Raw genomic sequence first — 71270 nt, 5'->3', positions numbered from 1 at the left:
TAAAAGTAGGGATGGGGCAACAAGTCTTCGAATATTCAACCATCTACAGTACAAAATATCATCAAAAGATTCAGAGAATCTGGAGCAATCTCTGTGTGCAGGTGACAAGTTCAAAGGTCAATATATGATGCTTGTGATCTTCTTAGGCAGCACTGCTTTAACCCTTTATGGGGCAAGGAACCATATATGGTCATGGCCAGTAGACTTCCCCCAAACTCTCTGTAACACAGTAGAGCCTGAATGATTTTTCTCAGCCAATCAGGAGATCAGTCGATGTCACAGAAAGTGACTTCACACCAATTGACCAATCAACAATGGCCCAGAGCATCTAAAACTTCCTGTTTCCTCCAGAACTCGAAAAATGCAATTTAACATCTCTTTTGATCCCAAACAAACGGCCCTAAAATCATAACTAACCATAAGTTGAATCTCACACATCATAAAGATGAACAGTAGTACTAAATGTCATGATAGGTTTTGTTTTCGTAGGACTTCTAGCAATTACTGAAATTGTTGTGTGAAAAATGGAGGAACCATATTAGGGCATGTTTGGGAGTGTAAAATATTGTCTGTATTAGAAATATGCCCAACTCATCTAGTAATCATACCAGGGATATTTTCTTGACAAATAACTTATTATAATGCAGGATAGCAGCTCTATATAGTATTATTGAATGATGCTGCATGTTTGTAAAAAAATTAAACAGTGAAGCAGTAGCAAATTTTACTAATTTATATAAATTTTCAAGGTGTTAGAAATAAAGTAGGTGTGATTTTTGGTCAGTTTTATTGTATTTATGTGGTTTATATGTATTTCTGTTTTTACTGTGAGCCTAATTTCTGTTTAAATTAATCGAGACATTTAATATCTATTATTTTTCTTACTTTTCTGGTGGAATTATAAAGAAAAATAAGTGGTATAACAGTTTCATTAAACTTAAATGGAATAAATAATTGTTTCTTTTATTATTAGTCACATCACTGCTAAAATTCACTTAGTTGTTCAATATTTGTGATGATTATAGGTGTCCTGTTAGAGTAATAAGACAAATCTGGTGGTAAAGCCATTACTTGTATAGCAAAGTCTCTAAAAGAGGTCCAAACTCTAAATACAACCTCACCATGTCTTGTAAATTCAATATTTTGCATTTCAAAAACTTAAAATGTGTAACTAAAAACTCAATAGACTCTATATGTTTGTTTTATTATTAACATTTTGATATGCATACCATGTATGAAATGTCTTTTTTTCTTCACTATAAATGAGCAAGGAGCGCCTTGTCACTTCATTGACCTTGGGATGTCCACCAATAATATTCTAGGGGTTGAATTAAAGGGTTAACAGCAGGCATGATTCTGTAATGGGAATCACTGCAAATCACTGTCTCCACAAATACAAGTCAAAGCTTTATCATGTAAAGAAAAGGTCATATGGGAATGAGATACAGAAACACTGCTGTCTTTTCTGGGGAAAAGGTCATTTAGAAATGGACAGAGGCAAAACAGAAAACTGTTCTGTGGTCAGGTGAGTCAAAATTTGAAATTCTGTTTGGAAACCACATACTCTGTGTCCTGCAGACTAAAGGGGAGAGACCATCCAGCTTGTTATCAGTACACGGCTCAAAAGCTTGCATCTGATGGTAAAGGGTTGCATTAGTGCCTATGCCTACATCTGGAAAGTCATTATTAATGCTGAAAAGTATATAGACGTTTTAGAGAAACATGTCTTCACTGTAGAAGAGTCCTGGCCCTTAACTGGCCGGCCCTACTTTTTTGAGATGTGCTGCTGTCATCAATTTCAAAATAAGCAAGTATTTTTCTTGAAATGTTAAAATGTCTCAGCTTCAACATCTGATATGTTGTTTATTTTCTATTGTGAATAAAACATGGGTTTATGAAATTTGAAAATTCCAATTCCAAATTTTTGGGAATTGAGGTTGGAGAAACAAGCAAGATTTTGATGTTTTCTTGCAAAGATGACGAATTCTCAAATGCTGTGTTGCTTGTGGTTAACTTTTTAGATGGGAGGTTGATCCAGATTACTGCGAGGAAGTCAAACAGACCCCACCTTATGACAGCGGCACGCGACTGCTGGATATCATGGACATGACCATCTTTGACTTTCTCATGGGTACGTGGACAACACTGAATACGCATGATATTATCTTACCAGAACTAGGTCTACAAAACTAAGCAGACTTAGTAGTGTTTCAGATGTCATTATTGGGCTTAAAGTCATATACATAAGTTATAAAGAAGGTTTGTAACACAGGAACTCAGAGTGGTGCTATGTATTGTTTTCATTTTTCCTTTGTTTCTCAGCTTAATTGTTGAATTTTATTCCGGCACAGGAAATATGGATCGCCACCATTATGAGACTTTTGAAAAGTTTGGAAATGAGACTTTTATCATCCATCTTGACAATGGCAGAGGGTAAGTTAATGGACTGTACTGAAAAAAGGCTGAAATGATCAGAACATGTTGGGAACAAATGTTTGACTGTAACTATAACTCACCTAGTAGGACTACCTAAAGGATGTTTAACAATAGTTGTCTTTAAAATGATCGATTGTCCTATGTTCCCTCTCAGCTTTGGAAAACACTCCCACGACGAACTGTCCATCCTTGTGCCGCTGACTCAGTGCTGCAGGTAAAATCAGTGTGCCAGTGTTTTAAAGAGAAGTTGGTGCTCTATTTATCCCAGCTATCCTGGTGAAAAAATGCATATATATTTAAAGGGATTAGTTGGCTATTCACATCATCAGTGCTGCAGAGCATATGGGTAGAACTGACTCCCGCGGTTCTGTGTTTCTGCAGGGTAAGGAAGTCGACCCACTTGCGTCTGCAGCTGCTGGCTAAGGAAGAATACAAGCTGTCCATGCTCATGGCAGAGTCCCTAGTGAGGGACCGCCTCACTCCCATCCTCATCCAGCCTCACCTGGCTGCTATGGACCGTCGGCTACGCCAGGTATGCAGAATTTAGTGCTTTTGGATTTTAGAGGGTTTTACTCCTATTTGAGTCAAAGCTACACTGACCAGCTGCTTTATACCACTATTAAACAAACATAACCGTGGTAGTCAGTACCCCAAAAAGTCTGCTACCCCGTGCTTGTTGGATGTCTTCTTTATGTCTTCTAAGAACCGAACGTGTGCTCTTGTCTGATTTTAGGTGCTGAACGTGCTGTCTGAGTGCATTGACAAGGAGGGCTACAGTTACGTCGTAGAGGATGACCTGCAGGGACCCCAGGGGACAGACCACGCCCACAGCAGCCCACGACATAGGTAGCTGTCTGGGGGAGCTGACAGCCTAAAAAGACTGAATTCTGGAGACGGAAGCCCGGACTGAGCAGCTTCAGTTGTCCTCTTTAAACTGACTTAGCATCCTGTTGGACAGATGAGCTTCATCTGCAGTAAATTCTCAGAGGGCTCGTAGATTCTTTTTGCTGATCTAACAGGGAGGCCGTCTGCCCAAGGGGAATATTTAGCTGTGTGGGAGTGGACGCCTGCTGGATAGGACTGTTTGGATGTGGGGTTGGGTCATAAATGAGACTGATCACCCACCCCACGCATCACCCAGACTCCTTAAAATATCCAGCCCCAACTGTTGTGTAGGATAGAAGCACCCACCGACCCACCGCAGCACCACCAAACCATGAAAGTCTTGCAAGGGACGCCTTCAGGACCCTTTTTTGAATTCAGTGAATTCTGAGGGACTTGTAAAGAACTTACCTACCCTCCCCTACATCCTCCCCTCCCCCCCTTGATGAGCTGAATTCTGTGTTTCTACGTATTGTTGGTATTGCAAGTGTTTCAGAGGAGGAGGTGGAAGTTCCTGTTGTCTTAATGATCAAAAAGATGTTTATTGATTTGCTGAAAAAAAGTTTTATTGCATAGTGTCTTTTTTATTATTTTATTTCGTCAGAACTGATTTTATGGCTGGATTTAAAGATGGAGATCTTTGACTGGAGTGCAGGTTTACTCCTGGATTTGTCCTTTAATTTTGCCCATAAATGTTACTTGTACTTGACAGAGTATTTATTAAAATACATATTTATTTGTTTGGAATGATTCTAACCGGAAAAATTAATGTTTTGTGTAAAAACAAACCATTGATTTTACATCACAGCGGTGCACTTCTGTTTGTCCACTAGAGGGCGAACTGAGCATGTGCAAAAACCCCATTCAATTCATCTAGGTCCTTTAAATTGGTTTGCCGCTACAGCAAGAGTTCAAATGAGTCTCCACTTGTGTTTACAACATAAAGCTTAACACTTTTTTTCTTTCATGCAGATTTGAGGTCAGATTTAAGGTACCAAAAGCCAAATGTGACACTAATAGTTTCTATTTTTGTTTTTTGTAATATATTTGATGTCCAGATGTTGCTGTTGTGGAGAGATTATTTTTCAGGATGTATATTTCATTGAAACCAACAGCTGATCGCTAAGCTGTTGGTGTCTGGCTGAAAGTTAATATATTCAGTAGGAAAATCTAGTGCCTGTGCAATGATAGAAATACTTGAATGTCTGGTTTCATAGCAGAAAGAGTTCTACCCCTCCTGGGTACGAGCTATAGAGAAGACACAGAGGTCTACATATATGTGTGCGTGTGCGCTGATGCCATCTGTTCCACAAGCGTTTTATTAAACACTCTAAGTTTTTATTGTCCTGTCAGGTCAGTGCTGTGTGTGTGTGGAGAGGAGTGTGTGTGTGGATCCATGGAGAGCCTTTAGAGGGTGTGTCTTTAAAGTGAAAAATGCTCTTTCTTTTATTTCTAACTCATGGTTTCTGTGGATTTTTTTCACTTCTTTGCATCATGGTAAAAGTGCAATAAAACAAAATGAGCAGAACATTTGAGTTGTGCTTTATTTCCTTCCAGAATTACAGTTTAGGGCTGTTTATTTGTTTAATGATCATAAACTAGATCTCTAGGAAAACTTATGGTATGTCAAGATTTGTTTATCAATGTTTAAAGTCCCTGTAAAGTGAAATCCAAAATTTGTGTCTTAACACACTAGAGATGTTGTAATAAGGTTGCTGTAAACATGTGAAAACACTGAGATCTATGTGTGACTCAATTTTGGACTTAGATAGTTAGAAAGTTTTAAAGTCATTCTTGGCTTGTTTAAATTTTGGCAGGGCTAATATAGCGACCCATGATGTCGCCAGTCCCTATGGGGAATTACCCCCCTAAGGCTACAACAATATAAATCACAGAGCAGTTCTTCTCAATGTGCTCTGTTGATAGCTAATGTCATTGCTTTTACTGACAGTTAACAGCTAACTACATGCTGTGCTTTTGTTCAGTGTGAGATAAATTTTCCAAATCTGTCAGCCACGGGGGCCTAGGGGTCAGTAAAATATCATAATGCAGAGATTTGTGCCAGAAAACTGTAAATTTAATTCCCAACTTCTGTCTTTCACCAGTTCACCATGAGGTTCAACATAGCTGTCTTTCTCCAAGTGTGACACAGTGGCCTGTCATACAACAAACCTAAAATACAGATTGTTTTATCACATATCAGATTGTTTTATTATTATTTTATCAGCCTTGAAAGGAAAAAAATAGAGGAGGAGACCCTTAGTAAAAATAGCAAAGAAGGAATTCCTCTGTCAGGACAGAATGACAGACTGTGAAATGAGGACCACAATCAATACAACTTGAGAAAAACAAAATGGATTATAGAATGGTACATGTTCAAGAAAAAGTCACCTAAATGCTACTTGTACTTCAGAAAGTCTTATTAATACTCCACTTTATTTTATGACCTGAATTCTAAGCACTGACATGAGGTTTTCTCACATCAGGAACCATTTATTTTACACCAGAGTGGTGCAATTCTACATGTGTCCACAAGAGGGCAAACATCCTTTAAAGAGTCAAGCTTCTATGTATTAAAAGCTACACATGATCAATTATAATATCTGAAATGATTAAAAAAAAGACTTATGAAATGTCATCAACCTTTCTCATCATCAAGACACCATGAGAGGATTCATCCAGGTGATTGTTTTTTTTAATTGAATTTTAATTTGAATTATTCAGTCCACATAAAAGTTCTGTAACTTTGTGGATGAGTAACCTGAATGTAAAACTGCAAGTCTGCAAAACTTGAAAAAAAGATCCTTTCTCACAATAGGAATATTTGTTCTAGTTCCTCATAAATGGTATTATAGCATGCTTGATTGGGAAAGTGTCCAACATTCAATAGACTGGCCTTATTTAACATCAGTCACTGACCCAGTGAGGTCATGAAAATTCAGTTTTTACTCTTTAATAACCACAAACACCTTTAGCTTAAAGTATGATAGATGTAAACTGCGATAATAATGCAATGGTTATGATGTTTCTAAGTTCTTCACAGTAGCAGAGAACCCCTGTTGGGGGGCAAGTAGTGATTTCTGCATGGAGAAACTCTACCAAAAAGGTCATGTGTTTGACCTGTTTATGACTATATCAAGCATTCAAAGTGCAGAAATATAAACTTTCTTCATTCTTAAGCGTCTTTTATGATCTAAAAAAATTGTGAAATATTCTTGCAAATTAAAAAAAACATTTTTTAGAGAAACAGCTTCCCTATAGTTTTGTTATGGTTTAGCACCTTAAACTCTGAAAACCTTTCCTGTTGTGACAGGAAACTTGTCTCGTTTAAATGATCCAGATCATTTGGCTCAGCTCAGCCATTTGTTTGGCTCATAAATGGCTCTTCATTTGGTTCCATTTCAGCTTTTAAATGTGGATATATGACAACAAAGGATGGAGGAAAGAAAGCTGGCACTCAAATGGGGGATAGCATTCAAGAGCTGTTTCATAGCACAGGCTCGTTCATGAACAGCTCCTCATCTCTCGATCTCTTGCCCTACAGCGTTTAAACGGTTGATAGTACATCACTGTTTAAACGCTTGTTCACGAATATATGAGGATATATGTTAAAGGTGTTCAGCTAGCCTCTTAGCTCAGTACAAGACTCCCCAAGACCCTTGTTTCCGATTATCTGGCTAGTTGACACAAGATAGTAGGAGCCCGGCAGGACTGAGTATTTGTGATTCTGATCGCCTCCATGCCAAGTCGGGTTGTCCCCCACTTCCTGACCCCAAACGGATATTTGGGACCACATGAGGTTAAACAACCTATAGAAATTAGGGATGCCTCAATCATGTTTTTTGCTGCTGATATGATAGTACTATTCATCAATGAATGAGATCAGACGATATCATGCTTTGGGTTTTGATATATTAGTAGTAGCTTAGTTTAGCAGTTGGTCAGTTTATTTAGCTTTGTAATTTACTGTGTTACCTGAAAAAAGGAGCAAATAAGTAATCCTTCTAGAGTCAACAACAATGTTTTTACTTAGTCAGGAACACTCGTCATACATTTTACCGTTTTATTGCAAATGGATACACAGTTTTACTTGGCGGAGAAGACTCTGCTCAAAAGATTCTCCCTGGGTGAGTCAAGGAGTGTCCTTTGACTTTCCAGGGAGCACATGGCTAGAAACCCAGTATGGACAGATACATTTATGACAATGCATACTAAAGACAATACACATTAAACAGACGCACTAATAACATTAGTTCAAAAGAATCTGAGTATGAGTTTGCAACAAGCATTATACTATAAAGGAGGAGGCTGGGGTGGAGGAGGTGATGCTTTGCAGCTGCAGCGTGGTGCATCAGCATTAATGCAAGCAGGGATTAGTGAAAACTACATCGTATTTAAATACATCACTGTGTTGAGAGAAAGAGCTGTGATTGGCTGTGGAAGCTGGGAGGTGATAATCGGGCTGATCGAGGCTGGGCTTATGACTACCATGTCCTGCATGAACTAATGCTAGGCTTCATTGAATTCATTTGAATGATCCTACAAAGCTTTACAAGTAGCTGTCAGGTCGGAAAGACCACTTTTAAATTGCCTTTCTACCTCATTTTTTTAACTCATCCATGAAAGAAAAACAGTGTTTTTCTAAGAGGCAAATACAAGTCATAGAGTGGAGTTTTTTTATCAAATAGAGTTCTCAAAAGAGAAAAAAAAATCCAAGCTTTTTGGTCTTCTGCCGTGGAGCTCTAATCAGGAGCAGCAGTGAGCGGACACAGCGAGGAGGGCGGCTGCACGGATCCATGCAGAGGAAAACGGCCCTCAGCCTGGTCTCTGTGCAGCAGCGTGTTTACTGTTCCCTCTGCACTGTTGTGTTTTGATAACCTTTCCTCACAGAACAGCCCCCGGAAACGCTTCTTGGTTGGTTTACATAAATGCATGCACACACTCTCACAAACACACATGGACGGAGCTCTGGCCGGAGGAAGCAGAGTCAGAGACAACCATCAGAGAGACGGTGAGTGACCAGAGCAGAAGTGGTGGCTGTAATCACTGCAGCAGCCGCAGACTGAGGAAACCTCGTCATGGGAGTGAACTAGGAGGGGCTTATCAGATCTCAACACAGACTGACCTGATTCACTGACCTCCTCCTCCTCTCCTTTCTTCTCTATGCTGCTCCTCTCTTTTCTTGTTTACCCTCCGATGAGATCTTTTCTTTTTAATTTGGCCTTTATTTACTGTTTTGTTTTAGGTAACATCTTTGTTTCAGTACATAATTGCCAGCTATAAGCATCCAGAACACAACAGAATTCTGCCCCTCAATCCTGGATTGATCAGTTCTTACAGAAAAATAACTAAAAAGAGAAAATAATGAGCAAGTGAACCATGCAAACATCCAGACACCATAAACCATTGTGTCTGTACACTAAAAAAACAACACTGGACATAAATACATAGTTTCACTCAAGCAGAAATGTCCCTGGTTGAAAACTGAAGCCAATGCAGAAGTGCAAAAAAACGTCAGTTCTTCAAGTGTCCACTTGGGGGCACACTGAAAGTCGCCCCATGTCAAAATGTTGAATCTCAGGTAAACAATTAACATGTTTACAGCCTGGTTCAAAATGCCACCACGAATTGAACTTAGAAGCCTCCATCAGTAAATGACTGCTGTCACTCAGGCTTTGTCCAAAATACTTTACAGTCTATGGTTTCATTCTCTTCCCCACTCTCTTCTTATTTTTTTTGCATACTTGTCTCACTCAAATGTTTCAGATCATCAAACGAATTTTGATATTGTTAAATCAGGAGTTAACTGTGATTAACCTCATTTTTTGGAAAGCCGAGTTCAGTCTCACACGCCACACCTAGGCCATCAGTGAACCAGTGAGAGCCATTATCCACAAATGAAGAAAACAGTGTCTAACCATCTCAGGACAGGCCGGTCTGCCAAAATAACTCAAAGCGATGTAAAAGATTCATCGCCAGTTATCACAAACGCTTGCTTGCAGGTATTGCCACCAAGGTTGAAACAACCTGTTATTAGGAGGGGTAATAAATTAAACCAGCATTTGAGAAATGCATCATGTATTTACTCGGGTTATCTTTGTCTCATACTAAAAAATATTGGATGATTTGGAATATAAAAGTTTAACAAAAATGCAAAAAAAAAAAAAAAAAAACACAAATCAGGAAGGGGGCAAATACTTTTTCACAGCACTGTATAAAAATAAATGATGCAAATCAGTGCAAACATTTTTTTTTCTTAATCAGTTAATCACTCATCAATCAGTTTTCATCATTTTGCAATTCATCAAAGTTTCAATCAAAATTTAAACAACCTATTATTTTGCATTAAAGAAAATCAACTCAGTATTGACAATGAACTGAAAGTATGAATAAAAATGTTCGTTCACAACCTTTTTCATGGATAAGGTGAGACTAGCTAAATAAAAGATATCTTTGACAATAAAAACTTACAACAAGGGAGATTTATATTTCATCAAGAGGACTAATTTGTCTCTAAAATGTTAGTGCTGGACTGTTGGAAAATAAAATGTACAATATTTCTCCATTATGATATAATCCATAAAAACATAAGCAGAAACAAAGTGAGAGAGCATCTGAGGTATGTCAGAATTTTTATTAAGAGTAATTAAGTATTGATAGTGCTGATGTGCTGTATAAAAGCCCTTTGGAGCAGGCCTGCTGTTCCCACATACATAATTTGTGTGTATTTGGTATTATTCATCAGGTTTTCTAAGGGAAAATAATCTATTTGAGGATGCAGAGGTCTTTAAAAAAATTATGTATCAAGTATGGTTCTTTGGCTTTACAGGGTTAAAGATCAGGCCTCAACCTTGACTTCACTGTTGACCATTGAGCTGCTACATCAGCTCGATCAGAAATAAAGAAAGAGTCCCTTTACAGTCTCTTTGTGGGCCATTACAGCTCTCTTACAGCAGCGTGGCCACACACAGAGGCCCCTCAGACCCCAGGCTGTTTTCTGGCCTCTGTCACCCCACAGGAGACCTCCAATTGCCCTGTTAAGATCCTTCAAAATACACAACCCCCTGTTTCATAGACACGGAAACAATTTATGGCCATTACAGAGCATTATAGATAGAATCTCCAAAACTTCCCGTTGTTGACTAAACGTCTGCCAGAGTGGACACACACGCACACACTGAGGAGTTAGCCGAGAGAAAAAGAAAACAAAGATGTAAAGGATGTTGTTTGTTGGTTTGGGGCTGGCTGTTTTCACTACAGTTAGAGAGATTAGGCTATAAAAAGAAGCAAAATCAAACATGAAGGCCCACTACAAGTTCAGCAGACCACCCAGAATACTGCTGGTGGTGGGGGAGCTGAGATACTCACTCAGGGTGCTACTGGGAGGCGATTGGACCAACTCAGTAAAGTCCCAGTTTAAAAGGAACACCTTTTATTTTACATGTTAAGGGCTGTCTGCTGGTCTGGAGGAGTGTGTAACTTCTTAAAGACCTGGGTAAAGTCTTTCATAGTCTGAAAGGCAGTTACTCTGTTAAAGGGCCTCCAATGATGTCAGTTGAGTCAGCATTTTTGAGACTGAAAAAAGTTTAAGATTTAATAAAATGTGTGAGTGAAATTGGTGTTAGAAGTAAAAAAAAACAACTTTCTTCTCTTCGCAACTTAAGGTATGGTATCACATCATTTTGTCATTTGTAGTATATTGCATCACATAGCATCATACTGTATCATATGAATCACGTCATATCTTAACATTATGCACCAAGACATAGCGTCTTGTAGTATATTGCACTGAGTTGTATCATATTGCAATTCATTACATTCATGTATTGTAACTAATTTTATGCCACTCAATGTAATGTAACACAATGTAATGTAACGCAACATAATCTAACGCAACGTAATGTAACGCAATAGAATGTAACACAGTTGAATGCAACACAATGGAATGTAGCACAATGGAATGTAACGCAACGTAATGTAACGCAACATAATCTAACGCAACGTAATGTAACGCAATAGAATGTAACACAGTTGAATGCAACACAATGGAATGTAGCACAATGTAATGTAACAAAATGTAATGTAATGCGATGTATCGAATCGCATTGTAATGTAACACAATGTAATGTAATGCGATGTATTGAAGCGCATTGTAATGTAACACAATGTAATGTGACGCAACATAATCTAACACAACGTGATGTAACGCAATGGAATGTAACGTAATGGAATGTAATGCAATGGAATGTAATGCAATGGAATGTAATGCAATGGAATGTAACACAATGTAATGTAACGAAATGTAATGTAATGCAATGTAATGAAGCGCATTGTAATGTAACACAACGTAATGTAATGCAATGTAATGTAACGCAACATAATGAAATGCAACGTAATGAAACGCAACGTAATGTAACACAATGTAATGTAACGCAATGTAATGTAACACAATGTAATGTAACCCAACATAATGTAACGCAATGTAATGTAACACGATGTAATGTAACGCAATGTAATGTTACACAAGGTAATGTTTCGCAATGTTATGTAAAGCAATGTAATGTAACACAATGTAATGTAATGCAATGTAATGTAACGCATCGTAATGTCACGCAACGTAATGTAATGCAATGTAATGAAGCATTCCAATATGTCTTATTTTGTATTATATAGTGACATAACATTATGTATCCTATCGAGCCCTTTTGTATAATCTCATATTGTGATGTGATGCAACGTAATGCAACACAACTCAAAATGGTTAATGCAACTTAACATAATGCAACACAAAGAGACTTAGTGCAATGTTGCACAATGTCACATAACTGATGCAATGGATCACAACACAATGTAACATAATGCCACTTAACATAATGTAATGCAATGTAATGTAACGTGTCATGCCGCAACATAACGCAATATAATGCAAAGTAACATAATATAATGTAATGAAACAAAATGCAACGTAACATAATGCAACTTAAAATAAAGCAACGTCACATCACTCAACGTAATGCAATTCAAAGTAATGTAACACAATGTAGCATTAAGCATCGTAACACATTGCAATGTAACGCAATGCAATATAACGTAAAAACATAACACAACATAACACAACATAAAGCACTGTAACACAACACAACATAAAGCACTGTAACACAACACAACATAAAGCACTGCAACACAACATAACACAACATAAAGCACTGTAACACAACTTAACACAACATAAAGCACTGTAACACAACATAACACAACATAAAGCACTGTAACACAACTTAACACAACATAAAGCACTGTAACACAACATAACACAACATAAAGCACTGCAACACAACACAAAATGTAACACAACATAACACAACGTGACAAAATGTAACACAACATAACACAGCGTAACAAAATGTAACACAACGTAACTCGTTACATTGTGTCATAGTGCACTGCTTGTATCCTACAGTATAATTTGTATCACCTAGTATTTCATTATGTTTTATCTTGTTATATAATTCTGTATGTTTTTATAATATCCTGTGTTGTAAAGTGTCTCGTCATAGCATCTTACCTTGTATCTTTGACTGAAGTGTTATTTTGTCTGAATAGTATTGAGTCATATTTTTTTCCAACATAATTAATCCTGTTTCATTCTGTCTGGTCCTCTTTCTTTTGAGGTTTTATAATTTGCAGAATAAGCAGCATTGTTTTTTTTCTACTTGTCTCCGACATTTCTGTTTACACACTTTGCTTCTTCCATTTTTCATTAAATACTTTTTGAACCCTTCTCTTTTCTGTATAGCTTTATCTAATGATTTCACACTTGATCTCTGAATTGTCTGACAGTGCTGGCAGACTACCTACGATGTGTGTAAGCCCCTGTTAGTCTGAAGAGGTTCCTATTCTATCAGACCTGCTGCCTCTGAACTCTGTGGAGATCAAATGGACCACTGCCAGCAGGTGACATTTTTCCAATCCTTCAAAACTAAATCCACTATATAATATTTAAAGAGCTCAATGGACTTAGTATTTGTTAACTGACCAAAGAAAGTCTGAATTCATGCAGCAGCCAGCCCAGGGTTGTTGAATTAAGCTCAAAGTACAAACATAAAAGAGAAACATCCCGTCCAGTATAATAGCTTCTTAGCTCTGGGCAGTTTTAGAGAACTGAAGCCCAGCGGCGATGCACTAAAGCATTTCCTGTTCGTGGGACTTTTTACACTTCACTTTATAGAGTAGTCATCCTTTTTATTCACAATATTTATACTCCCTGTGCACTTCTTGCTGGATTTTCAGAATAAAGTTTAAAAATAAGGGTTCAAAACAGATGAACTAAAAGTCTTACAAGGAAAATGCATTTCTGTGGGGTCTATAAGAGTCTCATGGACATCCTTGACGAATATTTGGCGCTTTAAAGCTTTATGTTCTGGATGAATTTCTGCTTTAGAAGGCCCGGATGACATGTGTGATGCCTTCATGTAAGTTTAAAGATTTTAAAGACTTTTTGCACTAAAACAGTTTAATCTAAAATATGAGAAGCATTTTGTTCTGTTCTGGTAGTAAAACCCTTAAATGACTTTGTATCAGATGGATGAATTTAATGTGAAAATCGAGACAGAACTTCACTAAGAAGAGACAAAGACATCAATAAAGAAGAGTTTAGAGTCTTCAGAGACGAGGTCCTGAGTGTTGACACCTCTGGTGAGCTGCTGGGACGAGGAGGAGGAGGAGGAGTGTGTGAAGGGGGTCTGAGGCAGCCGTCTCCAGCAGAGCTCAGAGTGTCGGCTGGCTGAGCAGAGCGGAGCAGAGGATGGTGGGAAAGCAGAGCAGCAGGGCCGGTTGTTAGGGTGCTGCTGGGCCGAGGTCAGGAGAATCAGACACTGAGAATAAAACACACTGTGACTCCTCAGGGTGTCAACATGTTTGACAACTCTCACTACCCCTTCAACTGCTTCAACTATGATGGAGACGGATACCCTTCATCCAGCACGGACGAGGAGAAGAAGATGTGCAGACCTGCATACAGGTACGGGACATCTTTGATTCATTTTTAACGGTTTGAAAAAAATTCAACACCGCTTTATCTAACAGTATGACCTGCAAAGTTTCCTTATTATTTTATTCCTGAATTTAAAATGAAAATCAACTTGTTTTCCAACATTATTGGCCAGATCAGCTAACAAAAAAATATATTCATAATTTTGTTTTATTTTTTACAAATATCCTATTATAAGAATTTATATTTTGCACATTTTGTGTAACTAATCATAGATTTAGGAGCCCCATTATTTCTCTGCATATTTTTATACATAAAAAAACATACTTTACATTATGTAAATCTTTTTTGGTCATTTACATAAATAAAATGATTTTAATAAAAGCAGCAGATGTATTTGAAAAGTATAAATCAAAAATTAATTGCAAATTCTTCCATCCCATCCCTACTTTTATGCATTTTAACCTGTTAAAAAAGACAAAGCCTTACTCCAGAAAGCAGAACCAATCATACTTGATACACTTTTTTGAGATTTCTACTGCCCAGTGAGACTTTTCCCCAGAAAAAAACAAAGAAAAAAAGTGCCATAAAAGTGCAGACAGCTGTCTCATAGGACCTCTGTGCTGCACATCAACAATGCTGGGGGGCGATTGGTGACACTTTCATGGATATTTTTCACCAATTTTAAAAAAAAAGTAAAAAGAAAGAAAAAGATCCCCATTGTTATTGTATTTGATCAGGATATTTACTTGATAAAAAAAATGGACAAGAAATCATTCTTACAGTACGTTAGTTTGTAGTTCCTGAAAACGGTCTTGGTCTTGTCTCAAACTGGTTGGACTCTGGATTTTCCATCAGGACTGGTCGAGACCACCACTGGTGTGACATTCCTCTACGTCATTAATGTGATAATAAGGAGAAACCCTTGCAGTTGATCTGACTGGTCTGATCTTAACAAATCAGTCCATCTTTAATTTAGTCAGAAAGTCCTCTCAGCACTTATTTTAGGCCTCATTCACCTGAAAAATCTAGATAAACCTCTCAGTTTCAGATATCTAACTCCAGAAATATATGAGTGGTTTTAATAAATACAAGGATTTATTTTAAGTTATTTGAACAAATTTGTTACGATTAGAGATTTTTGCATTGCGGAGTTTTGAAAACAGAGTTTAAAGAAAACTCAAATCAAAGAGAGATTGTTACTCTTCAACCTTGTGATGATTTTTTAAATGTTTTTAGTGGTCTTGGTCTTTTTTGTGGTCTTGGATAGTGTGGTCTTGACAACAGAGCTGTTACGTGGCTTACCGGGCTATCAGAAGCGTCTGTGAGGACTTGGGTTGGGAATCAGAAGATGACTGGGTACTGCTGACTCTCCATCAGTACACTTTCATAGGATCCTGTTACTGGATGTGTGTGTTTCAGTCTGTGAGTGTGTGTAGTATGTTCACCAACAGACCCTGTAGAGTTAATAAAATCTTCTTATTTGTTATTTCATGATTGAATCACATCTAAAATGTGTGTATTATATGATATGAGGTAAAACTATTGAAAACAAGACTTATGCTGTAATACAATTCTATTAAACATTTTTAATGTCTTCTCCTTCAATCTTCTCTTCTGCATCAACACACCGCTGCATTCAGGTCTTCCTCACATCAGAGCAGTGTAGGTCTTCTTCAGTCTTAGATCCTCGGTTGTTTTTTCTGACAGACTCCAAACCTTTGTGCACAGATTTGATCTTAGAAAAAGTCACACGGTGTTAGATCAGGTGAATATGGAGGATGATTTAGCACTGTGATTTGTTTTTGGTCCAGAAACTGCTTTTTTTAAAATCAGTGTGAGCTGGCACGCTGTCTCAATGAAGAATGAAACCATTTTTCCACAGCTGTGGTCTCTTTCTTCAGACTTTTTCTCCATTTTTCTCGAACCTCTTTGAAATAGTGTTGATCCACCATCGACTCGTCTGGAAGCCCCCAAAAGTTACACACTAGTGTTAAAGAATACAATCAACATGGCCTTGAGTTTTGACTTGCTTCATCCTACTTTCTTCATCCTTGGTAACGATGGTGTTTTCCAGCGCATTGACAGCTGTTTTGTCTCAGGATTGTATTGGAAGATCCAAGTTTCATCACATGTAATCACTCCTAAAAAGTGGGCTTCCCTCAGTCTGTTCCAAATGTGTCCACAAATTCAGTTGTGTGTTTTTTCTTTGGATAAGGAGTCAGAAGTTCTGGTGCACACTTTCTTCATGTTTAAATTTTCTTGTAAAATTTTCCAACTGTTTCTTTATCAGTGGGGATCATTTCCTTCTATCATTCTTATACTGAGACGTCGATCATTTCAAACAGTTTGTTCAGTTTGTTGGATGTTCCCAGAAGTTTTTGACATGCATGGGTGCCCAGAAAGTTCATCCTCTCTGCCTTCACTAGATCTTTTATGACATGCACTGTTCCTCACACACCTCGGTTAATGTACCAAAAGATTTGGCTGCTGTTTTGTTCAATTTCACATAAAAAAAAAAAAAAAAACCTAATTGCAATGCTCAACTTTTGAGATAATCATTTTCCTATACTTCGGTAAAAACACTTCAGTCAGTAGCTACAGTGAACTTATTAGACACTTACAGCAGTTGTGTGTGAATACACAACCTTTAATATATAACACTCAGCTTGACTGTGAACCCCATGGTTTATCCTCATAAGCACAGTCTCATTATTTAATTGCCAAACCTCTTACGTGGTGATTTTAGAAAAAAAAAAAAATTAAGGTGTCATTTCCTCTTGTGGCACATTAAACTAATTACATGGCTTAATTTGTTATATTAGGAATGGAGACTGGGACATTTTTGACTTGTGTTGTCTTTCATGTGCAACATGTGCTGATATAGATTTTTTTTTTTTTTAACGTAATCATTTTAATTTTTGCCTATTTAACCAGGAAATGAATAAGAACTCTTTTTCAACTGGCCAAGACAGGCAGCAATAAGGTGAATAAAGTCACAGGCCACACATTCAAGCATGATAAATCCATTAGGACCTGGGGCTGCTGTGAAACCCTCTTCTAAAGTCTACGTATTATTGGTCAACAATACGGACTTACATCAATATCTTTCTTAAAACTGTGCCGAATTTCAGTGTTAACTACTATCTTTATTTCTCAGCACTGGTAGCAGATACACATAAACAAAAATCTGAAAAAAAAAAAAAAATCTGAAATTGTCTAAAAAGGTGAGCCATGATGAGGATTTGATTTGACATTCAGTCTCAGTTGGAGCATTCTGGAGTTGGATCACTCTCTAAATTGAAATCAGTTTTCCATTTTTTTCAAGGTTTGATTAAAATATCAATAATCTGGGTTTTTATTTAATGACGATTTAAATATTTCAGAAGAATATAGTATCTCCAAATTTTGACATTCAGTCATTCAGACTGTGTTAATATCTAATGAATGAATGTTTAATAACTGTAAAGATGTATCATAAAAAGGAGATGTTCTCATTGTCTAATTAAAGATGTAAACAACTAAAAAGCCAAAATGAGAGGAAAAGGTCTCTGAAGGAGGATAAAAAAAGATTAAAAATCAAGTGGCTAAAAAAATTGTTCTTTTCAAGAATTATTTTTGAATCATCTTACTTAGAAAAAGTCACTGATGTTCCATTAATGGCACAAAACTAAACTCTTCCATACAGCATGTTATTCAGTTTCTTTAGTATTTCTGGAGTGTTGAATATCAAGACTAAAGAATTGAGATTTGATGGTTTAGGCCTCAAGGTGATTATTTCTTCAGCTGTCAGTTGCTCTGTGTCTGAAAGATCTGCTCATGCTGAACTCATGCACGTTTTCTGTTTATTTTGCTTCATGTAAGCAAAATAAGATAAGAGGAAAACTCGATTGATGTGGTTTTAAGATTGTGAGGTTGACATTTAATCACAGTTTAACACAAAGCAGTGTGATAAGAGGAAGACATAGGAGCGTCGACATTTTACAGCAAAAGCTCACAATCAGTGACCATTTTATTAGGTACAGCTGTTCAGCTGAAGTCATTCAAATCACCACTCTGCCAAATTCTGATGCTGAGTTTTAACTTCAGCACATTGATGAAGATGTTTCATCATTTTATCTTGTGCTACATCATTTCTCTCTGGTTTCTTGTGTGTATGTTTGTATGTCAGCTACATAGCTCTGATCGCCATGGCGATCCAGCAGAGCCCCGATCAGCGTGTCACTCTGTCAGGAATCTATGAGTTCATCATGAAGAGGTTTCCTTATTATCGCTCCAACCAGAGAGCCTGGCAGAACTCCATCAGACACAACCTGTCGCTCAACAGCTGCTTCATCAAGGTGACACAACACAAACAACAACACTGACAGGACATTTTTATGATGCACAATTTTTATTTCATTTATTTTTTATTTTTTAATTGATTTCCTTTTTCATCTTTTCAATTGAATAAAAGTACAACCCCAATTCCAAAAAAGTTGGGACACTGTGTATGTATATAAAGCCGTGCTTTACTGGCCTGCTGAACTGGCCTGCCTGCAGTCCAGACCTTTCACCAATGGAAAACATTTGGAACATCATAAAACAAAAAATACAGCAAAGAAGAATCAAGACTGTTGAGCAGCCAGAATCCTACATCAGACAAGAATGGGACAACATACTTCTCCCATAACTCCCAAAACTCATTTACAGACTGTTGACAAAGAAAAGAAAAGAGGATGCTACATGATGGTAAACATGTGTCCCTATTCTTTAGATGTGTTGCTGCCATCAAATTCAAAATGAGCTTATATTGAGCTACTATCAGTTTCATTTTCAACATCTGATATGTTTTTTATGATCTATTCTGAATAAGATATGGGTTAATCAGGATCAATGCATTCTGTTTTTATGTACTGTTAACACAGCGCCCCAACTTTTTTGGAAATGGGGTTGTAGTATTGAGGTTGTGTCTCCTTCCATAATCAGGAAGTCTAAATTCATAACCCTGTTATTTTCATTACCTGTGATTTATTCTCAAGTGTTTTGTCCTCCAGGTTCCTCGGACAGAAGGAAACGAGAAGGGAAAAGGAAACTTCTGGACTTTTGCCACCGGTTGTGAATCGATGCTCGACCTCTTTGAAAATGGAAACTTCCGGCGTCGGCGCCGCAGGAGGAACATGAAAATCGGTTTCCGGGACACAGGAGAAACACATTTCCACCCTTTGGAGAGCCGGACCAATCAGCACGCACCTGCAGCTCGGTGCCCCGGACCTGACTCCGTCCTCTGCCCTGTGACCCCCGAGAGGCCGAGGCCGGGGCCGCAGCAGGACCAGCTGAACCTGAACCCCACCCAGCCGGGGAAACCTGAGTCAGAGATCAAGTTTAGTATTGACTACATCCTGTCGACTCCAGATCCCCCGCTGCTCAGATCCTCCCACAGCGCCATTCACATGGCAAACACAGGGCCACCGGTACACGTTCTGGAGCCTCAGCATCTGAACCTGCACTTCTGGACTCTGTGAGAGGAGAGGAAGTCAAAAACTGAACTCATCCTTCATTATCAGCGAGTTTAAACCTGGGAGGTACTGAGACGAAGACTTGAGAGAAAACCCAGATGAGGAATCTAACTTAAAAATGAAAGGGAAGAACAAAGTGTACAGGTACGGTCTGTGAGAGAGGACAAACATCTTTAAAAGAAACATTTTACTGTTTAAGATTTAAGGATAAAATGTGAATAACACAAAACAACAGTAAATATTCATATCGTCATTGTACTGTTTGTGCGGTTTCCCAGTGATGACGCATTAATCTCTACATGTCTGTACAAAGTGAAAGTATGATGTGATTTAAAGTTCTTTAAACGACAAGCAAACCTCATTTCTCACAGTTCTTGATTATCTTCTGATCAGAAGCTGATGTGATTTTCTTCATACAGGAAGAATTGATTCAGGATTGTGTTTTTTATGGTGGCTTACAAGGACGACTGCACTCTACATTCAGAAACACTCTTAAACACATGCAAAGATGGAAACATGCTACACTGAGCTATCTGTGTTAACAGCAGACATACGGCATAAAACAAACCCGGATTCCAAAAAAGTCTGAATGTGTAAACTTTGCATAAAAAGTAAGGGAATTTGTGTTTGGTGGATCATTTCGTTGTTGTAACAATGCTTCTTGTCAATATTTCTTATATTGTTTTATAGCCTGTTTATTTACCTTTAAAATGCCCCTACATTTGTAAAGAACATGCATTTTAAGGATGAGCAGCAGAGCCAAATATGTGGGTTGGACCCATGAAAAACATGTCAAATCTTCTCTGCCAATGCCAAACAGCTTATTTTTCTTGTTTTGTTTTGCGAAGAGTCTTCCTGTGGTAGTTGGATCTTTGGGTCAAAGTGTTGAGAAGACACAGAGAGGGCAATGCTGATTGATGCACTGATAGTTTAACATCCTTTGGTTGAGGCAGTGCGATGGTGTGGGGTGGCATCTCCCTCGCTAGCAAACAAGGCTTTTCATCATTGGGGGCAATCTCAATGCAGAGATTTCAAGATAAGATTCTGCAACCAATGGCAATCCCATATCTCCACAGACTGGGACTGAACTCTGTCCTCCAAGCAGTCTTAATTTTGTCGGCTAAAACTATGACTAAAAATGTTTGTCAACAGCCTTTTTTTCCATGAAAAACTCGACTAAGACTAACAAAAATAGATCTGTCATGACTAAAACTGACAAAAAGTATGTTTAGTTTTTGTCAAGATGACTAAAACTAGACTAAAATGTAATGTGGTTTTTGTCTGACATTCAAAATCTGTGATATTTCTCCACTGTGGGTAAATCTGTCAAAAAACAATGCATCTGTATCTATTCTGCCTCTCAGCTGTAGTAAGCAGGGAGCCAGGTTTGGCAGAGTGCATAGAACACACTACCATTGGCACCAGATTTAGGCAAGAGAATAAATGATGGACTAAAACTAGACCAAAAAGTTTTTTTTTTTCAGTTTTTGTTGATTAAAACTTGACTAAAACTAAAAAGGGTAGAAATGATTAAAATGTGACTAAAACTAAAAGACATTTCATCTAAAGACTAAGACTAGAATTAAAAATAGCTGCCAAAATTAACACTGCCTCCAAGATGACAACGCCTATACCAACGAGACTATACCTCCAGAATTTAGGAGTGAAGAGGATGGAATGGCCTGCCAGTAGTCTTGACCTCAACCCCATTGAACACTTGTGAGATCAGCTTGTTTCATGCCAGAGTGACCAACACAACCACATTAGTTGACTTGCAGCAAATGCTTGTTGAAGAATTGGATACCATCCTACAGCAGAGTGCGACCAGGCTGGTGGCCAGCGTGAGGAGGAGGTGCAAGTGTGTATAGTTTTTCCACATGCTAGACTGGAAAACCAAACCAAACAAGAGTCAGTTGCAAAATTTTCATGGGCACAGCCCAAATACTCAGCTCTGCTGCTCATCCTGCAAATGCATGTTCCTTACAAATGTGTCACCATTTAAAAGTGAAATAAACCGGCTCTCCAACTGTATGTGAAATATTTCCAAGAAGCATGTAGCGACAGTGAAATAATCCACCAAACACAAATTTACTTACTTTTTGTGTTAAGTTTATTTTTATCCACATTTACACAGTGTCCCAACTTTTTTGGAATCAGGGTTTTTAGAAATGGACTGACACTGTAAAGTCTTACTGGGACACCTAAATGGGACAGAGTAACCCCTCTGCTTTGACTGTAACAACCCTTTTGTATCAGGCGGACTGTTTTGACTGATCTCATTCACTCAGACCCGCGTCGTTCCCACATTTAGCTAATTTCTTTATTGACCTTTTGAAATCCTGATTGACTGACACTTAAATTCTAATCCTGTCACTCCTTATTACAACATTTTGTATTCAAACACGTAAAAAAAAAGGCCGAACATTTCCTGCCCGTATGAGGGAGATCAATCATGGCGTGTAGCTGCGGCGTTGAAGGGACATTTTTCAATTTAACCTTTTATATTATGTCTTGACTACATCAGAGGAGGCTTTCAACACACTTAACATGAGTGGCATTTAATATAGCACAACACTTGCAAGGTGAGGCCGAGATGTGACCCTATTTAAATACAAGAGGCCCCTGCCTGAGCCCGAACAGCAGCCCCTCCCCCATAAACAAACACATTTACACGCTGTGACGCAGATATAATTAAACACACCTTATGCCTCCTTTGCAAATGCCCCTCATCGATTTTGTGGGTTTTTAACATTCATATGTGAACTGCCCCCCAGCTAACAGTGGCGTTACAAACGTTTATGGATCAGCAAGTTTCCATTAACAAAGTTGTTGATGTTGAATAGTGAGGGGGCCGCCGCCATGATGCCGCGGATATATTTGGGTAAATTAACTTAGCATAAAGTGCTCCGAGGCGACGGGCGTCTTTTGAGGCAGACAAACAGAAAGCAAAGGCGGCAGTCAGGCCCGAAAAGTCAACGCGCAGATTGTGTTGTGAGTGTAGCTGGTGGCACCGTGTCCCGATGAATGGCCTCCATTAAATAACTTCTAAGTGCTTCCCATTTCTACTTAATCCTTCTAACAGTTGTTTATAATTACTCACTCCATAATATTTCTCATTTCTAGCAGTGTGGAAATGCATTTTCAGACCACATTAAATGTGCAGCTCAGGGGCAGGAATCAGCAGAGGTGCAGGTAGAGGAAAATTGGGAAAGCATTGATCTGCGACGTTAATATCAAGTAAATCATAAACACAAATAGGTCATTTAGTCTCCACTGCTTGGTTAGGCTATAGTCAGGAATATAGGAATAAGAATAACCATGAGAGTACTGAGCTATTTCTCTTTAAGGGTCCTGCAAAAAAACTTTAGCTTGGGTCAGCAAAGCCTCTTATTTCTTTGCTGATCTTGTCCTGTAAATTATTTTTTGTTGTGCCTATATAAAATATTCACCCCTTTAGATTTTTTACACTTTTATTGATTTTATAAATCAGTCATGGTCAATATAACTTGGCTTTTCTGACAAAAAATACAAAAAAATCTCTAAGTGAAAACAGATTTCTACAAAGTAATGTCAATTAAATAATAAAAATATGTAAGGCAAATGAAGTGACTGCAGAAATATCGATGACTTTAAAGCTGATAGCCTTAGAGTTCTCACAGTTAGTGAAATGGGGATCACCTTAATGCCGGTGCAGGGTAGTATAGTGACCTGTGTCTGGAAGGTGAAGTGACTGGTGAATCAGTATTCATGGCTACCATTACACCATGAAGACAAAAGAACACTCCAAGCAACTCAGAGAAAAGGTTTTTGAAAAGTGTAAGTCAGGGGATGGATAGAAAAATATTCCAAGGTACTGAACATCCCCCCCGAGTTCAGTTCAATCCATCATGAAGAAATGAAGGAATATGGCACATGTGTAAATCTGCCTAGATCAGGCCGTCCTCACAAACTGAGTCACCGTCCAAGAAGAGTGGCGAGGAGAAATTTTTTGCGATAATAAATTTGATTACAAGTATTTTTTTTAACGATTTTTTTGTTATTGCATTTTTACAAATGGATACCTGCACCATTACTCTTAATTTTGCTGAACTTAGACCTGTTATCATCATTCGTCACCATAAAGCAATGATCCATGTTGTCTCTGATGGGTCTGTTTGCTTTTGTAGGTCACTAAGAAGCCTCTGTATTTACCTCAGATTATTCTCAGTTAAAATCTCCTCACAGGAGCTTTACATGTGTCCTTTAACTGTGAGCTACATCACAAACACAGTGATATCATTTTAATGAAGATCATGTAATACCCCGAGGACTTTGACATACATACGTCTCTACCCTTTGACATTTGAAAACAGGCGCTGAGCTGCTGCAGGTACACCACTTCAAGGCTGGAATATGCTTTTCTTTTTAAATGGCTTCCAGTGTGTAATGAGAAAATCAACACAGCATGTCAATCAATGGCAGCCAGGAGACACCGTGTTTACACTTGGACTGTCCCTGCCAGGGAGGTCGTACAAGTGGATGACCGCAGGTTTTTCTTTATTTACCAGATAGAAAAATAGAAATTTAATAAAACAAAGGACGTGACATTCAAGTGAAAATATACATCAGAAGTCTGCCAGAAATGTGTTTAAATATGTCAACTCTTGTTTGATAAACACTTGAACTGGGATGGACTTTCAGTAAAGTTTTCCTTAGACCAGTCTGACATCAGCTGCAGCTAAAAAACACAAAAATCAGAGACACAAAGCTCTGCAGGTTTAGCTAAGGAAGAGAGGCAGTGATATTGCACTAAGTATCAGTACTCCTGTGGCATATATGATGATATAATAAGAATTTATCTGTGTCTGAATCCATCATCAGCCAGTGTCTTTAGAGTCGTGTGATTCAGAGGTATCTGGTTCATTGATAAAGACAAATACTATCTGCTGTAGTGTTAACGTTTTTAGTCCACGTAGCAAAGTGAACCTGAACCCAGCAGGTCATCTTGACCATGTCTACATTCCTAAATGCTCTGGGACTGGCTGATTAGACATTTGCATTAATGAAGTTTAACGGCTGAAATTAAGTCCTTAATTTGCTACATATCAGGGGTGGGGAACTGGCAACCCAGGGTCCACATATGGCCCTCCACCTCACTCAGTGAGGCCCCCCAAGTCAATTTTTAATACCATAATTTATAAATATGTAGAAAAGATGGCAAGTTTGTCACAATGTTAGAAATGTTGATTACTGGTACATGTTTAGATCTTTGCAATAAATTATAAGCTATAATAATAAAAAAAAGATACGTAGTTAAATATACTAAAATAATTGAAAGGGGTCTGGCTGAAGGGCATAAATCTCTGACAGCCACTCTCACGGACTGTTAATGAGAGACGCTGAACATAAGTGCAGTAATTTGATGGTACAATGTATTTCCAGTTTGAGATAATTTCTTTTTAGAATCAGCTTTATTCAAAGATGAAATTTAGCAGTTACATTTGTGAAATAGCCAACCACACTTCAACTATTACAGACTGAGAAACATTTCATTAATTAGAGGTCTTATCTGAGATTGAATTATAGATCCATTTTAGACATAGTTAACGAACGATGGCTTGCTTTAGCTTTGTAGCTTTAGCAAGCATAGCTAAAGCTTACATTGCCATATAGATAATGTACCTATGTAGCTTACATACACTTCCCTCCAAATTTATCAGAACAGTGAGATCAATTCCTTTATTTTTGCATCTGGGTTTGACATTGAAAGATTTCTCTGTCAAAAAATAGGCCAAGACAATCTGGCTACAGACTGTTTATCTGAAACGCTATATCTCAGAATGGAAATATACGTTAAAGCTTTCTGAATCAAATCAATGAAATTCCAGATTCCAGATTTTAAAGGTTAAAAACCTGACCTGCAACACATAATTGCAAAATGTTCAATATAGCCAAGTAAACAGTCTGCTTACAGAAAAAAAGCTCAACCTCAATGGAAACAACACAGCCAGCATAGCTTAAGTAGCTCTTTTAGCTGCATATGCTATGTCATAGCTACTGTTTGTAGCTAATATAGCTACATAGCTAAAGCTAAGCTCAAAACGCATCTATGGAAGCCACAGAACTAACATTATCTACGTAACTACATTAGCTAAAGCTATTTATGCTAAAGTTCCAGCACTAAAGCTAATTTTAGTCATAGATAATTAAGTTAGGTTGCTAGCATAACTACTAGCTAAAGCTAAGCTTACAGGGCAGCTACAGGAGCTACAAGGCTAACTTTATTTACATATCTACATCAGCTTAAGCTTCGTAAGTTAAAAATAATTTTGCTAATGCAAACAGCTGTGGATTACATAGCTAAGTAGCTAACAAAACTATAGGGCTAAAGCTAAGCTCACGAAGCAGCTATGTTAGCTACGTAGGTACATTATCTGCACATGCTATGTTGACTGCACATGCTACGTTACCTACAGATAATAGAGCTGTGTAGCTAGAATAGCTGTAAAGCTAAGGCTAAGCTCACAAAGCAGCTATGTAAACTATATAGGTTTGTTATCCATGTTAGCTTTGTTTTCTAAAGCTCATGTTGCTAAAGATGCTAAACTAAGCTGCTTTGGCTGATGAAGTAATGCATATATGTAGCTTGTGTTGCTATTTTAGCTTAAGCAAAAGTGAACACAACTAAAGTGAGCCACTGTTTGTGTAACTACTTCTAAAATGGGTCTATACATAATTTAATCCTGGATTAGCTTTCTGACCTTTTCTCTATTTTACTTATTCAGTGTTTTAGTCTGTTATGTTTGCAGAGTGGTTATTTCATGAATCTAACTGCTGGACTCTGTTTATGAATAAAGTTGATTTTTTTTTTTTTAAATCGAAAGATGTACAGGCAAATTATGGCACTTCCTTTCTGAGATATACGGCGTCACAGATGAATGGTCCGTGGGAGTGGCTGTCAGAAATGTGGCTGAAGCTAGACCCCTCTCAAATATACTGTCAAATAAATGGAATTATGACCTAGATAGTCTGGATAGTTTAAAAAACAATCTTTTAGTCAGAAAGATCTATAATGCTGTAACTTTATCAATGTAAAATGTATGTTAATTCTGACAGCAATGTATCATGTTTACTCCTGTGGAGTATTTATGTTAGATATGACAGCGGTGGGAGGCGGCCAATGTCTATTTCCTAACATTGCCTGGTACTAGTACATGACAAAACTGTTAAATGCATCTCGCAACCATTGAGACATCAATTCAAAGTACATACATGAAAAAGGTGAATACATGTAGTGAGAAGACAGAGGATAAATATATTTATTCCATTCAACTATGTAGTAAATACGATGCAAGTGACTCTGCCCAGTGCCCATGAAATTTGTGAGGTTCTGAGTTGCTATTTGACCAAGTTCTGTGTTGCAGAGCAGATCCATTGCACTGTGTGAGTGTGACATGCAATGCAACTACAATGCACCGCAGCTCTGGCCTTCATTTCCAAACGCATCCGTAAGAGCAGATCTCCATTTTTAGACTCTAATTCACATCACAGCTGTCCATGCAGCTGTATTAGGGATCAAGTTACTGGATGAAGATAGTTTTATCCAGTTGGTCCTTTTCCAACCTCCAACACGTGGGTGGGAGTGTGATCAGGCTGTTTCGTCGATCCTGCAGGGTGTGCTAACTGAGAGCATGTGTTGTATTGGGATCAGTGTCTCTTGATCACACACGCTCTGGAGAATGCCACCCTCTGAAACACACAGTATTAACAGGTAAATGTGAAACTCGCAAAATTATTTAGTCTGGATAAAAAGCACCAGAAAGGGGTGCGTATCTTAGATATTTGCTGTGTTATTACATCTTAATGCATTATACATAATGGTTATTTTTTCTGATTGTTTTTCCTAAATGACCACCAGATTTGAATGTATTTTCATATTAAATGAAAAATACATGACTTTTCCCTCACATTCTCCTTAACAAGAAACAAAGGCATCCATTTACCTTTTCAGAGTGAGATCCAGCAGCTGTTTTGTGCAGCAGGACTTCATGAAGATTACAATGTGATGAAAATACAGCACATGTTGAGTCAAGCAGGATCCCTGTGCATGAATGTAGTCCAGTCCTGTGTCTGACAGTCACACCCCTCTTTCTGTTTGACCGGGAAAATCGCTCCAGTGACTGAGCCCGAGCTGGAGGGGCCACGTCTGGGATGAGGCGATTCAGGACAACCAATGGGGAAGCCCCTGGTGAGGGGCCCACGGGCCTCCAGAGAGAGGCGGGAGGGAGTGTATTTGTAAGGTAGATGGGGAGGGTTTACTACCGGTCATTTTCACATCCAAGGGTGAAGGATCAAAATATCCTGTTCTTATTAAATAAAGGACACAAGACGAGGATGCTGACACACTGCTAGTGTTTTATTAGAGTTCATGCAGAAGTCAAACAACACAAAGAGAAATAAGAGATGAGGCAACTCAGGAGAAGTAGCAGTCGCACAGCACAGCCTCCCTTATCGGCATCTTTAGTCTCATTCAAAGAAACTCACTGTTCTTGCACAAAATAGTTGACTCTGGATTTAGTTTCACGTCACCGATATGAACCAGGATGATCAAACAGCAGAGTAAAACACATTTGGAGACTTTTTTTCAAAGATAAAGTTACAGAACAGCTGATACACACGCATGGTGGACACTAAAACAAGGGAACATAAGGAGGGAGGAGGTTTCCCTTTCAAAATGTGCAATGTTGATGTTTGTTTAAAGAGTGTAAATGAATGATAAATGGGAAGAACCAGTATCCTCCGTGATATAAATAAGACTCTTACAGCTGTTTAGAAACTCTGCATGGACACGACAAGAATACCCAACAAACATAACCATGAAAAATCACATACATTAGCCAGCAGCAATGTATAAAATCAAACAAAAACCCAGAAACACTAAAACAAACAGCATTACAACAATTTCTCACTCTGTCCCTTAATATAGCTAATTTCCCATCTTTTTTTTTTTACAATAAAGTGATTTAAAATACTGATCTGAAGAGCAAAAATAGTGCCAGATAAATCATTTCTACACTTCTGCTTTCCCTCTTTGATTACACTAGTGTTAAGTGATCTAGTTAACAAGTACAAAGGTAACGCAGCCATCAAAGTGCGCGCTTGTTTTATTTTTTCAGCTTGTTGTGACTGTGTTGCATTAAATGTTGTCAAAAGAGCAGAGCGGCTCATTTGTAACGCCATGTCTGCAGCCAGCTCATTCCTGCAAACAAATGTCATGTTGAAAGGTCAGCATAGAGGAAATAAAACGCACAAAGATAATGTGCAACAGCTCCTGTAGTGTGACGTGGGATTTTGGTCGGATGTTTGAGAGAGGACAGGAAGTAAGTGTGGGCGGCCGGTTATCAAGAATTTTCCTGATGAATGCACACATTTGGTCCTGTGACACACAACAGAAATTTAACAGTGCAGTCCACATAAAAAAAGAGAAAACCCAACAGTTACATGAGAGTAATTAGAGTATTTTTTCAGCAGAGGGGTGTACCAGGAAGCAAGCTCAGCATAGCCAGGCTTTCTCTGATTGAGCAGAAACTCCAGTTAGAGATATCCAGTATCATGAAGCTGGTTATGAACTCTCTTTGACCGAGTTGTATTTTAGAAAATCAAAACAAGACAGCAAACTTGCTCTAGGGATGCACAGATGGATCAGTTTAACATCAGTACCAACCACTAAACAAAAAAAACCATCAGCCATCATAAAATGATGCTGGCATTAACCACTGTCAGTAGCAGATGTTTACCTGTTGTGTTGCATCAATTTAATGCTGTAATTTAGTGCATTCGATTGATTCAGGTAAGAGATTTTTTCATTGGGCAGAAGATGTGACCTGCTAGACTAACTGATATGTTTTCATGGACGCAGATGATGTTGGCAATGAGGACTGTCACATCAAATAAAGTCATGAAAACAAAGGTAAAATGATTACAACTAAAGGTACTTTCACAGTATTTCAACGACAGCGCAATAATAAGGCTTTGCCAGCATTGCAATGCAACAGTGCAAAACAGTCTGGCTGCAGAACACAGATCTCAGACCTCCCCCCGCAGAACACTGCTGTGAGACACCACCTCTGTCAGCAAGGATATACATGCTAAAACTTTCAAAATAAAATTGGATTAAACTTAAAGATAAGGTTAGGATACCCAAAGTCAAAAGTCAAAAATCGGACCTGGACTAAACAGTCTACAGGAAAAGCTATGTTAGCTACCCTATCTAAGTAGCTAATTTAGCTTCTTTGCAAATGCCCAGCTAACTGGAGCAAGAGCCAACTTAGCCACATTGACTTATGCATTAACAGTGACATGAAGATACGTTAAGCTTTGAAAGCTTGTGCTATGCTTTCCTAAAGCTTACACAGCTATGTTACCTACTTAGCTACCTTATCTACATAGCTAATGCAGCTATGTTCACTTTAGCTACATTTGCTTAAGCCCATGTCACTAAAGCCAAAGTAGCTACATTGCTTACATAGTAACAGTACCATGTAGCTAGTAAAGTCAAGGCTGAAGGTAACCAAGCTACGTAAGCTATGATAGCTTATGCTATGCTTGCCAAAGCTATCATAGCTGTATAAGCTACATAGCTATCTTATCTACATAGCTAAAGCAGCTATGTTTGCTTTAGCAATGTTTGCTTAAGCCCAAGTCACTAAAGCCAACATAGGTACACTGGCTTGTGTAGTAACAGTAACCACATAGCTAACACAGCTTTGTTAGCCTAGCTAAAGCTAACAAAGCTAAAGTGAGGCATTGTTTGAGCACTACTTCTAAAATGGGTAGATACATAATTGAATCCTGGATTGGTCCTCTGACTTTTTTTTTTTTTAGTATTTATTCATGTACTGTTGTTTTGTTTGTAAAGTTTGCAATGTAGTTACTTCATTCATGTCCCTGCCAGACTTTGTTTATGAATAAAGCTGAATAAAAAAAAAAAAACCTCCTTGGGAGCAGATGGGCAAATGGTTCATACCTCATGTACGCAGGTGGCCCAGGTTCAGATCCAGCCTGCGGACTCTTTCCTGCATGTCTTTCCCTCACTCTCTCATCTCTGTCTCTGACTCTATCCACTGTTCTTATCTTTAAATAACGGCATGTAAGCCCCAAAATTAATCTTAAAACAACTCTAAAATGTCGCACCAGCAGATCACCTCATGTCTGTTCTGACAGAGGTGGAGTTTCACAGTAGTGGTCTGCAGCCAGACCACTCTCTAACTGTGATATAACAAATGGGCTCAACGTGTGTCCCCATTATGCCTTTGCAACTTTCATAGTAAAGGTGTTGCATCACAGCGACATGATGTGTACTGTACAGTAAGTGTTACTGTAGCTGAAAAGCTTCATTCTGCAGCCTTATGTATATAATGTCACGATTCCAGAACCTTCTACATACATATTCCTTAAAATAAAAATGACAACATGCCCAGGTATTAAAAAATTTAAATGATAGTACTTTACAGACGATGGCTGTAGCTCTGAACATGACACAGCTTCATAACACAGACAGCTCTCCCATCTTGCTTCGTGAAACACCCATCCATGGAATTACAACCAAACTCTCTTCAAAATAAAAGTCAGACAGCAGCTTCAGGCTAATAAAATCTCAGCAACGTAATCTCGTGACAAACAAATCATAAAAAAAATCTGCTGTTAAATTAGAGAAATCTACAACTCGCTTGTTGGTGCAATGCGCAATTTTGCTGATCACAAAAACTACATTCTCTTCTTCTTCTCTCTTAATTTTTGTAAATGATTTTCCCTTTTCTTGTAACCCTACTGAGGTACATCCCTTTCGTCAGAGCAGCTGGATGATAAACCCTTTTTTTCTCAAAAATCTACATTAAATCAACATCTCTTTCATACATAGGTTGCTTAAATATACACACGACTAATAAACTTGACATTTGTCATTTACAGATTTACAGTTCAACTTAGATTGACTTGCAGAGGGACTGATACAAACACCAAAACAATATAGCTGTAGGTACGCTCCTGCCTACAATAACAACATAATATTCGGCCTTGAATCATAAAAATGTTTCGGACAGTTTGGTGGTGTTGATGCATGCTTTAAGGGCTTAGGTACGAAACCGATTTCCTACGTTTGATACGGACAGCAGGTGGCTTCTTTTATAAAACTATTTGTTTAAGGATTAGCTGCAACACGAAGCTCTGCAGTCCAAACAGGCGGAGGGAGATTCTTCACACAGAGAGAAGGAAGGAGAAAGCAGGCCACCTCACAGTCTCTGACATATGCCATCATGTTTGGAGGATTCTTCTTCTACTCTTCTTCTTCAGGTGTATCAAAATGGTTTTCTTCCCTTTCTGATGAGAAATAACCCAAACATAAATAATTCCCTTTTCTCTAAGGAGGGCATGTAGAAATCTTTGTAGTGTGACTGAATAGTGTTGTGATTTGGACGTGTTTTCAGTGTCAGGTCAGTCTTTCTTCAGGTGATGCAGCTCGATGGGGGATTGGATCGGACGATGGAGGTTCTACATGGCAAGCAAAGTGTCCTCTGGTCTGTCTGTCTTCTTGCGGCCAGGGGTTCCCTGCCCTGCGCCTGGTTCGCCACTGGGGGGCGACGGTAGGCTGGGGACCATCTCTGCAGCTTTGGCTCTCTCCTCCAGGAACTTGTCGAACTCTGGAGGAATTGAAACCAAAGGACGGGAAGAAAACAGGAGAGAGGGGATGTGAACATAGAATAAGTTATAAGGAGGACAATTATCCACATCTGTAAGATCTGTCACTGCACTGTCAAGTTCTGTTATGGAGGCTGGTGTACAAATATGAAACCCTAACGATTCGGTTTGACAAGTGACTCTACATTGGTGTCTTCAGCTGACTGTGTCCATGGCCTTTATTTTAGTGGCCCCTAATACCATCCTGGTTTTATAGTAATAAATGGTAATCAGCAGAAATTTCTGATGAGTAAGTTCTAGTAACCTAGTAATAAGATGGCATTTACCAAGTAATAAATTGTTAATATTAAGGAAGTATTTACCTAGCAATAATGTTTTCATTATCAAGTAATTCCTAATAATATTATGGCAATTCCCTTGTAATTAGGTGACATTTTACTCTTACTCTAACACTAACTCTTCTAATATTGTTACAGTTTTATGGCAATTAGATCATATTCTACCAAGGATTTCTAAGAAATAAGATAATTTTCTAAATAAGCTGTTTAATAATTCCATGGCATTTTTTTTATTTTGTCCCACTAGATCGTTTTTAGGGTAAGGGGTTTAGGGCAAATACAACCCGATTACCATAGAATTGCTAAATGAAAATAGAAGGAATGACTATATAATAAATAAATAACTACTAGGTAAAACTGCCTTCATATTACTGAGTACTACTCAGTTTACTTGGTAAAATGCCAACTTACTACTAGGTAATTAATACCCTATTCCCAAGAATTTACACGATAATTACCACTTATTATTATAAAATTACAAGGTTATCAGAGCCCACTAAAATAAAGTGCAACCATAAACTTCATGAGTGTTTTTTTATTCAGGCACAGAGTGAAACGATGGGGAGACCATGTTCAGACTAGAGCTTGAACTGGATCAAAAAATTCCAGCCAAACCATACCCCAGCCCTTGCACGTCCTCTCTGCAGTCACTTAAAATCAGACTCATAGGCTACCTACAAGTGGTACCAAACACCAGAAAATTCTGGAACTACACCATTTTTAATAGAAAGTACTGAAAATTACCATACAACACAACTGCAAGCCCTGATTGGTCTGCTAGGTAGCACTGGACGACTGCCAGTCAGCACAGAAAAACTTGCACAGTGGTGAAAAATTTATTTTAGGTGATTTGGTAACAGGAATGATAATTATAAGAGTATCTAATCTGTGCATCGACTGATAAACTCACAATAACACTAAAATGATTAGGCACAATAACTTGAACTAACTCTACATTTAAGGGGGATTTATATTTGCTTACCTTCACTTGTTACGCCTTCCTCACCTTCATCTCCCTTCTGTTAAAGAAAAGAAAACATGTCACACAGTGAAGTTCAATCAGTAAAATTTCACCCACTACAAACCACAACAAATTAAGTTCAATTCTGATACTTCCCATGTGGTAAAAAACCATCAGCATCACCATTTATATTTTTCACCCATACTTACCACTTTAGTATTGCCATGATGCACAACAAGGAGACACTTACCTGCCAGTACTATAAAAACCCAAGATGCATTTCTTCATTGACCATCATTTGTGAGGAAAAGGATGGATATCAAAACAAATCTACCTGTTGTTTTCCGGCCTAAACAGCTGGATATCATCACTCATGGTGATAGAACGATAGAAAATGAGCATGAATGTCGGATTGTTTTCTCTTTAAAACAAACTTAGCTTAATACAAAACAACAGCTTGGACTAAACATCTGAGAATGGATTGTGGCTGCTAAAGGAACTAAATTTTGTGCTCCATCTCAACACGGCAGTTAATATATTCAGGCTCAAAGATGCCCATTCATGCTCATTTTACCACATTTTCTCATAGTAATGTAAGTTTCTTCCCACAGCACACTATTAGTAACTTTGGGTGGACTGGGATGTTAATGAGTGATCGATTAAACAGAGAGGAAATGTGTGAGAAATAAGTTACTTAATAAAAATGAGATAATGAGATGAAAACAAGAGGTAAAGAAAAGGGTGACAGAACTCCAGAAATAAAAATCATGATGGGCTCACCACATCAGTACACAGCCACTCCTCTATGTCATCCATAACAGAGGCCTGCCTTCGAACACCCTATGGGGGCAGCGTCAAGACCAGAAGGGGGGGCGGCAATGCCACAACAGAAAAAATACCGCCAGAACACAACAAAAATATGATTTTTAAGGAACACAAATACAAACTCAGGAAGTATAATATGTGGAAAAATTAAGAAATCAAAATATTTGGATGGTGCAGCACATGATGATGATGATAATACAAAGCTGTGATTGTGATACGCAAGAGATCACTGAGCACATGCAGCAGCAGATTACTTTCAGTAACAACAGACCCAAACTTTTTTACTTTGACTTTTTCATACAATCGACAACCAGGATATCCCACAATTCTGTATAATGAGGGTTAAAAACAGCATAAAGACAAAGCCACACATTCATCGAAACAAAAATCTGTCAGTCATTGTTAATAAAGCATCAACAGCCAAGAATGAATTACACTATGGATGACTTGACAGCACAGATCAACAAACTGCAGGAACTGAAGCATGAATATTCAAAATTAAAGTGGTTAGAACTGAATGCTGATAGGAAAAACAAATCACAAAGGGGACATATCATGAAGAACACACTTTTAGGTATTTTAGTCCACATATTTGAATATTTAGGGTATCTATCAACCCACAACGTGTGAAATAACCCAGCCCGGGTCCTTCATTCATGGACTAACTGTATCTGAAAACATGAAATCTGAGGATCTGTTCAGAGTCTGCTCTCACTGTGGCATCACAATAAGCCATTATAATACTACCTGCTCCTTTACCTGTTATCTCCATGGAAGCATGCAGCTGTAATGGTGTCTACACACCTCACATAGAGGGGCAAGGTCAGAAGGAGCTCATTTACATCTAAAACACTAAAACTGAGCATTCTGAGAAAGAATGTTTAGACCTTTTCTAGGGTCAAAACCCTCCTCTGGTGCTTGATTTCTATTATATTTGGACCAAAGCACAGTAGAGAAATTGTATTTAAGCTACAGGAGACTGTGTTAAATGGTAAAAGGGGATCTGATATGTCACCTTCAAAGACAATGTCAGATTTTAATTATTGATTAGCAGCATTGAGCAAGAATTAAAGAAAAATGTTAGCTTGATTATGGTATACAGGCGACACACTCCAGATTATCACTGAGTGGTTATGAAGAGACTGGCTAAAATTGGAGCCCACAGCAGACACACAAAAAGCACAAATCACTGAGACTCACCGCTCCTGCTGTTGGCTGTATAACATCCAAAGTAGGAGGAAGGCTGGCAGTGGCTTTACTGTCTTCTGCTGTAGATCTGAAACAAGAGGTGGGTTGTTAAACTTTCTAACTTTTTAAGTATTTGCACACAGAAATTATGAGGACAGCTTAAATAATCATAATCATCATCCAGCATACTTAAGCAAAAAAAAAGTTTTGTACTTGTAGCTTCTGAAAAGTAAAGATCCATATCTGTTAAAGCAAAATTCCTCTCAACGTACTGAAAGAAAAAGGGTGGTTTTACATGGTCTTACTACTTAAACATGCTGCTATATTGTACATAAAATCAGGAATCAAAAGAAAGTGACAATGGGACCCTAGATGCCAGACCTTCTGTAATCTCTACAAAGAAAACTGGATGTATTTTGATGCTTTAAAAAGTACTGTATCATTACTACTGTAAATTGCTGATGTGTTCTTACGTTTTGTTTGCTTCAGGCAGAGCTCCAGTCCTGGTTTGAGCAAACACATCAAAGTCGTCCTGAGCAGGAGGAGGCTTACAGCTGGACAGAGAGCTCAGGGTGCTGCTCACACTGTCTGCACCCACATCTAGAGGGAGAACAACTAACACTTTATTGCCTATTTCTCAAACCAATATCCCTCTGTATGAAGAACATAACTAATGGAATAGTGCTTATTTATTAGGTATGTAAATCACCAGTTTCATCCTTAAACCATATCATATTAACTCCTACAAACACCACATTACATTTGCCAATTTGATTCAGGGGCCTGCGATCGATATCAGATGATGTCTTAAACTCCTTTAGCAAAATCAGCTAAAAATCACTTTAGAAAAAGCTATTTTGGAAAATATTATTAGCAATATTTTGACAATTTTATTTCTTTTACTTTTCTGCCATTAAAATAATAAAAAAAACATCTTCATAACAAAAAGCACCTGTAGTCTATGGTAAAATGACACATATTCCTGGTTTAAATGCACCATTTTAACCTTCCGTACTTTCGGTAGCTATAGAAATGCTGCATATATAAAGGTCATGTGTAGATTTTTATGACATTATGGGTATTAATGTGACTGAATTTGTGACACATGGCAATGCATTGAAAAAAGTGACCTTAATAGTGTTGAGACAAAGTCTTGTTTTGATAGGAAAAGGACATGCTGATAACCAGAAGAGAGAGATAAACAAAGAGAGAGTGCAGCTGCCTTTCTTTGATCACTTTCATAAGCTATCAATATTTAAATGGTATACTGTATTAAACATGGGATGTTTAAAACAGCATCTCTCACTCTCCTCATACTTGCAGTGTCAGACGATGGAAATAACACGGGGAGATTGTTTGTAATCTACATAGAGTCTTAGATTTCCATAATTTCCAAAGTAAAAACAAAGAAAGAAATGCAAACATGGTCTAGAATTACAGCTGGGTGGTATATCCATTTTTCTCTTTTAACCCCTGAGAGGGGACTGAATATTCTCTTCATCCTCTTTTTTTCCTGCTGGCTTGCTATTTTCTGAAAGCCACTGGCATTGTCTGAAAGATCAGGATGATTACCAGCTGAAACTTTAAACAGGTGTGTGGTGGGAATTTAAAAATAAAAGTGTATTTCAAAGATGACGTGAGCGATGTTTTAAATGGAGAGGGGAGTGGCTGAAGATTTCTGACGCCCTCTCTTGTAGACCACTACTGTGAGACGCCACCTCTGTCAGAACAGACATGACATAATTTGCTGGTACAACGGGTTTCCAGCTGTAGATATGTTGTTTTTAAAACTCAATTTTATTCATAAAAAAAAGTCTGGCAGCTTAATTTGTAAAATAACCACATCGTAAACCATACACAGTAAGTAACATTTCATAAATGTTGCTTAGACAAAAGGTGAGAGGTCTAAATCGGGTTAAATTACTTATAGACCTGCTTTACAACTAGTCAGGTGATTTCCGGCACACTTCACTTCATTAGCTTTTAGTTAAAGCTAATGTAGCTATGCTAGCTACGTAGTTAATGTTACTTCATGATCCATTGTAACTTTGTAGCTTTGGCCAAAAGTTACAAAGCTAAAGATAACTAATCATAGCTACATTATCTATGCTACCTACTTAGTTTACTACTCTTTGTTTGCTTTAGCCTTAGCTACAAAAGCTGCATGAGCTATGTCACTTACATAGTTTACTTAGCTTTGTTACGTTTAGCCCTAGCTAGGTAACATACAAAGTTTACCAAGATTTGTTAGCTTTAGCCTTAGCTATGTTAGCCACGTTACTTACAAAGTTTACTTACCTCTGTTAGCTTTAGCCTTAGCTATTTTAACTGCTTTAGCTATGTTATTTATGTTACCTACATAGTTTACTTAGCTTTGTTAGCTTTAGCCTTAGCTTTGTTACCCACATTGTTTAATTAGCTTTGTTAGCCTTAGCCATGTTAACTATGTTACCTAGTTTACTTTTAATTTTTTTAGCTTTAGCCTGAGCTACATTAGCTGTGTTAGTTATGTTACCTACATGGCTTGCTTTGTTACTCAAAAAGTTATGGACGGATTTTGATGAAATTTTCAGGAAATGTCACCAATGGCATAAGGAAGAACTGATTAGATTTTGGGAGTGATCCAGATTACTGTCTGGATCCAGGAATTTCTTTAAGAATTCTGTACTATTGGGAGATAGGGCTAATGGCGGAGGTCTGCACTTTCCGAGTGCAGAGTTCTAGTTTATTTTAGCAGAAGCTATGTTAACTGCATTAGGTACATTATCTATATAGTTTACTTAGCTTTGTCAGCTTAAGCCTTAGCTATGTTAGCTGCATTTCCTAAAAAGAGTTTACATCGCCTTGTTAGCTTCAACCTTAACTACATAAGCTGCCTTAGCTCCATTAGCTTTGTTACCTACATAGTTTACTTGGCTTCATTAGCTTTAGCCCTTGCTACATTAGCTCTGTTAGAGTGTCTTCATAGACAACAAGCTTTTCTGCTATAAACAGAATATTTAGTTGGCTTTATTAAATGTTTTGTAATCAGGTTTTGCAGGTCAGGTTTTTTTACTTTTAAGTTTTGGTATCCTAATCCTCACCTTGACCCTAACTCTCACCCTAACCAGAAGTTTAATCCAATTTTATTTTAAAAGTTTTAGAGTGTATTTCCATTCTTACACGGGTGGCATCTTACAGCAGTGTGTGCAGCCAACCTTAGTATCATCCTTGCATCGCTGCTTATTTCAATGAACCTCACAGTGGCAACAAGACTAGTGTAGATGACACAAAGACATGAGAATGTAAGTGATCCCTCATCAGCATGAAACTGAAAAACTAGCAGGTGTTTCCCAAAATGTGGTACTGTTTCCTTAAAACTCTTACAATATATAAGGTAGTGGCTTTAATATGTCAACATAGTTCGCAGAGATTTTTCCAATTAAGCACTCAGCTGATGTTTAAGGTTGTTTACACCTACCGAGACCAGCCAGGCGGGAGGCCAGTGTGGCTGGGGAGGAAGGGGGCAGGCTGGTTGGGGCTGCGTTCTGCATGTTGCTGACCACTGCTGGGGAGCCTGGGCCAAGGTCTATGAGATTATCTTCTGTCGCCTCACTCAGGACCTGGTAACAAAGAAATGTGAGGTTACTTTGATCTTACTTTAGAGAAGAATTCAGGGATTTTGGCTCATGAGCAGCAAGAAAAAATCCTTTGGGGGGAAGCTAAGGAGAGGCAGGGTTAAACAAAACAAACATTTAACTGTGTCTAAGAAAACATGGAAAATCATGTGGTTAAATTCCAAAATAAAGGCGCAATGCATGATGAGATTAAATAAACACTTAAAAAGGTGTTGGTTAGCTTCAGGAGAGCATGAAAATGTCTCAAACTGAGGAAAATAAGTAAACTTCTGGAAAATAATTTCTTAAGGGGGAGAGAGTCCGTTTCTCCACATAGGAGACCAATCATTTCCAAAGAGTCTATCTGGACTGAATAAATTTGTTTTTAATTTCGATAGAAGCCAAAGTTATCTTTGAAGTCAAAACAATCCCCTTAAGAAGGCTAAAATACAGCAAGGGGGAGGGGGATTGAACATTTGCTTCTGGAGGTCCTAGCTATTAAGGCTTTAAAATCAAACAAACACAACATGACAGCGATTCATCTTGGGTCCATCTTAAGCCCGTGTCACTGTCAGTCTACTCCCAGGTTGATCATATCATTGACTACAAAGTCAAAACATGCCATATGGGGTGACAGATACTGGTGGAGGAGGCAGGGCCCATATAACTCAGCCATGTTTCAACAGTCGCTGTGGGGTGAGCAGCACTGATCTTTTAAGGAGGTTGACAATATTTTCATACTTGCCTGTCTCAGCTAGCCACAGAAAAACAGAAGAACAGAAAGGAAGAGACAGTGAATACCAGCAACATGCCTGTGCAGGGAGACAATGTAATGATATGACAACTATGGAAGATATAACATGCCTAAATGCAACTGGAAACCCAACGAAGAGGTTTGTATTTTCTAGGGAAGTAAAAACTTCTTATCTTTTTGTATCTTATCCCTTTCAAATGCGTGGGTTATTCATGTTGTATTTGTCTCCGTTGAACATCAACTATAACAATAACAAAAAAATGTCAGAATCACACTGTTTTAACAGACCCCTTTATTTCTTGGGTCACAAAGATTTGAATTTGAATGTTTACTTTTAGTGATTTTATTAAATCAATCATGGTCAATATAATCTGGCTTTTTTGAAAAATAAGTAACTAAATAAATGAATAATAATAATCTCTTCAATGTCAAAGTGAAAACAGATTTCTACAAAGTAATGCTAATTAAATATAAATATCTAAAGCAGAATTAGATAAATTCAGTACTGAGTAGTTGCACCTTTGGCTGCATCAATAACACTGAGTCTATGTGGACAGGTCTCAGTCAGGTTTGCACATCTAGACGCTGCAATTTTACTCCATTCTCCTTTGCAACACTATTTAAACTTTATTGGGCCCTTTTCAAGCCCAGCCACAAATTCTTTATTGGATTAAGGTCTGGGCTTTAACTCCGCCACTCCAAAACATTCACCCTGTTGTCTTCAAACCATTTTGGTGTGGCTTTTATTGTGTCCTTTGGTCTTTATCTAGTTGCAAAATAAATCTTCTGGCTAGCAGTAGTTCTCTTGCAGACTGAATACAATTGTCCTTCAGGATTTTCTTATGTTTTGCCGGATTAATTTTACCCTCTACCTTTACAAGCTTTCCAGGGCCGTCTGCTGAGAAGCATCCCCACAGCATGATGCTGCCACCACTGTGCTTCACAGTGGGGATGGTGTGTATGTGGTGATGTGCAGTGTTTAGTGTAAACATAGCGTCTTATCTGATGGACAAAAAGCACCATTTTGGTCTCCTCACCCCAAATAACTTGCTGCATGCCTTTTTTGGCAAACTCTAGTTCAAATTTAATGTGACTTTTCTTGAACAGTGGCTTTCTGTTTGCCATTCAATCAATATTCCTAGTAAAATAAGAACAGAAAAAAGTGAGAAATATCTCCACTGTCAGAAATCCCAAGCATGTTATGTAAATCACATGGGCCTGACGAGACAATGAAGTTAGGACTTTTTGTGGTAGGTATGACAATGTTTTCACCTACTGAGTGCTTCTAGTAAAAGCACCAGGCCTTCTCTGACTGAATAACAGGAGGATAAAAGGAGCACAGATTCCAAATAAGGAATAAAAATAGATAATGATATAATATGAAAATAAATCATGAAAGCATGAAAGTATGTGCATGAATATTTATGACTTTGTTGGGTTTCCAATTTATAAGGCATTTACATCTGATAACGCACCGACTGATTCTTAACTGATAACAGCCTGACTATTAATGCAGCATGCAGTCCACACAACTGACACAGAAACATCAATGTCAAAAAGCAAGCATGTGTGATATTCCTGGGTGTTTCACCACCTCAGAGACAAACTGACTCACCCCATTGTTGACACTCTGAGCTGAAGACCTCCCAGACCTGAACCTCTCATACCTGAGGCACAAAAACAGACATGAAAGAAATATCAAGAGCCTCTGAAGTTTACTTAACCAAATCTGTGCAAACAAACTAGGATGCAGTTTTGTGTGTATTTATTGTTCTTACCTTTCATAGCGCAAGAAAATGTTATTGAGGTCATCGTTGACGTGCAGCAGCTCCTCCGTCACCGCCTCGTTGGAAACACAAGAAATGAGCTCCACTATCCTCTGCTGCATGGCTCTGCAGGTCCTGTTCAGCTCCTGAACACACATAAGCACGCGTGCAGAAACACTGGCTTTAATTTACTATTTTCACACCGTTTTCTAGATTTCATTCTTAAGTGTAAGTATTAGTCTTTAATATTTACACACTCTTCAGAAAGTGCAAAAGACACACAAGCAGAGAAACAGACACAAACACACAGGTTACTTGCCTGTAGTAGCTCATAGTCTGAAGCATCTTCCTGTCCTGGCACCATCTCAGTCAGCATCTCTGACATCACTTTAGTGTTTCCACGAACAATGTCCAACTCACTGCGCAGACGGCAAATCTGAATGATACAGTTAAAGAAAAGTCCATTTACTTCAGTATTTCAAATTCAAAAAGCAGAACTTGTATAATGTATAGATTCAATACACAGAGTGACGTATCAAAAGCCTTTATTTCTTTAGATGTGGATCACTATGGCTTGTAGTTAATGAAAACCTCAAATTCAGGGGTTAGGAGTTACTTACAACAAACCTGAAAACATTTGCTTAAAATTTATATCAAATAGTTGAACCAACCAGTTTCAGACCAAGTGGTTTAAAAATAAACAGAGCCAAGCATCTAAACCAGCCTTTCCCAAACTTCAGTATGCTGCTGCCCAATTTGAGACCTGAAAATCTTCTGGGGACCACCTAAAAAGCCGGTACAATCATTTCTATTTATCATATTTTTGTTTCATAAACAGATGGTTTCAATGCAAATGCTTTGTTTTCGGATACATAAGCATTACCTGAGAAGTGTTTTTTTTTTTCAAATCAGACATCTGCAAAGTAAAAAAAAAAAATAATTCTAAAAATAATTTCTGTAAACATACCTTGTGGCCCAGCAAACTCTTCCTAAGTAGCATAATTGTCTCCAAAGACACTATGAATTCTTAAAATAATTTTGTTTAACAAAGTATCTGCAGTGACACCAGCTATACATGTAAGAAAAATAAATGATAGGGGCCATGGGTTAAGACTTCTGCTTGTGTTTTGTTACTTTTGAGTTATCAAGTAGCTAATGATCATTTAAATCCAGATCATATTTCACTTTAAAAACATTGGAACACTTGGAACATTGTTGGTGTCCACGTCCCTACTTCCAGCCCAGGAAACACAGATGTAAATTAGCTTTATAGCTAACCCTGGCTCAACAGTTGGGTTGTGCACAGCCCCTGTCACATAAACTAATAAACTAAACTAAACATACCGGATACTTGAAATCATGTAGCATAGCTTTTGGAAATTACATATAGCCAAAAAGACTGGAATTATGAAACCGTTTTACCCGAGACACTATCAGATAATGCATGTCTGCAGCATTTAATCCCTGGAGTGTTTCATCTTTTTCTTTGGGTTGATTTAACAGAGCAAAAAACATCACTTTGTGCTGAAAAAACCTGAACATGTAGGAGTCTTTCCTCCTGTGAGAAAATTCCAAGCAGCAACAAGGTGAGCACATATCTGAAACCCCCTTATTCGGATCTTATGTGTATTAGGGTAGCAATATTGTACCTGTTCAGGTGTAGGATTGATGGATCCAGATGCATGGATGTTGGGGACCTGAGGGGTGGTGTAGGCTGGTGGGACAGCTTGTGGTGTGGGCTGTGTAGTGGTGCCGTACTTATGAAGGGTGGAGTCGCCCTCTGGAGCAGTTGCTGCCTGGAAATGACAGAAAAATAAATAAAAAAGGAATTAGATGAGTTATCTGGGGAGATTATCCTAACATGTTTCATATTTACACAGAATCTTCTGTCTGTTCTGAGGCTGCTTAGAGTGATGCCTCCTACCCGCTGAGGTGTGTGAATAGGTGACAGAGTCTCCAAGTCTGACATTGGGAACTCGATGCCTTTCCTCTTTAGCTCCTCATAGATTTGGACAACGCCTGTGAGGTCTGGACTGCTCCTGAATGCATCAGCCCATGCCTGAAGAAGGAAGAGACCACAAAAACAATGTTTAAAAGGAGAGCTGACACAGCAAACAAAGCTGGGGATGCACTCAAAGGGGTTTGTTCTCTGATCATTTCTTTTTGTCTGGCTTGAACACATTCAGGCAGCAAACCACAAAGCTCTCAGTCTCTCTCAGTCTCTCTCGCTCTCTCTCATGAGAGAAGGCTAAAATGGGCCACTGCAAGAGGCTCATCACACGGCACCCTAAAGAAAACAAGTGTACAAGGACTTTCAAGGAGGATTTTATCCAAAAACATTCTAGTGAGTCACTTTAACCAGTGTGATTGCATATTCAAATTCCCCTCCTTTGGTAAAAAAAAAAAAAAATGTGAAGCCAGTAAGAACAAATACTTTAACTGAGGCTGGAAAAAATTGGCAAAAATAAATGAAAAAAGCATGAACATTAATTAAATTGTCATCTACACAATTAACTGGGTACCAGTGATGTGATAATAGACTACATTTTCAAATAACTATTATGGCATGTAGAAGCTCAAAGCCCCTAAGTATGATTCTTTAATTCATATTCTGACAACACAAATCCAAAATATCCTGGTTCTTTTATTTCTTTTTTGGAAAGTAACAACACTTTGGTTCATTTTAAAGCCCCTTTGTTGTGTTAAAAAGAATCTGTATTTCAGGTTTGCTGCTTGACAGGCCACTGTATCATGAACAGCCAGGCCAAATTTCAGTCACCATGCTAATTATCCAAGCTTCAAAATCATGAAAAAGAGGCAGTTATATATTTTATTTACATGAGGATAAAGATACAATGTCAGTTATATGTGGATGCTGTTCGCTGAATGAGCCAAAGCCACACCCACTTACATGAAATACAATCCTTTCAAAAAAAAAAAAAAAAAAAAAAAATTTAAAACTGGAGGAATCATCTGCCTGCCAAGCTGCTACATTACAAGTCTCTTTTTACGCCACCAGAGAAACAATCACATTTATGTCATGACAGACAGTTCAGGGCTTTGTTGTTAAATGGGTGAAAATACTCCATTTCCTGATATTGCTCTTTAAAATAAAACTCTTCAATGATGATTAGCATTGGAGGCTTTAATTGTGACAGACTTGGCAGGAATGGGATGTGTCTATCAACTTATTTTACTAAACTTTAGAATTGTGACGTCAACAGGCTTGAGGGATTGGCCTGTGGCTGCTTGGGAAGAGAAAGTCACACCCCACTTCTTCTGATCAAGCCACAAGTGAAATATGGAGTCAAATACACCTTCAGCAGGTTTGTTCCTGCTGCGTCACGTGAAAAACAGACAAGCACTCCAGCAATTAGCCAGCCCTTTGACCTTACAGCTAGAGCGCAACTGCCTGGCTCTGTGCCAGAGCAGAGGCAGGGGAATAAATTTACTGTTTTCTGGTACAAATATCTCTGTTATGACACTTTTAATGACCCATGGACCACTGTGGCTGATAGATTTGGGAAAGCAGGTAGCTGGTACTGAACTTTTAATTAGGGCTATGACATTGCCTAACGACACACTGGTATGAGATAAACTGATGGGCAGGTTTTATATCATAGCAGCGTAAGGGGGGTGGGGTAATTTCCCATAGGGATCAGTGAAGTGATGGGGGTACTATATGTAGATTGCCCAAATAAAACCAAGCCAGGAAAGAAGTGAAAAACTTTCTAATGGTCTAAATACAAAAGTCAGTCACATATAGATTTCAATGTGTTTTCATATGTTTACAGCAACCCTATTCCAAAACATCTGGTGTGTTAAGAAACATGTTTTGGATTTCTCTTTACAGGGATGTTAAATGATTCCATCTAATTTGCCTGATTTTATTTGTTAAATGAAAACAAGAAGCTACCCAGTATTAGGAGCCTAGGACTTCCCATGTTGCTGTGTGTTACCAAAAAGGTAGTGATATCAGTTGATTTGGCTAGAATTACGAGAATCATGTTAAATGAGGACATCAGGATTACATCACAGCAGTTGCACATGAACTGTGGTGACAAGGCCTGATGACAGAAATGACTGGGCCCCTGAAAAATCCAATAAATGCCCCCTCCCTAAATCTAATACACTCATGTTAATGTACGTTCCTTGTCTTTAAAAAGTTCAGTTTAAAAGAAAAAGCTCTGTTGCCAAAGACAGGACCTTAATTATATAACTGGCTAGATTCAACTAAAGCAGAAAATGAGTAGAGATATTTGTTGTTAGTGTCAGTGAGCAGGGTCCCTGAAACCTCTTTCCTTTTACCCCACTTGTGTGAAGACCAGCTGATGGTAGAAAAAACAGTGGAGGCAACTGAAGAACAACTCAACTTAACTGAGACATTTCCAAAAGAAGAGAATTTTTGTATATTCTATACAAAAGAGGAGTGGACTCTAGAAGGGTCAACAGTGAATCAACACTTTTACAAGCAGGTTCTAGAAAAACTGTGAGAAAAAAGTCCAAAGAAAGAGATCACAGTTGTGGAAAAATGGTTTCATTCTTCATCAAGACAATGTGCCAACTCACTGCGCTCTCTGTAAAGCGATTTCTTGCCCAAAAACAAATCACAATGCTTGATCACCCTCCCTATTCACCTGATCTAGCACCGTGTGACTTTTTCCTGAGTTAGAATCTGTGCTCAAAGGAACACGTTTAGCGTCTGTGCCTAAAGTTAAGAAAAGAAAGCCATTACTCTAAGAAAACTTTCAGTTGAAGATCTACTATGCTGCTTTGGTCAGTGGAAGACCCGAATGCAGCGATGTCTTGATGCAGAAGGGGAGGAGACTGAAGGAGAAAGACATTGAAAATGTTTATAATTAATTAAACTGAATTACAGCATTAGTCTAGTTTTTAAATAGCCGTACGGCAGAACATAGTGTCGGCATCACCGACTAAAATTTATTGTGAATGGCCCAGTGGCCATTGTGAATGGCCCAGTGGCAATCTCTACCGTTATAGCAGACCCCACCAATCACAGATGTCGCTGATAACTTAGGACTGTGGGTACTGTTGTAATTTTGTAATTGTTAAAAAAAAAAAAACATGTTTTCTCAAAAGAGGCTGATCTGCTGAAATAAAACAAATGAATACAAACAGGTACAAATGATGTGGGGGGGGTTGACACGATGACTACATCTACTGCAACTGAATTACTACTCCTTAAACTGAAGATCTAAAATTGGCGTGAAGAACATTCCCAGGTAATAATTAAGAGAAAAGAAGACAGTCGTACACTAAGCTCGTACTGACCAGGTGAACAGTTCAGACTCGTTTACCAAGGTAATCTATTAGGTTACAAGAGAGCCAGTTTTGTGACACTGAAAATTCAGACCTTAGGTTCAACAGAACAGGATTACCCTCTAATATACACGCTGGGTTTTTCCACAAGCTACACCAAGATGTCCATCCACTTTAGCTTTGGCTGTTTAGGTGGATGGATGATCCCACTGAGGTGATTGTGAGTATGGCTAAGGAAACTTTAGCCTATTGCCAAAGGTTAACTTGTAAAACAACTAGTCTTCTGCTACCAGACAAACTATTTGGAGAAAGTTTCCAGATAGTCCCTAACTTTCTAATGTGGATTGACTGAAAGCTACTGCTAGTTAACTTTCTGCCTCCACTTAGGTCCCATCGACAAAACCTGTCTGCCCATCACTGAGTACAAACATCAAAATGGTCTGATGCATTATAGTTTTTTTCTTATTTATTTAAACTATCCATATTTCCATTAACTGATGACTGTATTGTAAGGCACATTTGTTATTCCATCACTACTGTGCACAGAAGTTCTTCTCTTACAACTGCAGAGAACTTGAGGGATGGGGCATGTATGAAGGGAGCGGCACAACACAACCACAGTCTGTTGCCTAATACAATACAAAGCACAGCAAAATGAAAAGTCAACAATACTCTTGCTGTCGTACAAAGGTAGTGCTCTTTAATACATTTTCCCACAAAGTCTTTCCCAGCTCACCCCCCTCTTAACAAACAAGGAACAATTTCAGAAGCTGCTGTATGCTCCCTCCCCTCCCTTCTCTCTCTACCTCCTAGGTCCATGCTGTTAGCATTGGTCACATGGTCTCCCTGGAGGAAATAGGAGCAGCCCACATGAACCCAGCAGGGTTACCTGAGCTGTGACAGGTAACTAGAGCCGCTCTTGACTGCAGTCCAAGAGACACTGTACTTTACCTGAGGCTCTGCCTGGGGATGACAGGATGCCTTCTGGCCTTCTGCACAGTCACACTCGTTGTAATACACACTTAAACTCCACTTTACCTCTCGCTAACTGACTCGATTAGAGTAACCAGTTTTCTCTAAACTTTGATGCAAAAAAGGAAAAATTACAGACTCAACACTTCAAAAGGGATGACCTAGTCACCTTTATGACAGTTACTAAACATATATCACTGTTATCTTACCTGAATCAGGGCGAGGACTTTATCTTGAACGATTGTGGGCGGGTTGTTTTTAGGTGAGATGATTTTTACGAGCACACCATCCACAAAGTCCCTGCTGGTGACCAAAGCATGAAAACGGTGTCCACAGTTCTTCACACATGTTTCCAGTACCTGATGCATGCAGATAAGAAAATGTTTGTAGAAAGTGTGAATGGTCTTGGAATCAAACTCTGTGGTAGGCATTTTAAGAGTTTTGCAAAAAAATGTTTTGATGTAAATTGTGTGTGCATGCAAGTAACTTGAGCCAGAAGTTATGTGCTCAGCACTCTTTTAGACAGAGCATTTTAAGTCTAGACGATGTGACTCACATTGTTTATACAATAAACATAGCTCGGCTGACCTTCTTCTGTCCACATTTAACTCACCGTTAAAGCCAGCATCACTTCTCTGTAATTCCTGTTGCCATTTAGCCTCTTCTTCACTGCTCTAATAGCATCCTTTGGCCTGCAAACACACATACACACAAGGAAACACACACATTTAACACACATGGATTGTTCAGTGTGCCTGCAGCTCTTCAAGAGACTGGTAAGTCATTCTTACAAAAACAAACAGGGCTTAAAGGGCGTCTTGAAAGACAACGATCGAGTCAAGTGCAAAGATTGGATTGTGAAAATCTTCTATACTTGTGTACTGCTTAGTGCCAAGTGTTTTATATGATGAAAAGTATCAAAAACTTTTTTTAAAAAACCTTAAGATTATGGACACAAGTGAAAGGGAGAGGAAGCACTTTCTAAGTAGCACATATATGTTGCCAGAAGTTCAGTAATGAAGCGTTGGCAATGTGTTTGTGCAATTAAGACAGTGTGAAGGCATTCATGTTTGTTTTTAGATAATTTAAAAGAATAAATTACCCAATCCTGGGTTCCTATGACTTGACTTTTTGCTGTCATGGCATCAAAAAGGCATTATTATGCTTTCATTTTTACTCAATTCTATCAAGGTTTAAAAATCTGCAATAACAACCCTACAAGGCGTAGGCAAATGTCAATAATTCTTCCATTCCCTGGACTGAAACTATGAATGTTTCACCACAAGGTAGCAATAATTCACTTCTTAAATCTTTGCCAACTACTAACAAGTCAAACCAGCTACACAGCAGTTATAGTATGACACCATTTGCAGAAAAAATAGGGTCAGACCACTTCAGATACAGACTACTGATATAAAGCACAGGTCTAGACCCACCTAAGTCAGTTTACAACACACTAATCAAACAAGACCTGGACTTCACACACCAGCTTAAACATACAGTACAAGGTTAATGGAGGGATGAGATAAGCAAAAAGGCCTTGCATAAATCCACTTTACACAGCCAGAGCCATGCGTCTTCTCCTAGTCTGACACAGATAAACACAAGTGGGAAAAGGGCTGACTCTTGTAGTGGATCTTTTTGCAGAAATGCATTATGTAAACAGCACAGGCAGAGGCACAAGGAAGACAGGTGCATATTAGAGACAGGATCAATTAGGGTGAAGGTATTGATTTTCTTTGGTTACTCACCCATCCTCTGTTTCATTGATGATGTCACATATTTCCATGTTGAGGGTCCAGTCCTCACTTTGCAGGGAGCCATCGGTTGCTCTCTCTGGAAAACGTATAAGTTATGATGGACGTTACCCATAAGGACGCCTCTCAGTAAGACACAGCAGATCAATTAATTAAATGACGGTAAACGGAGGCTAGCAGACGGTTAGCTAATTTAGCTATCAGTCGTTATTTCAAATATATCTAATGACGTCCTTCATGTCTGAAGTGTTGACTAAAAAGTGTCAGTTTTAGAAACAAGACTTTTATTCGTCAAGTATGTGTCTAGAACAAGGGTTGCAGATATAACCGTTACTACTAGTTAGCTAGGCGGCTAACGGTTGCTTTCCAGCTGTAACGTTAAGAGCTGATTCAGGGACGTTAGCATGCTAAACATGGCGAGCCCGTTAATGACTATCAAACGAAATAAATACATTTCCTGTGTAATATTACGTCCGTCTTCTCAAAGTGCAGCATCATAAACATCTGGTTACTCACCAATACAATGCCCCACAGGGGTACTGAAAGGATTTCCCAAAAGGAACTCCATCTTGCTCGACTACAAACAAGTCAGTCCATGGGATGATGATGATACATGAGGAAACGTCTACCAAGTCCCGCCCACAGCGCGAGATAATTGGTCTGGAAATCCTGACCTTAAGCGTGATTGGACGACGAGGGCACTCATCATTCGAGTTGGGCGATTGTAAATAAAACGCACCAAAGGTTGCATCAATAAAAGTTCAGATAGCTGTTTTATGACTGAGACACCCAGTGATATGAGATGATAGAGTCATAAAATATGCATATCTCGAAATGTGTCATTTCAGAGTTCTATTTTCTTCTTACTTATTTTTGAGTTCAAATTGACTTTTGCTGAAGTATTTTGTTTAATGTTGTTGAAGAGGAATTAAAGACCAAGGTTAGTCAATGAAATTTTTAATGCCCCCCCCCCCCCCCCCCCCCAGCTTTGTACATTACAATTACTAATTAGACTTACAGATATGGTCAAAAAAGAAAACCCTCTTTAATGTCAAAGTGAAAACAGCTTTCTATAAAGTAATGTCAATTAAATAAAAATTACAATTTTTAATAAGTGACTGCATTAATAGAAATATCACTGATGTTCACTCTACTTGTCTGTACTGCACTTGTAAAATGAATAAATACATTTATTTTTAAAAAATGCTGAATTATATTGACCATGATTGATTAATAAAACTAGTAAAATGGTACTGGGGGGCACTGGCTATCATATGACTACTCCTTGGGAGCATTAGTAAATCTTTAACATATGACAATGAAAATGCAAAACTGTACCATATATAATGAGGAAAACTTGAATACACTTTAATATTTTTGCATGCAGTGTGTTACCAAATCCTAAACCACACAGTTATTGCCAATAGTATGCTGTTAGGACAGCATAGGAAGTTGCAGTATTCAAATGTAGCACACAGGGAAAGCTGGCATGAAATAAACATTCCTCAACCAAACAGACAATATTAGTCACCATTCTCTTGAAACCATGTGCAGAGTCCAAAATGTCACGGCTGACTGAGAACTGTCTGGAAACTTTGTGAAGGGTATCATACTTGGCAGCGTCCACATATGCAAAAACACAACCAGTGTGCTAATGCGGTTCTATGAAGTACGATAACTCCTCTGTATAACAGATCACAGACACAGCAGCTGTCACTGCTAATTGAACCAACAACATGCATCATGTTTGTCATCAGGGTTGTAGAAACATGGATACTGCTTAGTACTGAATGTTGGGGATGTTTCTCAGCTTGAGAGCAGATTTCCTCGATACACAAAGAGATATTAACATTTGTATAGGTCTTATTTAGTCCTGCAGGAGTTTGCGTTTGACAGTTGAACTCTCAGATGAGAGATGAACAAAGAGAGCTCCAGCAGCAGTTCGCGCTCTCAGCTCGTACATGTCGTAGTCATGGGCCCACTCCACGTTTCCCCAGCGCTGAATCTGTATAGGAGCAAAAACAAGTTAAAGGTTTGGAGCTTAATAAAGCTTTCTGCGATAATCAAACCCTGGCTCATAGCTGCTACAAACAACAGTATATGGAATAACCTTACACAGCAGAAAAAGTCAGAGAAGTTGTTACTTTCAGCAAAAATTGATGAATACAGCAATTTACAGAATTCCCTGCGAACCAAGCTTGTTCAGCCCCCTCTTTTTATGAACACTGTCTGTTGCCAGGTAAAATTTCATTAATATGATGGTAACAGAAGAGGGTGCTGTTCTCCCAGAGTAAATGACACAGAACCTTACACTTTGATTTCTCCGTCAAAAAATCAAACTAGAACAAACAGATAAGTACCAAGACGTCTTGAAATCCCATTAAAGTAAGCAAGCAAGGTCGACATGATAGAGTAGCTTAACTAAGAACAGAGTAATTTAAGGTGCTGAGAGATACTAAATGCAAAGTTTTGATGGTTCAAAGGGTTTGGGGGAACATTATTGCTCGTTTGTTACCTGGAACTCCTCCTCCAGTCTAGACAGCAGCACAGCCTTTTCCACACTCAGATGTCTGTCAATAATCCCCAGTGACAGCACAACCGACTTCAGCTGAGTAATCACGTACTCAAGCCCTGCAGAGGAGAAACCACATTACTGAAAAGTTCTGCCCTTCTGTGTTTACAGCTTATCGTAGTTTACCAGATCAGTTACATTACATTTCACACTAAAAGCATGATAAAATAAAGCAAAACAGGAGTGTGAAAATCATGTCTAAGTCAGACATTTTTAAAAGGGCCTCCAAGTGTTTGAAGTGCTCATCTTGGGTCAGTTTCCCAATGCTCTACCTGTCAGGGACCAGAAGTTGTAAGATTTCAGGTGCTGCCGGAATGTGTCTTTGGTTGCCTCTGGGATTTCAGGACCCAAAATACTGGATGAGGAGCCAATGGTGACATTATATCTGCAAAAGCATTGTGGAAAATAAAAGGTAATATGAAGTAAATCAAAACAGTAGATTTTAATGTCATTATGGTGGCTTACAGTAATTGCCTGTGCTGGTTTTTTGTCAGCCGTTACCTGTTTTCAATCCAGTGCAACACAGGGTCCCATTCATTCTTCTGTAGGTCAACCAAACCATAGGGCTCATCAACTCTGTAACTACACAGACCATGAAACACCATTAACAGGTAAAGCCTTTCCAGCAGGTTCCTTACTGTTAATATTGGGGGAAAAAAACATCTGAATATCTCTGAACACAATTAACATAAAATAAAATCAGCAAGGTTGTCTAAATGCAGCCAGTAGAAAAATTACAATGTATGAGTCAGTTTAATCACATTGCAGACATTAATCTTTGTTGTCATTCTGTTGTCCATGTCTATTGTGGTAATCCTAAACATATTGATGTGAAAAAATTATTACATTTTGACAAACAATGCCCATTGGTAAATAATGTGGGCATGGACAGATGTTATCAGCAGATGTTTATTTGCTGTGTTCTATCAATTTAATGCTACCATTTAGCGCACCAAACAGTTGATTCAGAAAAGAGATTCATTGCTGGACAGAATGTGTGACCTGTTACAAACTCTGATCGGTTTCATAGTCAAAGATGAGGGAAAATGTTGGTATTGTGAGCATGTTCTACCAAAAGAAGTAATGAAAATAGCAATGAGATTGTCCAACAGAAAAACTGTTATGTTTAACAATCAGTGCATCTCTAAAATTAACCTCGAACTCCCTTTAAATTGAACAATTATCAAAATTAGGTATGTTGTACATGTGAATATACCACACAATCAATAATACCTTATTGATTGTGTGGTATATTCACATGTACAATATACCAGACAATCAATAAGGTATTGTGTGGAATTTTGTACATGTGAATATACCACACAATCAATAAGGTATTATTTACATTCATTACAATAGTAAATTGCTTTTTAAATCCCAATGCTTTAATAACATATGGCATACCAGACAGTGTCTGTTTCCAGGAACTTCAGGGCAGCATTGATCATTTGGTCCTTGTCGCGTTGTGTGGGATTGTCCAGTGCTGTGTTACACAGTGTTGTCTGCAGGAAAAGAGTTATCAAAAATTACAGTTTCAGTCAGTTAATTTTTAATTTTGATACAAATGAGGACAAAATTATTGACTCCCCCTATGAAAATTTTATACCAAGTTATCACAGTGTTTCCAAGTGTTAAGAACTGGAGAGAGAAGTTTCATCAAGAAATTCTAAGGACAACCTGGAGAAAGATTCTGCATACTTGAAGCATGTCCTTTGGTCAGACAAGATCAAACTAAAGCTCTCAGGCCATAGAGACGACGTCTATGTTTGGAGAAAGAAGGGACAGGTGTCTAACCCAAAGAACACTATCCCACAGTGAAACATGGCGTGGGGGTATTATGCTATGGAGATGCTAAAGTGTGTCTGGAACTGGGAATCTTGTAATGGTAGTAGGAATCATGAAGAAAGAAGGATATGTGAAGATTTTGATAGAAAACCTCAAGCAGTCAGCAGCAAAACTGAGTCTGAGTCGTAAATTTGTCTTCCAACAAAAAATATGCACAGCTTCTGATAAAGAACTACCTCTAGAAGACCAAAGCCAACGTTACTGACTGGCCTGCACAAAGCCCTGATGTGAATCCCATTGAAAATCTGTGAGGGTAGGAGCTTGAGAGATTCATCAAAGAAGAATGGGCTGGGATTCCTGAAGAGACGTGTCTGAGACTTGTTGAAAACTACAACAAACAAGTGCAGGCTCTTATCCAGCAAAAAGAATGCACAACTGGCCAATTAGCATCAGGAACGCTAATAATTTAGACGCTTATCATTTTTGTGAAATAATGTTGTTTCTGTGTGCAAGGTAAAAAAAAAAAAAGATTAAAAATAAAACTACAATGTTTGCTGTGTTAAAAAAATCCTTCTTTGTTTAACAACATTTGAAAAATACATAGGGACTAATAATTTTGTCCTCAACTGCATATCTGAAATTAAAGTCTTATTTTGCATTCAACTTGTGGATAAGAAAAGAAGCTTTCACCCTACAAAACTAATTCAAAACCCTTACCAAGTGCATTGTGTAGAATTTGAGTGTGTCTTTTTGAGCATCCCACTCAGTTGCCACTGCGATGGCCAGGGCTTCATTTGGCACAGTAAACAGTTTCCCTCCAGGAGTTTTTAGTTTCCTTCTGTCCAGGTTTATCTCAAATACGCCACCTGAAAAAGAGGGAATATTCATCAAGCAGATGATAATGCATGAAAAATATACACAATTTTATTATGTTATCTAAACTTAGCACAAACAGTAAGGAAGTGTGTGTTTGGTAGATTTTTTCCTTTGTTGTGACAATTGTTCACAGATAAATCTTATACTAGGACTGCAACGATTAGTCAGCATAATCGATTATGTCGACTATAAAAATTTGTTGACAGGGAAATTCAAGTGTGGACTAATCGTATTTTTGTTTTTGATATTGGTAAAATCAAATACCGGCCGGTAAAACTCATCTGTACTTGCAGTTCACTACTCAAAGAAGAGAGCCAGCCTCACACCAGAACATGTTGACATGTTGTTCCTGCACTGCAGTTTAAAGAAATTATAATCTATTGTTCAGTCACTTGGGCTGGGAGTTTGATTTGTTTACATTAAGCTTTATTTTTACTTTTGGACTTTGGATGGGCAATTTGCTTTGTTTACTTTTATGGATATACCAGTCCCTTTAAAGAAAGCTATCCTTTTGTAACCTGCAAGGCAGGTGAACCGCTACTATTTAAATTGCTACTATTTACATAAAATGGGGATCCAAAGTAGTGCGTGCCAAACAACCGCGATCAATCAACTAATCGGGAAATCTATTGATAGATTAGGCGACATAAAAAATAATCTTTGCAGCCCTATCTTATACCATTGGAAAAATTGTTTATTTCTCTTTTAAATGGTGCCATATTTGTACGGAACAGGCATTTGTGGGATGAGCAGCAGAGCTGAGTATGTGGGTAGCACTAATGAAAAATTTTCCAAATCTTCTCTTCCACTGCCAAACAGCTTATTCTACCACTGACTCTTGTTCTGTGGACTGGATGATAGAAGTCCAAAGAAATAAGACATATTGGCAATCAAAGCACATTCATCTAACAGGAGCCTCAGAAGCAGGTGGGAAGAACCATACACAACCACAACAGCCCAGCAGCTCCTCCTCATGCTGGTCACCAGCCTGGTCACATACTGCTGTGGGATGGCATCCCATTCTTTGACCAGCATTTCTCGCAAGTTAGCCAATGTAGTTGTGTTGGTCACTCTGGCAAAAACAGCACACCCAAGCTGATCCCACAAGTGTTCAGTGGGGTTGAAGTCAGGACTGGTGGCAGGCCATTCCATCCTCTCCACTCCCAAATTCTGGAGGTAGTCTCTAATAAACCCCGCTCTGCGTTGTCATCTTAGAGGAGTGGTTCCCAAAGTGGGCCGTGGGCCCCCCAGGGGATACTTACAGTGAGGGGTAGGGTGGGCCTGAAAATATTTTCATTCGTCAAAGGGGGGGGCCAATAGAAAAAGTTTGGGAACCACTGTCTTAGAGGTTAGAGTTTGGTCCCAGACTATAGAGATATGGGATTGACACTGGTTGCAGGATCTCATCTTGAGACCGCTCTACATTGAGATTGCTTCCAAAGCCTCCTTTTTTTCAGTGAGGAAGATGCTAGCCCCACACCATCACACGTCCTCCTCTAAAAGATTTTACTCGATCAGCACAGCAATCAGCATAGTGTTCTCTGCATCTTTTTCCAAACTTTGACTGTACTATCCAACTACCGTAGGCAGAATCTGGACTCATTGCTGAACAAAATACTCCTCCACATGTTTGGGTTCCAGTGCACGAGTTGACAACTGCAGTGCAAAAGGATCTGATGGTGAAGGGCAGTCATGGCAGCCCTCAGGGACCAGAGATTGGCTGCAAGCAGTCTGTTCTGGATTGTCTGGGCAGAGAGTCATCGGTCAGATCATCCTGCAGATCTTGGATGACAGCCTAAGGGTCCTAAGAACTGACAGGGTGAGTAAACAGTCTTCTTGGAGTGTCGTCTTCCTGGGATGTCCACTTCATGGCTGTCTCTATCCCCCGTTATATGGAACCTGGCCTTCGGTTTGCAGATGGTACTCACTCACTCCAAAAAGTGCAACAACTTGGTTTTGCAAAGCACCAGCTTCAAGTTGCCGTATCACACATGCCCTATCCAGAGGAGTCAAATGTGGCATGCTGACACTTGGAGCAGACCACTATAGCAGGGCTCATGCTTACAGGTGCTGGCAGCTGATTGTCAGCACTTGGGGGTACCAGAAGCTCCAAAAAAGAGTCAATAGCAACAGCAAAATGAGCTGTTTGGTATTGGCAGAGAAGATTTGACAGATTTTTCAAGGGTGCAACCCACATACTCAGCTCTGCTGCTCATCCCACAAACAGATGTTTCTATCTTATGTGCCACCATTTAAAAAGGAAATAAACAGGGTTTCCAGCAGTATAACTTTCTTTTTCCCAAGAAGCATTGTTAAAATGGTGAAATAATTTACCAAACACAAATATATTTTTGAGCTAAGGTTTCTCAGTACTACGTAACACTTGGGGTTCACTTTTCCAACTCCAATTGACCTACTTTCTCAATCACATTGCCCATCATTTTAGGCATCATCATGAAACAACTTACCTTCACCCTGGGATATGCTGACGTCTTGATAGAATCTTTTTCTTTCTGAGAACAGAAGAAAAAAGTACATAACAGTCTACGATTGTTTAGCATTGATATCAAGCCATAAAAATGCACTGCTGCTGCAGGAGTTCAATGTTTCTTACCTGCTGCGGGTGTGGAGTATTTCAAATGAAACCCAAGCTGCTGACTTCTTGGGCAAACTTTAATGAGGGACAGGCCACTTCCAACCTGAGTCTGAAGTCTAATTAGGTTCCTCAACATAGCGGCGGTAATGTGAAAATGTAATGTTTGGGAGCAGAGCTAACAGAAAGGCTAGCTACTTTTTTCTGCAAGGCGACTTGTTTATAGCAGTTTGTTAGTTAAACGGATGCAGCATTTTACACGAGTTGGACTTTCACGAAGAAGCATAAATTTTCGTTCATACTGTAGTTCCTACTTTAATAAGTTTTCTCTGTTTACTAATATACAGCGCTCTCCTGGCCTCATGTAGCATCTTCTGTGTTCAAAAGCATGCTTATGACCTTCTGCGCTTGACAGTTAGCGTCACCAGTGCGTTTACCAAATGGGAAATGTAGTTTTAATATTCGACTCCTCTTAGTGTTTCACAACAGGAAAAACTACACCAAAATATTCCCACAAAGCCTTCCGCAGGTTGGACCAATGAACATTGAAGATGTTGCCAAGGTGAAATCCGTAGGCCAATGAGAAGGGTGGATTCTGCTGGCTACAGTGCCGCGTCGAAGTCCACTTACTTTTCGGGGAGCTTGCTGCCCGGTAACTAAACTGTGGAGGAAAACGGGAAGTTGAATGTTGGTGGACTTCTTCAGTGCTGCCCCACCTTTCCGTAGACGTTGACAGAGTCCGTCGCCTAAACGGCAGTTGCCCGCGGTCGGTGCCCAGCCAGCTAAGCGGGAGCCATGCCTGTCCCCGCTGGATACCTCAGCGACTCCCCCGCTGCGGCCTTCTCATCCTCGGCCTCGCTTATCCCGCCGCCTCCGATAAACACCCAACAGCCAGGAGTTGTCACGTCGCTGCTGTACAGCGGCTCCAAGTTCAGGGGCCACCAGAAGAGCAAAGGGAACTCGTACGACGTGGAGGTTGTTTTACAGGTGGGACTTAAACGCTAAAAATTTCCCTATTAAGGAGAGCTGTCAGGGGCATTTGGTGAGCTGTCAAACGGGCGGTGCGATGATTGACAGCTGGAAAATCAATGAACGTTGGCCTGTGGTCAAGTAGCTCACCCAGCTAGCTGTGTATTTACCAATATATGCGACTATTTACCAGCAGCCAATTTCAATCTATATATGTATTGTATATTATCAGATATATTGGTTTTTTTAAGTATTTGTTTTAGGCTTCTGCAAACGTGCAGGGTAATGGTTGTTTTTGGTAAGAGGATATTAGATGCACAATGCATAAAATAATAATAATGCAATGTTGCCATTAACTGTAACTTGGTTTAAGAAGAAACTGCTGTAAACATTTAAGTAAATATGGTTTTCATGATATCAAAATTCAAAATGTGACACTTGGAAAAATATCAAACTCTACTGACACCATTTTTATAGCAAAAATTGGAGAGTTGATATTTCATGGTTAAACATTTCAGAGTTGATTTTAACTCCAAAAGTATATTTTTTAAACTCCATTCTGAGTGAAAAAGCCCTCAGTGTTTCAGTTACTGGACAGTGTTGATTCACCAGTGTTAGTTCAACTTTGTAGAGTCAACTGATGTAAACTCTGCCCACTGGGATTTCAAATCTGTGGGGATGTGTGAGCTTGATTTCCCATCATGCCCTGGGGCAGAGTGTTTAGTTATGTTTGGATGTTGCCTGTTGTACACTGAGACTTGCTGGGGTCCTTTAGCCCATGTTTGTAGTGGATCGTTATTGTTTTTAGACACATTTGCACCATGAGTGAAGTTATCCATTGAGTTAGAGTTGACTTTAGGTGCTCATATAGAATGCACAGTGCTTAAGTATGCATTTTCCTGCAATGAGGCCTACTCCCTGTTTTGTTCTTGCCGGAGGAGACCTATCTTACCACAGATTTTTAAAAGCTACTGCAGCTCTTTCATATTGTGAAATCTAAAATATCTAGCGCTTACAAAAGTGTAGTTTCATTACATGTAATGTGAACCAACATAGGCACTTTTAGAGTGTTAAATTTAACTCTATATGGGTTTAATTAACACTGTAAATATTGCAGTGCATTTGACTTTATTACAGTGGTGTAACTTGGTTGGAGATCTATTGTCGTTCTTGCCAATAAGAAAAGTTCAGATTTACTGTCAGTTGCTACTCAGTGTTTTAAGTAAACTTACTAGAGAAACTGTACTTGTGCTTGTGTCTGGTACTTCCCCCCCCCTCTTGTTGTATTGCACCTGAGCAATTGAGATAATATGTGGAAGCTTGCTTGTAGTTTTGGATGTTTCCATTAATCTCCTACACACCTGTCCCATGAAACAGATAGTTTATATAAAGTTTTGGAGCATTTTGATACTCTTTTTCATAGAAATAATGAAAAGTGCATCATTTGGTAACATGTTTTATCTAAATGTTTCAAATAATTGAAATTCAACAACCTCAGAAGTCAATGATAACACTATCATTGTTCTTTTGTTTTTTTCTGTTTTAGCATGTCACCATGGAGGACTCATACCTATGTGGCTACCTGAAAATAAAAGGACTGACCGAGGTGAGAGGAGTGATTCTCTTTGGTACACCGCAAACACACATAATTTGAGATCGGTCTGGCCGCTGCACATTGTGTTTGTGTCTTTCTAAAGACACCATAGTCCAGCTCAAGGCTTTTCAAACCTTGAGAATGTCATGTTGTTTTGATATGGAGTCGATCACAGTGGAGCAGCCTTTAAATAAACCAGTTCCTTGGCAGAAACCCTTAACAGAATCCAAAGCATCTGAAAATGTACTTTTTTGCTCTATCTCTCCTTTATAAACCTGGATGTCTTAATTTCTAGTGTTTAAAAGACAATGGAAATACATTGGTCTAAAAAGGAGCAGTTCATGTCCCTCAGATTCTTCCCTGTAATTTGTTCGTGAATGTAAACATTGCAAAGACAGACCTAAGCTTAGCATGTTTGTTTCATCATCAGACTTAGATAAACATTTAAGGACTCAGGAGAATGCATTAAAGCACAGAATAATGTCACTCTCCATGTTCTCTTTATCAGTTAGAGTTTATTTTATGTCTTGCCATTTCATAAGACATGTTCTAACTAGCTGCTTTACAAAAAGAGCTGACAGTACTGGACTGTCTGTTTCATTGTTTACAGAGAATCAGCATTAATCCACCATGAGCACAGCACCTAGCATCATTTAGCAAAGTAACAGTGGCAAGGAAAAATTGCCTTTTAAGGTAAAAGTGGGATAGAGAGGAATGCAAAAAGAAGAGAGGGATCGATACAAATAGAGCAACAACGACAACACAAGTGAATCAAATAGCTGTCTTCATATTCATAGGAATATCCAACATTGACCACATTCTTCGCTGGAGAGATCATCAGCAGAAAGCGGCCGTTCCTTACCCGAAAGTGGGATGCAGATGAGGATGTGGATCGTAAACACTGGGTGAGTTGAAGGCTTATTCATTCATGCTGTAAGCAGAGTGCTCCACAGCAGGCTGTTCTCTTGTGACATAATCCTTTTACATTTAATGTCAAGGGCAAGTTCCAGGCCTTCTACCAGTATGCCAAGTCATTCAACTCGGATGATTTCGACTATGAGGACCTGAAGAACTCTGACTATATATTCATGAGATGGAAGGTAAGTGGCTGCCTCAAACTGAGCCTTACTGTTTTTTCACTTCTCTGAACTGTAGCTGCAGCTGTGTCTCACACTCTCTGTCACTCTCAGGAGCAGTTTCTGGTCCCTGACCACACAATCAAAGACATCAGCGGAGCTTCCTTTGCTGGATTCTACTACATCTGCTTCCAGAAATCTACAGCAACCATTGAGGGCTACTACTACCACCGGAGCTCTGAATGGTAACGTAGCAAAACATGAAATATCTTCAGCTTATAGAAATCTGAATTAACTAATTGTAGCTGCTCATATGAGTTGATGAATATTATTTTCTGATATTTGTAGGTTAGACTTTGTACTTTGAGGTTGTAACAATAATAGGGTTGGGTATCGTTTGGGATTTTCCTGCAACTGGTGCTAAATCGATACATTATATTGTGCCAGTGTTTGAATCAATATTTTTAAGAGAAATGACGTTGTATAAAAGTATGTGGAAAGTAGGTAGAAGGTATTGTAAATGATTTGCAGAAATATCTTTTAAAGATAGAACATTTGTATAAGAAAAGGCAATCAGTGCAATGTCCTAATGCAAGAGGATCGGTATATAATTATAAAAAATATTCAATATTTTAACAGCTTTAGTGTGAACCGGTCTATGGATGAAGTTGAACAAGCAAACAAACGAGTTTGTCACGTCTGATTTACAAGATTATTGTTTGATCTGAATAAAATCTCAACTTGATGTCATTTTGTAAAGTAGAAAATAATCCAAAGCCAGCCATTTCGTCATAACTAAAAAATGTGTAGACCTAGTTAGTGCTAGGCAATTAACCCAGTTTCAATTTCAGTTCCCATTTTATGGTCAAAGATCATGAAAACAACATGATTGAGATAAAACTATTCCTTGCCGCTTGCCTTGCTTGTTTTGTCCTTAGGTTTTTTTTGTGCGTGGTAAACAAAGTACACCATTTCTTTCCTCCCTGACAGCAGAGCGTATGCTCTGCCCCTCCCACCAAAACAGCTCTCACTCTCATTTAAGTGAGAAGCAGAAGGAGCCTCAGTATGTACTGTAGTTAGTTATAAAATTAGAGAACTAAAGAAAAGGGGAAAAAAAGGCAGTTTTGGTTTAAAATGACCTAAGTCATGTCATTCCCAGAACAGCACAACAAAAACTTAGTTTCTTCCAAGGTTGCGATGACCCCTAAAGGTATTACAACCAATTTTTAAATAATTCACACACAAATGCACGTTAAAAAATGAACATGTTATTGTGTTCAACATTTACAATCTTAATATCAATGAAAATAATCATGTTTACAACTGTTCCCATTACCATGCAGGCCCAGGCTTTCATTTCTCTAAGGACAGAAAACAGTTCTTACTTCAGCGTATTGTTGTTATGGTCTTCTAAATCCCCTGTTTATAGGATTGATCCTGTCCTCTTAGCTGTCTTTTTCACCACATCTGCTGTTCAAACCCCACTAGAGAGCAGAGTATGAGCCCATGTTTTGCCCTCAATTCATTTTTCCCACTTTCAGATGTCAACTTCCATGATTTCAATCTATTAACCCCTTTAATTTTCAGGTTGGTTTAAACACACTTTGACACTGTTTCTCAAGTTAGTCGTGTTAGTCAGATGGGTGCGTCTCAAAACAACAGATGGATGCCTGCTGTTTGACATTTTATGACTGAGTCAGACTTCGAGGTATTTCCAAACAAATTACAGAAACATGAATGAATTTAGTTTTCCCCAGTAAAATTGTAAGGGGACTTATGTTTTGAAAAGCAGTGTGTTCCAGCAGTTTAAAGCATTGAGTGCTATAATTTCATAAAACAAACAAACAAAAACCCCAAAATATGTGTCCCTTTTAACAAAGGTTTTTTTAATAAATAGAGAAAAAGTATGCAAGTTTTCTTTGTGAGCATACTTCTTTTTTACTTTCTTAAACTTTAATCCTAAAGGGTTGATTTCTGTTTGATCTGTAAGACACTTGTTGCACTGTGGTCAGATTCAATACTGCATTAATTTGAGATATTTCCATAAGCTACATAAAGATCTCGGAAAAGCTGAAGTAGCGTTTATCCTGAAGTCAAGTGAAGCCTGAAGTTTAAATATGTTTGCCCTTTTTAAGCTGCTGACTGTAACACAGACTTCATCATCGCAGGGATTGTCCACACAAAGAAAAGGAAGGCCATCTTGCTGAGAAGTTAAAAATGTCCATCTGTACTTCTTTATCTTACAGCTCACTCTTGCAGTTTCTTTTATTCTCTGATTGTTACTCAGCATAAATACTTAACTTTGTCATTCCTGTGAAGTCAGAATCCATAAGATCTGAGATGTTTAAAACCCATGTAACCGTTTTACAAGCGAAAACTTCACCTATCACTCGTATGGTGGTGGGTATAGTGAATTTGTGTGTGGACTACACCCTTATTTTTGCATCATTGTGACTCTTTAAATATAAATCAACTGACATTTTCTTCCTCTGTTATCAAATACATTCCCATCCACTTGCTTGTTTCTCAAAAAAATCAGATCCACATGAAAGTGCAGAATTACACTGTTGCATGCTGCACGTGTCAACAGTGGTCTTTCACTTTCCAGCAAAAGCATTTAAAAACTACTGTAGAGATGCATGCAGTTAGCCAGCTATTCAGTTAAAGTTGGATCTTTTGTTGTAGGCGAGTTTTTAACTTTATGGAGTTAAAAAGAAGTACGAGTTGGCTGAACTAGTTATTATATTTTAAAAAATAATTTCAGGCCCACAATCCTGGTCAAATGCTCCGTCTAAACTGGAACGCCACTAGAACCCACTGCAGTTGTTTGTAAGGACTCTTTCTGTGAGACCCCAAAAAAGGCTTCCAGTGTATTCTGTGTAAAAGGGTGGGAGATTATCACCTGCCACCAGCGGGTATTTTTGTGCACTGTCTGGCAAATTAGCTAAACTTACCAGCCACCAGGGCAGGTAGATAAAAATAATATAACAGACTGATTAGTAACGGTAAAAATTGAGTTTCTGTGCCACGTGCCGCGATGTGCTCCTTTTGTCGTGTGTGTAAACGGAGCGTGCACACTGGCCCTTTAAAAGCATGGCGGCTGCCTGCAGCGTTGTACCTGAACACACTAAATTTTTGGTGAACTGTGATTTAAACGTTTGAATTTACACATACTGAGCGAAAATAATGAGTATAGCTGAATCTGAAGCCAAAGCAGATTTATCAGTTGCATCCAGCCGGTCAGCATGTATCTGGTAAAAATGTCAGGCACAGTGCTCTTCTAGAACATATTTCAAAGTAAAAATGCAATCTGCTTTTTTGATGAAAAAACGACCTGCATTTTCAAAATTTTCTTTTGTTCTGTTTTTATTATTTAAATCAACAGAATATGGCGATATTCATTCAAGAGCTTACTCTCTACCTCCCTCTCTGACTCATGCAGTAATTTTTTTTTTTTTTTGCACCTTTATGTGTAGTAAGCTCACATTTTAAAATGTTTTAAATGTTCAGTACACATCTCTTCTGTGTGGAAACAGTCATTATGAAATGTATAAAACCAAGAAATTTCAACACTTTGTCAGCGATTAACTTCAACCTAATCATTTGAGATTGAAACACAGCTGCAGATATAATGTCAGTTAGAAATCATGTCTGATTATCATATCAGTATCAACCAGAATTATAATGGCTAGGATTTTTGCCTGCAAGCAGCTCTTTAACTGGCATTAAGTCGTTATCACATAAAATACACAGTAAATTAAATGTATGGATACATGTGGCTGATATTAATACATTTTTCCATGTGGCTTGATGTGCAAAATAAACCCTCGTTAAGATTCAGAAATGGTGTCATTACTCACTGTGTCCAGCAGGGAGCGCTCCAACTCTTCGCTAATGAAAAGCAGCCCTTCAGTGCATGAGTCCTTTAGTGGTTTTAGTGGATCCTGACACTCACAAAGATAACTTATATACTGGATATAAGGAGAAAACTGAAAGTAGTGAAGAATAGTAACATATCAAAACAAGTAATTTAATTAAAAAATAAGAAGCTGTTTTTCCTTAAACATAATAAAGTGCCTTCTACAGTATTTTAGTATTGTGTAGATGTAAAGACATGCATGATTTTCACAAGACCATACAAGAGGACTACACAAAGACTTATCTGATCAATATTTTATATCCAAGTAACCTGAACCAGATTCTCTCTGTGTTTGACATGTATTTCTAGCACATAAAGAAACAGTAAAGAAGCATTTTCTTTTTTCTCCACAGGTACCAGTCTCTAAACCTCACCCACGTTCCCGAGCACAGCGCAGCCATCTACGAGTTCCGGTGACATCGGCCAGCATCAGTGGATCTTTTTTTTACGATGGACAGAGACTCAATGTGAAGCTGAGGTCTACGGATGCTACTGAGATAGAAAAGGGGATAGAAACATTTTTGGAGAAACTCTTACTTGTTCCTAATAAATGGACGGACAGTGGATTGGCTTGTGGATGGATACAGGACTAATGAATGTACGCAATAGGACGAGAGGAGAAGAAAGGAAGTGCAGCTACGGCTTGTAAAGTTAGAGCGTGCAGCAGAGGCTGGGTTTGGCTCGCATAGTGTACCCCATTTCTTCATTTGTTTTGAAAAACCGCTTGGCACAGCCTTGAGACACTTTATGGGCTGAGTTGGGATATATATGTGTATTTTTTTCAACTTTCCAGCTTGCATTCAGCCAGTGTGGAGTGAGCAACATAAACACATTAGACTGCTGTTTGACAAGGATTCCTGCGAGGAGTCTGCTCTTATGAACGCTAAACAAGCCCTGTGTGGAGGAAAAGAAAGAAAACTTTGATTGGATGGAGCCCATAAGCTAAAGCGACAGTATTTTTTTAAGCTAAGGTGGTTCTTTGTTTGCCTGAGATGAGGATATTTTTAATTTTACCTAAATGATTGAAGCAAAGTGGCAGTTTTACATGCGAGTGACACACAAAGTCAGCTTTGCTTGGGAGATTATTATCACTTGTGATTGCTGTGGATCTTGTTCTATTGAGTTACATTTGCACAAAGATGGACTACATGTTACTAATGCTAGAACACGAGCATCACGGTGGCAGGTCAGAGCTACTTTGTAAAGCTTTGGCTGTGTATGTAAGGGGGTTTAGAGCCAAAACAATCACATAAATAAGAGTATTTGTACCCCGCACTCTGCGTCACACAGAAAGCTTTTTACTCCCTCATGTGTCATTTTAAGTTAAGATCCTACCCCCCATGTTTATGTCTCCTTGACTATGCAACACTTAAACATAGCACTCTCCAAACCTTCCATTTTCAGAGACAAAATTTTATTCTATCCTTAAAGAATATTATTAAAAAAGATTCTATCATGATTAAAGGAAATATTTTTGTTAAATTGCCTATTAAAACACTTCCTAATCATGTTCCCTTCCCATGTGATGGTGCCATCTTTCTAAAGCTTGTCAGAGTTGTATTATAACTAAACAGAAGTATGTTTGTTTGAGATTAAGCCTGGATTTGTTTGATGGTGTGACTGTAAAGAATGGTTATTGGATTTTAAAAAATCATATCAAAAACCCAAGATTGTGTCACTCTCTTGTTTTATCATCATAACACAAAAACTTTCATACAACTTGCATTTAATTTCACCACACAGTATAATTTTAAAAAATGAGAATTTGATCTGTCAGCTAACACTTTCTACAAATAACAAACTTGACCTCACTGCAAGATGGTTCATGGTTTAGATCCCCATCAAACAGCACCCCTGTGTGGAAAGATATGCAATCGCTCCCTCCAGGTTCTCCACCGGACCAAAGGCATGCTCCCAATACTGACTGGCAGTCCAATGCCTGTCACCCAGTGGTGGCTTCGGCTTCAGCTGGACAAAGGGTATAGAAAATAAATGGATTGATAAACTTGACTTTGCCTGATGAGAAGAATAGACCCAAAGCAGCTACTGGCCACACACTGAAAATGTGAACGACAAAGGCTGATTACCCTGCAGTGCTCTCTAGTGTTTTTTAACATGCCACCCTTTCCTGGATTTTCAAAAGGAAAGGTTGAATGAGAACGAGGGAACTAAAGATATGTGTGCACGGCACAGTGGTCATGATTCCAGAATTTTTGACTTTGATATGATACTATTACAAACTTAATGTTAACATCTGCTTTGATACCAGCTAGTGCTCTACATGCCTTAAACTTCTGCACAGTACTGTACGTTTCCAAAACTTATGTAAGGTTCCAAATTTGGAAGATGGACACACAAAACCATCTATGGGTCCCTATTCAGCAGAATTATGGGGGAAAAAAAAACAAAGTAGTCTTTAACCATGCTGGCAGCTCTGACAATATTCAGGTATAGGCTAAAAGCTAACATTTTCATGCTAGCAAGCTCACAGCTGCATTTCAAGCTGCCAAAATATTTACCATGTTCACAGTTGTTTTATATGTCACCATGCTGACATTAGCTTAAAAGTCCTGTGAAACAAAATACAAACTTTGTGTCTTAACGCACTATATATGTTGGAATAAGGTTGCCGTAAACGTGAAAACACTGAGATCTATGGGACTGAGTTTTGGGTTTAGAGCGTTGTTTTTTTTACTTCTTTCCTGGCCTGGTTTAATTTGGGCAGGGCAAATATAGTAATCACACCAAATCAAGTAAATAGCCAGCTACATGCTTTTTTTGTTTGTTCATTGTGAGGTAAATTTCCCAAATCTATCAGCCCCAGTGGCATATGGGTCATTAAAAGTAACATAATGGAGAGATTTGTGCCAGAAAACAGTAAATTCAATCCCCAACTTCTGTCTCTCTGCCCTGGCACAGAGCCAGGCAGCGGTGCTCCGGCAAGAGTTCACCATAAGGTTAGGAGGCAGGCTAATTGCTGGAGTGCTTGTATATTCTTCACTTAAACCAGATGCAGCAAAAACAAACGTCTTACCTGCTGAAGGCATCTTTTAATCCGTATTTCACTTGTCTTTAGTCCTGGATGACTACAAGAAGAAAAGTGGCTTTTTCTCTCTCAAAGCAGCCATGTCTTTTAATAGATAACAATAAAAGCCCCCCCCCCCCCAGTGCTAATCATCATTGAGGACTTATTTTGAAGAGCAACAACAGGGAATGGTATGTCTTCGATAGCAACTTGACATAAACGTGAATGTCTCTGGTGGCTGACAAAGACAGCAGACAGGTCCAGCAGAGTAGAAAGATGATTCAGGTTGTAGCATTTTTTTTAAGTCTGAGAGGGTGAGTGGGTGTGGATAATTCAACTGACAAGCCCGCACATCCTAGAGCAGATATTACTGCCTCATTTTTCATGATTTTAAGACTTAATATGATCAACTTGGAGACATTTTTCATGACTGAAATCTGGCCTGGTGGTTCAGAACACGATGTCCTGCCGTAAAACATTTTTTAAAATCACTTTATGGGACTTTAATGTGTTAAAAAAATTATTCAAATAAATATGTATAAATAATGAATTAATTTGTGTATTGTCAAACATGTACAGCTCAACATTTACGTAAGCCAACTTTACATTTAATGTGCTCAACTTTTATTTTTATTTTTATAATAAATAGTTGTACGATTGCTGTCTAGTTAGAACCAAACAGTCTGCAAGAGCTTTTGTCTTGTACTTTGCTTGTAAGGATGCAGGAAATTCAAGTCATTGAGTTAATTCAGCAGTGGTAGTTGAATAATTTTCACTTCCCAAAGCACACAGTTGACAAGAAAACTAAAAATAACCACACGTAGATATACTTTTAAAATGGCATTCCTTAGATACAAACGTAACAGGACAAAAAGGAAACTATCTATAGGCACCAAGCTGCACTTCAGGTTTGCTTACATTTCAAGAGTATCCATGACACGCATGATACTTCAGTGAACAATACATATATGTTACCTGAGGGCGTTTATATGTTGCCACATAAAGCAAGTAGGAATGTGAGTCTGTTAAAGTCAGCAAACTTTTGGGAAGCTGTCCATCCATCTACTCGGGAATGTGGCGTTTCCAGTGGAAGTGATACCTCAAAAACATCTTCAGAAAAACTGTTTGACGTTTTGACGTGTGAGAAAATATAAAGTCTGCTACTCTCACGCTTTCACAGTACAGCTTGTTATCATATGGACAAAGTTGTAGATATCAGCCATCAGATCTACCACAGGCTTATGTTAAGACTGCTGACTCAGCAGTTACATCTTCCCCTCATCTGAACTTCACTGCAATTATGTGTGGGTGTTTGAGACTCCAATGCAGCATCCCATGTACAAACGCTTCCTAATTTCATTTGGAATTAACTGAAGCCAACCTGGTGTAACTATGAGGCTTGATTTGTGGATATTTTAAATTTGTAATTTTAAATTTGAACCGTGAATGCTGCATTTCTCACAATGTTATGTGGCTTGCAATACCCAGGAATATAGTGAGCTAGGAGGCTAACCTGATGCTGATGTGATACTCCAAAAACCTTTCGTGCAATGTAAGCTACAAATTCGTGGATGTTTCTTAAACTCAAGTGTTGTATATTTCTAAAATGAGAACTAACAACTCACTGCTCTCTGCAGGAATTTCTGAACTGACATGGTTTGCTCTGCAGAGAGACTGTCCAGCAAACCCTCTGCAGCCACCTTCAATAAGCAGCAATGCAGAGATTCTAACAGTAATTTCTTCCCCAGAAACATATGATATTAAGGGAATTATTAACCAAATAATATTTTAACATTGCGCACACCTATGGCTCACATGGGCGACACAGAGACACACACAGCTGGAGCGCACACACACACAGCGCTGATGCTGATCCTCCATGGAGAGGAGCTTTAATGCAGAAGAAAAGAGTTTAGGTACTCTGAAACTTTTGCCCTCAACAGACTGAAGTCTGAAGTCTGCAATCTGCACAACCAATATGTTAGCGTGCGTTTCAAAGTAGGTGTGTGCGTGAGTGTCGCGTTTGTGTGTCTTATGCAGCATGAACGAGGATGAGGAAGAGAGGTTGGTGCTGCGTAAAAGGCACACGAACCGTCTGAGAGAAGGGGAGGAAAGGGAAAAAGAGTGACAGGGGGGACAAGAGATCATGATGGAAAAATTATAAACTAAAGATTGTGCACAAGTCCCAAATCATGAGTCCGAGTCGAGTCGTGAGTCTTTTGCGCACAAGTCCAAGTCAAGTCTCAAGTCACTGATGTGTGCCACTCAAGTGTGACTCGAGTCCCCATCTCTGATGTCAATGCATATGTATTAAATCAGTAGCATTGGTGCTAGCTACATGCACAAGTGAACCTCATTTTGGAGCCGAAAAGTGTGTCAAGCAATTATTGGGTTCTAATGTTGAAACTTTTTACCCATGCTACTTTTTAACCCTTTCACCACTTTTTCTACTCAATTTTTTTGCTACTTCTTGCAACTTTTAACCTATTTTTGCTGCTTTTCACCCATTCTGACCACTTATTTTGCTCATTTTGACCTACTTTTGATGCTTTCCACCTATTTTTGCCACTTTTTTGCCATTTTTTACTAACATTTGAAGCCTCTTTCTGCTACTTGTAACTATTTTTTATTGATTTTTGCCCTTGTTTTCCACTTCTTTCTGCTACTTCTAACCAGGTTTGCCATATTGCCTACTTTTTCCCCTGCTTTGTATCTTTTTTCTTTTGTGGTATTTTTTTAATCCAGTTCTGCCCCTTTTCCCATTTTTTTTTACCACTTTTAACCCATTTTGCCACATTTGTGCAATTTTTGCTATTGTTTGGCCTCTTTTTGTCAATTTTTCATTTCTTTTTTTCACTTTCAACACCTTTTTGCTGACTTTTGCACTTATTTTCCCACTTTTTTTTTGCAATCTTTAACTAATTTTTCCAATTTATATATATA

General features: G+C 38.6%; 5 protein-coding genes across 6 annotated transcripts in view; 3 read left to right on the top strand and 2 right to left on the bottom strand.

The window, feature by feature from the left end:
• fam20cb (FAM20C golgi associated secretory pathway kinase b) overlaps positions 1-4836 on the top strand; it is a 100226-nt gene extending 95390 nt beyond the window's left edge. The window contains exons 7-11 of the mRNA XM_041816435.1: positions 2022-2131; positions 2352-2433; positions 2591-2650; positions 2818-2968; positions 3170-4836. Coding sequence (XP_041672369.1) covers positions 2022-2131; positions 2352-2433; positions 2591-2650; positions 2818-2968; positions 3170-3286 — 520 coding nt within the window. The 3' untranslated portion in view covers positions 3287-4836. The remainder of the gene's footprint in view (positions 1-2021; positions 2132-2351; positions 2434-2590; positions 2651-2817; positions 2969-3169) is intronic.
• Positions 4837-14231: 9395 nt separating this feature from the next.
• foxl3 (forkhead box L3) lies at positions 14232-20068 on the top strand. The gene is made up of 3 exons (XM_041816501.1): positions 14232-14338; positions 18480-18648; positions 19345-20068. Exons 1-3 carry the CDS (start codon positions 14232-14234, stop codon positions 19810-19812), a joined length of 744 nt encoding a protein of 247 aa, XP_041672435.1. The 3' UTR covers positions 19813-20068.
• Positions 20069-28188: 8120 nt separating this feature from the next.
• tom1l2 (target of myb1 like 2 membrane trafficking protein) lies at positions 28189-50542 on the bottom strand. 2 transcript variants are annotated; one of them, XM_041815376.1, is made up of 15 exons: positions 50435-50542; positions 49913-49997; positions 48775-48853; positions 48371-48520; positions 43834-43968; positions 43559-43705; positions 42229-42345; positions 41922-42055; positions 41759-41810; positions 39254-39395; positions 36267-36393; positions 35806-35881; positions 34561-34620; positions 33802-33838; positions 28189-32483 (listed from the first exon to the last, which is right to left on the bottom strand). In XM_041815376.1, exons 1-15 carry the CDS (start codon positions 50484-50486, stop codon positions 32335-32337), a joined length of 1542 nt encoding a protein of 513 aa, XP_041671310.1. In that variant the 5' UTR covers positions 50487-50542; the 3' UTR covers positions 28189-32334. The 2 variants fall into 2 exon arrangements, with proteins under 2 accessions (XP_041671310.1, XP_041671311.1); XM_041815377.1 differs by lacking the exon at positions 34561-34620.
• Positions 50543-50906: 364 nt separating this feature from the next.
• atpaf2 (ATP synthase mitochondrial F1 complex assembly factor 2) lies at positions 50907-58227 on the bottom strand. Its single transcript, XM_041815942.1, has 8 exons — positions 57766-58227; positions 57620-57664; positions 54993-55141; positions 53895-53992; positions 52992-53072; positions 52763-52875; positions 52434-52549; positions 50907-51923 (listed from the first exon to the last, which is right to left on the bottom strand). Exons 1-8 carry the CDS (start codon positions 57881-57883, stop codon positions 51786-51788), a joined length of 858 nt encoding a protein of 285 aa, XP_041671876.1. The 5' UTR covers positions 57884-58227; the 3' UTR covers positions 50907-51785.
• Positions 58228-58320: 93 nt separating this feature from the next.
• On the top strand, positions 58321-66966 carry LOC121528467 (glucose-induced degradation protein 4 homolog). The gene is made up of 6 exons (XM_041815943.1): positions 58321-58731; positions 60260-60319; positions 61105-61212; positions 61306-61407; positions 61498-61628; positions 65656-66966. The coding sequence occupies exons 1-6, from the start codon at positions 58540-58542 to the stop codon at positions 65717-65719; spliced, it is 657 nt and encodes a 218-aa protein (XP_041671877.1). The 5' UTR covers positions 58321-58539; the 3' UTR covers positions 65720-66966.
• Positions 66967-71270: the final 4304 nt, after the last annotated feature.

The sequence above is a fragment of the Cheilinus undulatus genome, linkage group 20, assembly GCF_018320785.1.
Source record: "Cheilinus undulatus linkage group 20, ASM1832078v1, whole genome shotgun sequence".
Taxonomy (NCBI): Eukaryota; Metazoa; Chordata; class Actinopteri; order Labriformes; family Labridae; genus Cheilinus; species Cheilinus undulatus.
This window is presented reverse-complemented; position numbering and strand designations above follow the sequence as displayed.

Bases quoted from the DNA above. Each gene is read 5' to 3' on its own strand.
- foxl3 (XM_041816501.1), top strand. From the start codon at position 14,232: ATGTTTGACAACTCTCACTACCCCTTCAACTGCTTCAACTATGATGGA. The intron at 14,339-18,479 runs GTACGGGACATC...TTTGTATGTCAG, and splicing joins ATGTGCAGACCTGCATACAG to CTACATAGCTCTGATCGCCA. The intron at 18,649-19,344 runs GTGACACAACAC...TTTGTCCTCCAG, and splicing joins TCAACAGCTGCTTCATCAAG to GTTCCTCGGACAGAAGGAAA.
- atpaf2 (XM_041815942.1), bottom strand. From the start codon at position 57,883: ATGTTGAGGAACCTAATTAGACTTCAGACTCAGGTTGGAAGTGGCCTG. The intron at 57,665-57,765 runs GTAAGAAACATT...TTCTGTTCTCAG, and splicing joins ATACTCCACACCCGCAGCAG to AAAGAAAAAGATTCTATCAA. The intron at 55,142-57,619 runs GTAAGTTGTTTC...CCTCTTTTTCAG, and splicing joins CAGCATATCCCAGGGTGAAG to GTGGCGTATTTGAGATAAAC.
- tom1l2 (XM_041815376.1), bottom strand. From the start codon at position 50,486: ATGGAGTTCCTTTTGGGAAATCCTTTCAGTACCCCTGTGGGGCATTGT. The intron at 42,346-43,558 runs GTACAATATTGC...TGTATCATTCAG, and splicing joins TCAATCCTACACCTGAACAG to ATTTGCCGTCTGCGCAGTGA. The intron at 32,484-33,801 runs GTAAGCAAATAT...CAATTCCTCCAG, and splicing joins GGAAGGCGTAACAAGTGAAG to AGTTCGACAAGTTCCTGGAG.
- LOC121528467 (XM_041815943.1), top strand. From the start codon at position 58,540: ATGCCTGTCCCCGCTGGATACCTCAGCGACTCCCCCGCTGCGGCCTTC. The intron at 61,213-61,305 runs GTGAGTTGAAGG...TTTAATGTCAAG, and splicing joins ATGTGGATCGTAAACACTGG to GGCAAGTTCCAGGCCTTCTA. The intron at 61,629-65,655 runs GTAACGTAGCAA...TTTTCTCCACAG, and splicing joins TACCACCGGAGCTCTGAATG to GTACCAGTCTCTAAACCTCA.